This window comes from Rhopalosiphum maidis, chromosome 2 (assembly GCF_003676215.2).
Source record: "Rhopalosiphum maidis isolate BTI-1 chromosome 2, ASM367621v3, whole genome shotgun sequence".
NCBI classification, from domain to species: domain Eukaryota; kingdom Metazoa; phylum Arthropoda; class Insecta; order Hemiptera; family Aphididae; genus Rhopalosiphum; species Rhopalosiphum maidis.
Window position 1 is genome coordinate 54733441 of NC_040878.1, and position 71778 is coordinate 54805218.

The 71778-nt window shown below is 27.1% G+C and overlaps 7 protein-coding genes across 9 annotated transcripts; 3 read left to right on the top strand and 4 right to left on the bottom strand.

Annotated features, from left to right (window-relative positions):
• Positions 1 to 1424: 1424 nt before the first annotated feature.
• LOC113553009 (U3 small nucleolar ribonucleoprotein protein IMP3) lies at positions 1425 to 6101 on the bottom strand. The gene is made up of 4 exons (XM_026956106.1): positions 5859 to 6101; positions 5694 to 5801; positions 3265 to 3471; positions 1425 to 1629 (listed from the first exon to the last, which is right to left on the bottom strand). The coding sequence occupies exons 1-4, from the start codon at positions 5993 to 5995 to the stop codon at positions 1533 to 1535; spliced, it is 549 nt and encodes a 182-aa protein (XP_026811907.1). The 5' UTR covers positions 5996 to 6101; the 3' UTR covers positions 1425 to 1532.
• A 372-nt stretch (positions 6102 to 6473) lies between these two features.
• Positions 6474 to 9176, top strand: LOC113553007 (secretory carrier-associated membrane protein 1). Of its 2 annotated transcripts, XM_026956104.1 has the most exons (9): positions 6474 to 6844; positions 7357 to 7452; positions 7679 to 7819; positions 7887 to 7965; positions 8042 to 8170; positions 8249 to 8405; positions 8468 to 8569; positions 8641 to 8761; positions 8837 to 9176. In XM_026956104.1, exons 1-9 carry the CDS (start codon positions 6782 to 6784, stop codon positions 8954 to 8956), a joined length of 1008 nt encoding a protein of 335 aa, XP_026811905.1. In that variant the 5' UTR covers positions 6474 to 6781; the 3' UTR covers positions 8957 to 9176. The 2 variants fall into 2 exon arrangements, with proteins under 2 accessions (XP_026811905.1, XP_026811906.1); XM_026956105.1 differs by lacking the exon at positions 7357 to 7452.
• A 1408-nt stretch (positions 9177 to 10584) lies between these two features.
• Positions 10585 to 13639, top strand: LOC113553010 (histone H2A.V). Its single transcript, XM_026956107.1, has 5 exons — positions 10585 to 10888; positions 11139 to 11216; positions 12797 to 12910; positions 12974 to 13103; positions 13165 to 13639. The coding sequence occupies exons 1-5, from the start codon at positions 10886 to 10888 to the stop codon at positions 13224 to 13226; spliced, it is 387 nt and encodes a 128-aa protein (XP_026811908.1). The 5' UTR covers positions 10585 to 10885; the 3' UTR covers positions 13227 to 13639.
• LOC113553006 (prosaposin) lies at positions 13627 to 24424 on the bottom strand. 2 transcript variants are annotated; one of them, XM_026956102.1, is made up of 18 exons: positions 24372 to 24424; positions 24100 to 24202; positions 20147 to 20294; positions 19732 to 19938; positions 19552 to 19671; positions 19303 to 19467; positions 19023 to 19244; positions 18819 to 18956; positions 18532 to 18742; positions 18180 to 18412; positions 17976 to 18116; positions 17091 to 17289; positions 16817 to 16998; positions 16573 to 16744; positions 16276 to 16484; positions 14161 to 14275; positions 14007 to 14101; positions 13627 to 13948 (listed from the first exon to the last, which is right to left on the bottom strand). In XM_026956102.1, the coding sequence occupies exons 2-18, from the start codon at positions 24153 to 24155 to the stop codon at positions 13793 to 13795; spliced, it is 2769 nt and encodes a 922-aa protein (XP_026811903.1). In that variant the 5' UTR covers positions 24156 to 24202; positions 24372 to 24424; the 3' UTR covers positions 13627 to 13792. The 2 variants fall into 2 exon arrangements, with proteins under 2 accessions (XP_026811903.1, XP_026811904.1); XM_026956103.1 differs by lacking the exons at positions 13627 to 13948; positions 14007 to 14101; positions 14161 to 14275 and adding exons at positions 15196 to 15402; positions 15739 to 15933 and having other exon boundaries at positions 24372 to 24423.
• Positions 24425 to 43639: 19215 nt separating this feature from the next.
• On the bottom strand, positions 43640 to 45072 carry LOC113553504 (28S ribosomal protein S31, mitochondrial). Its single transcript, XM_026956867.1, has 2 exons — positions 44938 to 45072; positions 43640 to 44824 (listed from the first exon to the last, which is right to left on the bottom strand). Exon 2 carries the CDS (start codon positions 44780 to 44782, stop codon positions 43667 to 43669), a length of 1116 nt encoding a protein of 371 aa, XP_026812668.1. The 5' UTR covers positions 44783 to 44824; positions 44938 to 45072; the 3' UTR covers positions 43640 to 43666.
• A 2180-nt stretch (positions 45073 to 47252) lies between these two features.
• LOC113552702 (wee1-like protein kinase) lies at positions 47253 to 50418 on the bottom strand. Its single transcript, XM_026955549.1, has 2 exons — positions 50070 to 50418; positions 47253 to 49348 (listed from the first exon to the last, which is right to left on the bottom strand). Exon 2 carries the CDS (start codon positions 49256 to 49258, stop codon positions 47699 to 47701), a length of 1560 nt encoding a protein of 519 aa, XP_026811350.1. The 5' UTR covers positions 49259 to 49348; positions 50070 to 50418; the 3' UTR covers positions 47253 to 47698.
• A 14241-nt stretch (positions 50419 to 64659) lies between these two features.
• Positions 64660 to 69544, top strand: LOC113551327 (cysteine sulfinic acid decarboxylase-like). Its single transcript, XM_026953506.1, is given in 8 exon segments — positions 64660 to 64746; positions 64749 to 65083; positions 66412 to 66646; positions 67292 to 67511; positions 68186 to 68333; positions 68428 to 68656; positions 68767 to 68961; positions 69107 to 69544. Coding segments are annotated over 8 exon segments (1623 nt in total). The 3' UTR covers positions 69281 to 69544.
• Positions 69545 to 71778: the final 2234 nt, after the last annotated feature.

Genomic DNA, 71778 nt, shown 5'->3' on the forward strand with positions numbered 1-71778 from the left:
ATAAATATTTATGTAACAGGCTATGTTATACACTTTGCTCGTTGTTTTTGGAAACTCAATAATATTTTATTCTGGCAGGATATTGACATATTATTTGTAAAGTTTGGACATAGTTAATGGGACATGGACATTATAACATTAATTAGAAAAATATATTTTGACTATTTGATTAAATTACCTTACTTTAAATAGATTTAATGTTTCCCATAAATGTAGTAAATACAACACATTGTAATTTTGACTGGTGATATTTATATATTTTCATAACATAATCGAACAAAAGTGTGATAATTATTAATTAATAAACAGTACAAAAATATTATTCACTTTTACTTTTACTTTAAACACATACCTAAATCAAACTAAATATTATCTTGTTAACTATGGCAATGTAAAGATTATTTTATCTAAAAAATTAGCTTATCAAAATAATTTAAGTACTCACAAATTTAATGAATGAAAAATTAGTTTTTACTAAAGATATTGTAATAATATTTGTAATTTAAGAGATTGTACAATTACAATTATTTTTAATAGTTATGTGAGAGTTGTACTACTATTTGCATAGTATAGTCTAAATAAAGTATGATTTGATAAAAACATATTGTGCAGTAATTAATAAATAAGAGTTATATTTAAAAATGACATTAGGAAAATATGTAATTAGTCTAAACATTAAATTACTAAAACTAATTATTATAAATATGTATTAAATGAGGTAAAAACTAAAGTAGTTTAAATTATTAGATGGGGAAATGATATAATATGGCCAAAGTTAGGGTTTAACTTTGCACAATATATTGTCAAAATCAGGAAATATCATAATGACTGTGCAGTTATCACATCACTAATTAGTCCACTTAACCCATTAATTAATATTGACTAAGAATTTAGTTTTAATATAAATCTGAATGTGTGATGTAATATGGTATGGATTTTGAAATTAAATATGCATAATTTGTAATATGAAATTATTTTTCCTTATTTTATATTTATTAAATGTATTTTTATTAGAGTATTATTGTGCAATTAATATAAAATAGAATAACATAAAATAAAAATATATTTATAGAAATATAGTTTTCAAGAGAATAGTGATTAACAAACTTAAACTATTAATCTTGGCACTAAACGTGATAAAATTTAATTTTCAATAATTAAAAAAAAAAATGAAAAATAGTTATTTATCAATATACAAATTAAAATTATAAGTATCTAGAAATAATTGAACCCATATGAACTATAACAAAAAACTTTAAATTTATTTTAAAAAACTATACTAAAATGTTCAGCTAAACCTTATCTAATATTTATTTTTTTATTTTTTAAGCAATCTAATAAATTACGAGTTCAAATTTCACACCTAAACTCAACACTAAGATATTCAAATAATAATATGTTCAATGGTAGTTCAAAACAAAATGGTTAAATGTAAACATGGTTTATTTATAATAACTAACAAAATATGCATGTATAAAAATTTAAAAGAGCAACTTATCAGTTATAATTAAAGTAAATTACTAACTATTATGTTACATTATCTCAAAATCATCTCTTAGGTCATTATATTCAAGAACACGTTTTTTGATAGCTGAATTATCCACCCATGTCACAAAATCTTCTAAAGGTCTGAAAATATTATATTATACAGTGTTAAATATTTTTATTTTGTTTAAACTTTTGTTTTAAATTTAATAAAATATTGTAAATCATATTGAGTTATAAAATTCAAGTTTTTTTTTTTTTAAATTATAATGTTTTTAAACAACTTATAAATTATTAATTGATTTTTAGTATTATAAAAGGTCAGACTCGGAAAACACAAGATATCAGTGTAACCCCATATTTTTTAAAATATAGGTTACATTATCATATTTGAGTAAACAATACTATAATACTACAGTTTACAATAGATATAATATAAAAAAATATGTATGCATTACTGTCATTATTTTAATATTGGATTAATGTCTAGGATTATATATTTTAAAGTCACACAACAATACATTTTTGGATATAAATATTGTTTTAATTTGTTGAATATATTAGACCAAAAACCAAATATTAATTTCATGGGTATTAATGTATTATATCAATATGACATGTCAACTTAAGAAACAAAATACTTCCATAATACATCACTTGTAACGCCAGCAATGATTTGGTTGACTTTGGTTGCTTGAAAATTAATATTTTGGTCTTTGAGAAATATTTATCTTTATTTATTTATAATTTAAACAATTCAAGGCTAGGAGTGCAAAGTAAAATTATATTAAGGTTTAACAACATGAATACAAAAATAAATCAACATCAGATAAATCATTTATACATCTTGTTATTATATCTGTCATAAATATTTGTTCGATACTGTGATCACTAATGTGATGTATATATATATGTTGATATAACACAATGTACAGTCGACTCTCGATATTTCGAAGTTTACAGGACTTGTTTTTCAACAAACATCGAATTACCGAGAGTTCGAATTGTTGAGTAGTTCGAAATAACGAGAGGTCAAAAAAAATTTGAATTATAGAGTTAAGAAAAAAATTTTGTTCTTTAATATTGTACATATTAAGAGTTATTTATTGTTTTTAAATTTTAAATTAAGCTATATAATAATTATACTATGTAAATTTAATTATTATTATAAAAGATTATTATTTTTTGAAGAAATTTGTAATGGTTTTCTGCTTCATTGAATTTAGTTTCATTTTTGAATATATACTTTGAATTTCCGAGCATTGAACAAATGATACTTTGAATTGTCAAGTGTTAGTGGCCAATTTTCACAAAATTTAATTTTGAATAACCGAGTGTACTTAAATACATTGTTTTTGATCGAATTGCCACGTGATTTTCAAGGGACCAAGTATTTACTTCAAATTACCGAAGATTTTGAATTATTGAGAGTCGACTGTACATGAATATATTTATTAATCCAATATTTATATCATATCATTGTGCAACCTTAATTATAATTATTTTAAGTTTAATTATACAAGTAAGGGCAAATAATTTGAGTATTATGTACAGAGAGAAAAGGTAAGCTTAAAGTATAATAATTATTGAAATATAGATGAATAGTATATTAGGTAAATATTACTTACATGATATACAACTTAATTTTCTCGGGTATTTTTTAAAATTTAAGATAATTATAAATATTTTAAAATATTTACATATTAGACTAACTGATCATAAGCTTACATTTAGGTTATCCCTACCCCCAAAAAATGTAATACAACATATTTGACATACCTTGATACTAAGAATGCTGGATCTTTTATTAACTGTGGACCAACTCGAACATGACCTTGTTCTATATAGGTGATAGCAGATTTCAGTGTTTGAACCATTTTAGACCGAACCATTATAACAGGTAATCGGCGTCTACAAAAACATGATGCAGTTATCTTTGAACAAAGTTCAAAGTTCCTTTTTGTTGTTATTAATCCCATCATGTATCTAAAATAAAATACTTATTTTGATATATAATGGATATTTTTTTTTGGGATGATAAAAATTTTAAATTTTCAACTCAAGAGATGGTTTATAGTTGTAAATTGGATTTAGTTGATTCTTTCAAAAGTAAAAAGTAAAAATTCAAAGTACTTTCCTTAATAATCGGGGAAAAATTACATAATTAAGGAAAAATGTGAACTTTTATGCTAAATAAGTTTTTGATAAAATTGATTTCTTTATTTTGTTAATTTATAAATGAATAAGAATAGACATTTGAATTTTTCATCAAGTGTTACACATCATATTCTACACATAATGTTTCAAAATATTTCAACAACTATTAAACTATAGATAGACATTTACAATTTTTTTAATTGACTAAAAAAAATGTTGCTTGGTCAAAAACCTAAAAAATGTAATATAAAGTTCTCATAAGTTGTTAATAAAAAATTTAAAAAAAAGTTGAGCATAAATCCATAAAAATTTTTTATTAGTATTAATAAGTGAGATAATTAGCAAATTATTTTATAGTTAAAAATAACATTTTTAATATTCTTACTTAAGATTCAAAATTTAATACAAGCTTTTTTATAAGTTTTTAAACTATATATCAGTAAATAAAACTTATTTTTAGAAATTTTAATAAAAATTAATTTTCAGATCAAAATTATTGAACTTATTACAATTTCCTACCTAAGTTACTTTTATAACTGTACAAACATATCAAAAATATATAGGCACAATATTTAATGTTTTTATATGCATTTGAAGTTCAAACTTGTAAAAATCATGAAAAGTTACTAACAATAATTAATTTATATAATCTTCAATTTTTAAAGGCAAGGTTAAAAATATAATACAATATTTCACATAACTCTTAAGAGGATGTCATACCCACACATGTTGTCTTTGTTTTATGAACGTAAACATAGCAAATTTACGTTCAGTAGATTCAATTTTATGCTAAATATAAACAAAAGCCTTTGAGATGTCCTAGATAATATTATTACCTTTAAGTTTAATCATAGGTAAATTGATTCTAATATTAAGCTAACAGCATAAAATTAAATTTTCTAAACGCGAATTCGTAAGACAGAGACAACATATGCAGGTATGACGTCCTTGTAAGTACTCTACTAGTTTTTTTTTATAGACATTTGAAATTCATATTTAGTTAAAATTATATAATTAAATAATGATGATGTTCATTATTTGGTTATAACTTAAAAACATAATTCACAGAGGACTTCAAACTTGTATGTACATAATGAAATTTACACAATGATATTTTGTAAAATATATAGATTAATTTTAAGATATTACCTATTTATATCATTAACATATTCAAACTGTTTTTCACTGGTTAATTAGTATTGTTTTCAAAGTGAGTAACAATAATATAATATAATAAATGATAAATGGAAAATTATTGAAAAAATTAAATTTGCTTAAAATAATATTAAAAATAAAATAAATGAATAATAACTGTAACAAAAAACAAAAATTGAAATATACTTAATGATATAGGCTGACAGACCATCTCCACCTACACTTGTTTTTTGTATGCAATCATAAATTATTGAATTTAAATTTAACACATCCAATAAAGTGACTTACTCAAAACCTACAATACAATAGAGTAGTACCCACTTTTCCACCTTTTTTAATTTTCAATTCAAATCAGATTTAGATAAAATATTAACTTAAACACATACTAAGAAATATTAAATATTTCTCAAATAGTTATAAATTTAGATAAGAAAGTGTCGACGTGTGGTTATAATAGATTATAAAAGAAATATGCAATGAAAAAAATATTAATTTCATTTAATCACAATTTAATTTAAAATAGTATAGAAAATCTATATAATTATCAAGTTTATATATTAAACTTGCAAATAATAAAAGTTGATTTTGGTATAATAATTATTTTTACCATTATGCCTAGTGAATGACAGATCATTGAGATACTACTATACAATTAATTTAACAAAATTTAAAATTAGCAGTAAGATATTGGCTTTTAAATACTTTAAACAAAATTAAGTAACTCCAGTTGAATTAAATTTATGTTTGTACTTAAATTTTTCAATCAAATTATTAATAAGTAATAATAACTTTTATTTTTAGTTTTAAATGTAAAATTCCTACACTTTTTTACATTTAAAATTTGTTTTTCATTTCAATATTCAAGAATAGAGAATATATCAGATATTTAATCTTACAATTTTTCTAATAGCTGAGCACCTCGTTCATTTCGAAATGGATCTTTAGGCTCTAAACTTTTAATCTTTTCTGCTAGAGTCCTTATTTCTCTTGATAACTTATTATACCTAAAACATACCAAGGATACAATTAATAGTTCTTAATTTGATAGATTATTATCTTACAAAGTGTAATGTTCTCGTTTTTGAATCATGTATTTCTTCATGATTTTTAATTCGTGTAAATTGTTGTCCAGTTCCCATGATATGAAGTCAACTTTCTTCAATAATTTTTGTTCGTGGAATTTTAATTTTCTAACCATTTTAATACTATTTTGGTTTTATTTAATAATTAATTAATAAACGCAATTCAAAATTTCAAATAATTAACATTAAACAAGTAAACAACATGCCAAAATAACCAAAACGTGTCTGATATCATAAAAGTTAAATGATAAGATAATAGATAATGTCTAATCCCTATGATAAATGGAAAATTCGTTATCAGTCAACAGGAAGTCCAACATTTTATTACTTTCATTCTGGAATTATCCAAGATTATTTTAAACTTTTAAGTGCAAAATGATAAATCTTAATAATATTGCACTTGTGCAAATAAAAGTAATTGCATAATTATTTTATTTTGGACTGTTTTCTGAGTTTATTCACAGTAATTGAGTAATCGTAAGACAGTTATTATTATATTAATATTATTGTTAGCAATACATTTATCTCGTTCACACACTGTAACATAGTTTTTTTTTCCATTTATTGATAGCGTACGTCACATATTCTGTGAATTTTTTTCCGTCATTTTATAATCTTTCGTCGATTAACATAATAATTCGCACTTTGGCGTTCGGCACTTCGGCAGTCGTCATTCGTATACTCGCATAGAAATATTATATGATAATCAGACTGCCGTTAACTAATCATTTGTTTTAGTGTTTGGGTTTGTCATTTTGGTAAACGTTTGACCATGTTATTCTTGAAGTGAAGTCAAGTTGTAGTCACAGTCACTGTTTTGTATAATACTTAACAGTAACGAAAATATAACAAGCTCGTGTCGCTCCGCTTATAGCATTTTACATATTACATAACTATTAACTATGGCTGAACCAGACGAAAATCCTTTTGGTGATCCCACCCCTTCTGTGGGTCATCCTTTTCAGGTAACTTTTTATGTTTTTTATTCAAATTTAAATAAAAGTTGTGGGTCCTATTTTATTTTAGATAAATAATTTATTTACTAAAATACGATCACATTTATCTAGTTTACTTAATAAACCACTACAATGTAATTTTTTTTTTATATAATTAAATATAAATGTATTGGTCAAATATGTTTTAACTTAGAGTCCATCACATATGTTCATAAACTATGGGATTCAAATATTTTATATTTTAAAACTAGGTACCTTGGGGAAAAATTAATGTTAAGAATTTTTGACTTACTCCTAGTTTGCTCTTTGTTAATGATATGTATACATCTACTTATTCTGCTTAATAATTTAACTTGCATTAGATAGGTACGGGTAGGTAATATATAGATTAAAAAGCAATTATTGTTATTCTTGATATTAATAGTCATACGATTTATAAATAAGCAATAATGTACAAAAATGTAACTTTATAATTTATGTTTTAGTATAAGGGAAAAATTGTGTTTTAATTATTTTTTTAGGACCCTTCAGTCAAAGAACTAACAAATAATAAAGTACAGTCTTTAATTGAAGACTTCAATCCATTTGGAAAGGATCAAAATGTTGTTAACAATGCGGTAACATTATTATAGCTATTGTACTTAATTATTACTATAGATGTTTTGTGTAGTCATTATTCTTTAGTTTTAGTAGTTTTATGTTTTTGTGATTTGTCTTAATATTAATTTTTATGATATGTAATACATATTTATAATTTACATTTATAGTAAAATCTAAAAAATGTTTATTCGCATCATAAAATTAAATTAAATTAGACTGCATTACATTTATATTTTATTACAGAAACCTCCTGTAAGAGGTGCAGCCAATCCACCACTGAATTCTATGCCTGCTGTAATGTCACCAACACAAGAGTATCCAGTTACTCCACAAGTTGCTCCTGCTTATGGAAGAAATCCTGGTGATGTATCAGCTGATTTATTGGTAAATACTTAGTTTTTTACTAATTTCTTTACACAATTTATGCTTATTTGTATCATATTTTAATTAGGCTAGAAAAGCTGAACTTGATCGAAGACAAGCTGAATTAGATAAAAGAGAAGAGGAATTGCGTACCGCTTCAATAAATGGTATTTGTTATTTTAATATATATGCTCTTGTTCGTATAAAAATTAATGAAAAATATTTTTTTATGAATTTTTCTAGTTCGTCAAAACAATTGGCCACCATTACCTAAAGGGTTTTGCTATCAACCATGTTTTTATTTGGACATAAGTGTAGAAATTCCACCAGATTTTCAACATGTTGTCAGACAACTATACTATTTATGGTTATGTAAGATACTAAAAATAAAATAAATATACTAATTTACTTGCAAATAACTTGAGTTAATAACAAATGTTTATTTTATAGACCATACTGGTTTGCTAGCTTGCAATATATTGATTAGTACCTTGTTACTTTTCTTAACTGGAGCGATAGCTACTTTTATTTTTTCAATTGTTTATGCTGGAATATTAGTACCACTTTCATTTTTATTTTGGTTCCGCCCAGGATATAAAGCTTTTCGGTAAATATTAAAAAATTCTAGTTTTTTTTATACATTTAATTATTATTTTATTTTTCTTATAGTGATGACAGTTCTTTCAACTTCATGCTTTACTTCTTTGTGTTTTGTATCCAGTTTGTTATAGCAGTAGTTCAAGCATTGGGCACATATGAATCGGGTTATTGGTAATTATTTTTAATATTTAATAAAGTGTATTATTGTAACAATTTTTAAATCTGTATTTTTAATTTTGCAGTGGATTGTTTATGGCTGTCAGACTTTACGAGAACTCTCATCCATTTTTAGGCACTCTGGTGACATTAATGGGAATTGCTTTTTCTCTTGGTGCAACTATGGACTTCTTTTTGTTGACCAAAGTAAAAAAATAAAATAGCATAGTCATTAATCATTGCTGCACTATTACCTATTTTTTATAATTTAATTTTTTTTAGATTCATAGAATTTATCGTAGTTCAGGCGCCAGTTTTGCTAAAGCACAAGAAGAATTCCGTTCTGGTGTTATTTCTAGTGGTGCAGTCTCCAATGTTATAGCATCCAACATCAGATTTTAAAATAACAAATCATGCATTCTCAATATATATTCTATTTAACACTTAATATTACTTCAGAATATACATTGTTATATTGTGATCGATATTGTACATATGCAACTGAAAACAACATTTAATCTTTCGCATATTTTAGCGTAATAGTCATTATTCAAATATTTTCAAGCAGAAATGATAACAATTTCATTATGATGAGTCATTTTTGTTTGTATTTTATTAATCACTAGGACTTATACAAAATTATTTTGTCCTACAAATTATATATTATTAGGATTTTAATTATCCTATATATTATCCTTTTTTTCTATTGAGTTCGGAGTTATATAAACATAATATATTTTATGATAATTTATTATGGTTTTATTGTTTTATATACAATTTTTACGTCATTAGAAGTTTGTTTGTTTGTTATTATATATATTCATTCCTATATAATATGTCTTAACTATATGAAATAATGTAAAAAAATTTTGTTTAACTTGAATTTCTTTAATACAATCTTATTTGCCATTAGATGTGCACAAATCAAATAATTAAAAAAAATAATAATATACTACATTAAAATTTAGTAAAAAAAAAATATGAAATTTAATTTGTGTAGTAATTGAACCCCATACTCATAAGCGCAACTAGACTTCCAAAACGTGGGGTGCTAAGACTGATAACAGTTTACCAATTGATGGCATTTCACTAAAATAATAACAGATATATAAAACATTGGGTACTAAATTTGAAGTTGGGGGAGGGTGCTAAAGACCTTTTTGCGCCACTGGTCATACTTGACAATTAATGATTTTATGTTAAATTACAGACAAATTCTACATATTGTTGAGCATTACAATTATTATTATGATGAATGATGACTTATTCTCAACTTGTCATGAATTTTGATGGCCATTCACGTGACAAATTAATTAATTTATTTGTAATACAAATTTTGTATTCGTTCATAATATATTATTTATGCAATTGTGACGTTTCCATGGCCTGGGACCGCGTTTTGTTCTGTAGAAAATATATTGATACGTCACGCCGACTGACAAGACGGTTGAATTTACTAACCTCTTTGGTTTTGGGCGGCCAGCGATAACGACGCTATTTGAGCGGGAAATAACCAGATAACTGAACATTTCGAGATACGTTAAACACGAACTGCAGATGTTTACTTTATCATGTTCAAACGGACGTATTCCGTCAATGAAAAACATGATTTCTTTTCGTCCGAGTTAACCGATGGCGGTTTTTTATTGATATCCGTCGTGCGGATACTGAGATGCATGTCCCATTCGTGAATCGTGCGTTAGCGTTGCATACTTATGACTTGCATTGTCCATGACTGGGGGAGAGGGGAAAATGGCGGCATTTTCGGCGTGAACCTACAACGTCCTGACGACGACGCCGCGGCCCACAACCAATTTCTTTTGTTAACGGCATCGATTTCCGCGGCGGCGTCGTCCCTCCGACGGTTCACCCGCCGACCATACCTCGACGATGGCGATTGGCCACCGGTGGGTCACGTGTACACCAAACATGGCGGACACTGACGGTTGGCGCGCGTAACGGTCTTCGAGTGGACGGGTGCGCGTGCGCGTGAGGCGTGCTCGTGCGGGTGCGCGCGTGTGTACACTGTATGCGGATTTGACGACTGTTTGCTGCTGCCGATCACTGCTCGTCCTCTGACTGGTTGGTGTAACTCGGTCTTATTTTTTCCCCGTTTTTTTTTTCTCAACGGTTTTTTACGACCGCACACCCGCCGACTCATTGAAAATCTCTCGTCACGTACGCGCGCTTAAAACAGTTGCACCGTCCATCGAAGACCGTCGTCGACGAATCCATACCGGCTTTGTCGTTAGTGCCGCACGACGACAATACGTTCCAGTTTCAATCAACGCCGTCCCGTTGTAACAACAAATCACCACCGCCTTAGCAAAAATGGTACGTGCCACTACATACGTTTGCATGACTTTTACAAATCATCGATGGGCGAAAGACGTCGCCACTCGATTGCGACTAATTTTTTACCGCGCCAAAAATCCACGCCGACGTTTGGCGCGCGCGGTTTTTCTACTAAAATCGTGTATCGTTTTTCCAAATCGATAATCAAACAATGTTCCAGTTCTATTGTGTCTTGAATCTACTATATTTAAACTTTTCTTTATTTTATTTTATTTTATTTTCACTCTAGGCTGGTGGTAAAGCGGGTAAAGACTCGGGTAAATCCAAGGCGAAAGCAGTGTCCAGATCCGCCAGGGCAGGCTTACAAGTAAGTCACAAACAGCGTTATTAATATTGTTACTATTATTTTATCTTAAGAAACATTAATTTTGGCTGTAAGTTGTATAATACTGCTATTTACTAGTTTGAAATTATGTTATTTGATGACTCCTCGAATTGGCGCCAGTAACTCTTATTACACCCCCCCCCCTCCTACAGTTTCCTCATATAATGTTTGACCTGCTCAAAACGAACACAAATGAATCCACTGGATCGTTTTGCGCGCGTCTTTTATGAGAATCAAGTAACAGCCACGTTAAGTTACTTTTACTGTCAATAATTTACTTATTTGATTCTAAATTTAATCATCTGTATCATTGTAAGTATTTCACTACTATAAGCTTTGTACATTTCTTGATTCATTGTTATTTGATCTGCTTGTGGCTAGGTTATCTTTCTAATTAAGTAATCCAATTCCTGACATATTGAAATTGGGTAGTGTTTTCATTTTAATATATAGGTAATTAAATTTCTAACCATCTTCAAGATATCAGTATAAATATTTAACCTTAGTTGATACCAATGTCCTATATTTCTATTTATTTCATTAAATATTCCCATATTTTAAGCGAATTGTATATTTTTACAACATTCAAAACCTAAATGATGTCAACTTAATCGTTTACTATATTTTTATAATTTAAAGGTGCCTTTTTATAGGTTTTATTAATTATGTATATGTTTATTATGTCACATAGTTTTTTGTAATGAAAAATTGTCCTTAACATTTTAAATTAATAGTAAGTGTTTTTTTTACCTAATAAAAAAAAGATAGTATAGTTATTATTATCTTATACTTAAACTGACATACCATAATATTCCTTATGTTTTTTAATTTTTTAAATAAATTTATACTATGTTTGTAAGAACATATAAATTATATAATTTTTGTTTCTACAATTTTTCAAATGTTTAATTAGTTATTCAACTCTCCGATAGATAGTGCACTCGATAACAAAATAAATATTTATTTTATATGTTATGTGATACTGTTAACATATATAAAAATTTTAATAACTAAGTTTAATTGCTTATCAAATACTTAATTTATATAATAACTGTTTAATTATATATACATTACAAATAAATTAAATAGTTGTATTTATCCACTTTTTAAAAATATTTCTATACAATTGATAATTTGAATATGATAATGTTAATATTGATACTAAATACTTTTTTTTTTTCTTTAGGTGGTTTTAAGTTAGGTTTCTACTGTAAGTAGGCATCCTCCTTTAAGAGGTCCAACAATTACTATTTTAGTAGGGCTACTATGAATTCAGAAATTTCTGTTAGACAATAAAATGTAATGTATATAATTAATCTTATAAAATAGAATAAATTCATTAAATTCTTGTAAAAAAATGGAATTCACCATAAAAAATACATTTCTAGTACGTCTGCCATTTTAAATGTCCCCTTCTGTATTTGATTATGGAGTTAATATCAGTTGATTTAGTTTGTACTAAATTTATGTACATAAATTGAGGAATGTTGCTCATTAATATACATTATATTGTTGTCCCTTTAATATTCCATATATCAATCATTTACATAATTTATTTACAGTTTCCAGTGGGAAGAATTCACCGTCATTTGAAAAATCGTACTACAAGTCATGGTCGTGTAGGAGCAACAGCGGCTGTTTACAGTGCTGCCATTTTAGAATACCTGACTGCTGAAGTTAGTAGTTGAGAAATATTATCTATATTTAATGTATTTCATTAAAATAATGTTTATTTAAAGGTATTGGAATTGGCTGGTAATGCGTCAAAGGATTTAAAAGTGAAGCGTATTACACCACGTCATTTGCAACTTGCCATCAGAGGAGATGAAGAATTAGACACACTCATCAGAGCTACAATTGCAGGAGGAGGTAATATATTTATTATAATATTGTTATTATGTACACTATATTATTTTATTTTATTTTTCAGGTGTTATCCCCCATATCCACAAATCCCTCATCGGCAAAAAGGGATCTCAAAAACCACAGTAAAATTCCACCTGCCATACAAGACTTTAATTAAATGTAAAACATTTATTTGTAATTTGTAAGCTATGTAATTTGATTTTATTCATTTACCATTTATTCTTTTGCCTTATTTCAATAATTAATTTTATACCTCATATATTATAAAATGATTCCATTTGCTACTTTTGTGCAAGTGTAGGAGGTATAAAACTTCTTATGGTAAAGACTAATTATATTAAGACAAAGTAAACTTGGATTTTTTTTTTGTAATATCAATTTTTTCACTAAAGTTATATCAATTGAAAATTGTTTTTGATTATTTTTCTAATCGGAAATTTCTTCGATTACGTAAAACCTAGAATGTACAATATTTTGTTGTATTATTCACTTGAAGGATAAACAAAAAAAAATAAAAATATATGCATTTCTTTTTATAATTTGTGTCTATTTATTTCTTAAAAATAGTAACATTGTTAAGATTATTTTAATTTTAAAAAAAGATCAATGACTAAATTGAGTAAATATCAGTTCTTAACGTTAATGAACAGTAGGGGATTTGTTCATACAATATGATTTTCGTAAAAAGGATATTAGCAATATCCAATTTCAGCACATAAGGTTTGTTCTTTGATGTCATCTATTAAAGTGTTGAGAAGTTTTTGGGTGTACTGCTCCACAAAGTCAACACATTTGCTTTTGTCTGGTAGAACATCACATAATGATTCTAATCTGTACTGAATATCTTTCTACAGATAAATTAAATCATTAAAAATTATTTATCAACGTATTAAAGTATGTTTTTACTTCTAGTGGAGAGGTTTCAATTTTATGTTTTATGTCATGGATCACATCTTTGCAAATGCTACACTTTGGATGAAATTTAACATCTTTTTTTTCCGCTGAAAATATATAACTTCATAAAATGAAATGTAACCTTAATATTTAAAAAAAAACTTACCACACTTGGTGCATGTGGTTCGCAAATTCTCTATTACAGCTCTGATGAGCCAATCGTTGTTGTCATCAAATTTTGCCTTGCAGCTGTACTTGATGAGATTCAGCATATCATTGACCTTTTAACAAAACAATATTTAAAAATAACAGATGGTAGCATATTATGATTTTGTGTGACAACTGACGACCCAAGGAATATAATAATAGTGGGAAAAGTATTATTGTTTGTTGATAATGAATAAAACTACAAAATATTTGATTTAACAATACAGTTTATTAGATATATTATGTTTACTTTTCATCACATTTAATACATTACATATTTCTATAACTTGTAAAGTACTACATATCATACATTTTAGATAATGGCAACATAGATTAAACATATGATTAAGTTCATACCAGTTGATTAACAAAATTGTATTGTTATAATTGAAACAAACTAGAGAATTGATGACTACAAATATGCTTTCCGCCTCAATATGTTGATCCTAACACAAGCTTACAGATAAAAAAAAAATTTCTCAGTCCATTAATATTCAGTCACGAACAATATCTAGAGCTGTACAGCACAATGATATGAACATACAAACATTTTTTTTTTTTTTTTTTTAACACGTTTTAACATATTGACTTCTTATGATTTCATAGTTTGTCATAGCAAATTTTAATACTTTTCTGACAAATTGAAATAAAACTATTCAATTGGATTACAATTGTCTTTATAAATTTATCTTATCTAATATAAAAGTAAACACCAGTTTAATGGAAAATTTATTTCACTTACTTTTTTAATTTTGATAACCTAATTATTTTTTAATACTTTTAAGTTTATTTTTATTTAAATAAACTGTAGTTGTTTTTTTGATAACGATGTTATTATAAATATATAAGTATAAAAAAATATATATATTTTTTATAATGTATTAATCAAAAAATAAAAAATAAAAGAGTAAGAATGTATATTATATTATAACTATAAGAGAAAATTTCAAAATATTATATTAATTTTTATTATGATTTTATCCTTAATACATAATAAATTTAAAAACCATTTATTAACATAAAAAGAAACATTTATAAGTAATAATAATTAAGTCTAGATTATCATTTTTATAAGTCATCATTAATTACAATATTGAATTTGCGTTCACATAACGTGAGTTAGTTCATTTTAATCTAATTAATATCACTAATTTTCGATGATTTGCACATTCCATAAAGAGCGTTTGCACAACATTTCAGCCTGAAAAAAAATACAAAAATACACTTAACAGACAGAAAAAATTTATTGACTTTTGTAAATAATTTAATTATAAACAACTAGATTTTGTTAAATTTAAAAAAAACAGATCAAACGTTTTAAATATTTTTTTAAATAATTTGTGCTTATATTAACAAAACAATAAAGCCAAGTTATATTAACATAACATAGTTATTATTTAATCCTAGTAAATTTAGTTATTCAGAAGCAATAAGTTTAAATCAATATAACTAACTAGGTAAAATCACCATTCTAACAATAAAGGTCACATATTAATTGATAATTAATATTGGTAAAAAAATTGAATTAGATAGTTACCTTGCACTCTTTAGCATTATCCCAGGATGCACACCAGTATTCTGAGCCTTCTAAACATCTGGAGTTACTAAATTGGTTGACTGCAAAACTCTTATTTTTACTGCACAGCCCTGTTTTCTCGCACATCATCCATGTAGGCGAGTGATTACAGAGATTTTTGAAAGTTTGAGCGTACGACTCTATCATCTCCATACACTGCATAATATTTATTTGTGTGAATTTTTAATTTTAGACCTCGCTAAAATTATTGAATTTACACAAACACACACACACACACACACACATACATATACACACACAACTTGCAGTGTAAAATTAATATAAATTATTTTAGTATTTTAGATACTAGTGTCTATTTTGATTTGTATAATAAATAAGATATAACAGTTTGTCAAAGATAACAATTTTTCAATATGAATAGGGTTTAAAATAAAAATTATTATCTCTTGGGTCTGAATGCCATCTAACTGGCTACACATTTGATAAATTGCCCATAATTTGCTTATTGCAATAAAGTAAAATCAAATAGTCATTTACCTCATCCTTATAATTGATTTCAACTTCACTGCACAGCTCAACCAAGTCTATGTCGTCAACGCTTACTGAATCATTGATTAAACGATCTTCAAATACAGTAATAAATGCTTCACAGGCAGCACAACTAATAGAACTATCCAATTCAACAGACTCTGTAGTAGTCAAATGTACATTCTTTTTTGGCAGGTCAATATTTATTTTACCTTGGACTGTGTGAAATATATGTGTATGAGTATTATAATGATAAATTACATAAAAAAAATTTTTTTCATAAAAATAATAATTGTAATCATTTACTTTTATCCTCTTCACACACCATTAATGCCATACACGCAACACTTGGTTCTGTTCCAATTTGGATAAACTTGATAATTTGCTGATAATTTGCATCAATAAAAGATTGACATTCATTTTCTTCAACATTGGGTAATACGCGACATACTGAATCTAAAACCTGTTCTATTTCGTCCTAAAACAAAGTTAAATTGAATTTATTACTTTAACTTCCATTCAAGTATAACTTTAAGGCAATTGAACACACTTGATTTGTTTTATCTTTGAAGACACCATGCAAATATTTCATTACAACAGTGCATACTAGACAAAATGGAGTTGGAATTTTTGGCTCTTCCAACATTTTGTAATTATTAGCCAATAATTGTCCCATATTGTATCCAGGGAACACTATAGTAACTTGTCCAGCCGTAGCAATCATATTTGTTTCTAAAAAAAATTAAAATATGAATATCCAATATTTATATTTATTAACATAAATAAATAATAATTTTACATTAAATATACATTTATTTTATTACCTAAATCATCTTCAGCACTTTCAGAAATGGTTTTTGGTTTACAAATGTCCAATAAAACACAAATTTCTTCAGGTTTAACTTGAGCAACTAACATGTCGAGTATGCTTTGTAACTGAGATGAAACAAAATTTGTACATTCCCCTTTCCATTTGGATGGTAGTTTGGTACACAACTTCTCTAATTTCTTTTTAATCACTTCCTGTACATTACAATAAGAATTAATTAATCATTTTTAATGTACTTAAATATAATTGTCTAGCTATTGAGCTATATATTAACCTAACATAACTAAATCTAAAAATTCGAAATTTCACTGTATCTTGTAATATTTTACATGATCGTAATTCTACTATAAGATTTATTTATTGAAAAAGGATTAATAGTAGTTTTAATACTTGATAATGTATTTTATTATTTTATCATTTTATAATATATCGATACATAATTAAGTAAACATTAAACACACAAAGAACCTATCTTATTAACATTATTTACTTAACTTAAAATATTATTGAAAATTCATTTCAATGAGTTGTTTCCCTCAAAATTGAACATTTAAATTTTTACAATAAAGAGATTATGAAAAATTAATTTTAATTTTAACCATGCTTTTATTAAATGTAAATAGTGTATTATTATTATTATTTATTTAGATTTTAGTTTTGTAATAGTATATAAAAATTATGTACAGTATAACAGATGGTCACTTGCTGGCAGGATGAATTTTATACGGTATAGTCAGTTAGAAACGAATACCATTTTGAGTAGTATAATTTTTTTATATGAGATGTATTTACGCACTAATTTATTCAGTTAACTAATACCAAAAATTAAAAAATATACCACTCATTAACAATCATATTATATTATATTAAGTCCACTTACTTCTGTATCTTTATTAGAAATTTCAGATTCTAAAGCTGACATAAAAATAACACACATAGGACAATTATTTGAACTTTCACTATCTTTGTTTGAAGTTAAAGATAAATCTGTTACTGGACATAATTTCAATTCTGGACAGATCTAATTCAAGTAAATAATTAATTTATTATTATTTTTAGACAAAAATTATAATTAAGTACTTACTATTGATGGATCAACTTCTTGTGCTACAAGTGAAATAAAGGCATCACCATATTGGTCGACAAACTGTTTACATTGTTGTTCAAATGATGATGGCACAACCATGCAAGATTTTTCCAATGCTGAACGAATTTCCGCTTCAGATTTTGGATCAGTTACTACTTGTTGAACGTAATTTAAAATTGACTGGCACAAGAAACATGTAGTTTTGTCAGTGGGCATATTGACATCGTTGACTATACAAAATATAATATATGATATATGAATTAGTAAATTAGTAATTACACATATTTTATGTTTTGTTTACTTATTATATATGATATAATAAGAAAACAATTCTTTTTAACAATCTTACCAACAAAATGCATTTCTTTATAGAATATATCAATAATTGGAGATTTCTTGATGACATTAATATTTTGAACTTTCGGAGGTTGTTCATCGACCACGACAAGTGTAGGTTTACGTTCATTTTGCTCTTTTTTAGTAGTAAATGAACTATCTTGTTCGGTTTTGATGGATTCCTGGCTTTGTAAAAATTCAATTGGAATAAGAGGGTACATTGGCTAAATGAAAGAATACGTTTTATAAAATCAAAACTCAAAACATGATAATCATTGATGTAAATAGTTATTAACTTACTATAATGTCGTTGAGATTATAACGAGAGTTAAGAGATTTGGGGCAAATGCCAACTATTGTACAAAGAACTTTTCCATTTAATTCATTAACAAGGAACTGATAAATACGTGTATAATTTTCATCAACTATTGCCAAACACTGAAACAAGACAAAATATGAAATGTGTGAATTATATAATAACAATAATATTTATTTGGACAATACCTCATTTGAGAAACTCCCAGTTTGTTTGCAAAGACCTTTAAGTACGTCTGAGAATTGTTCTTCAGTTGTATTGGCAACCAAAATATCTCTCAAATGTTTGACCAAGGTTTCACAAAATTCGCATGTTAATTCATCACTAACTTCATTAGATTTTTGGATTTGAATTATACCTCGTTCACCAGCATTACTAATTTCAACGCCCATCAAAGCATTTTTTGATTTCTAGGAATAAATATATTAGTAGCAAAATAATTCTTTTACTATTTAACTCCATTCTTACTTCATAACCATCAGCATGGGGATGGAATGCTTCTGAACACATACCACTCAACATACATACATTATGTTTATTAAAGCCATTCTTAACGGCATTAAATATTTCATTTTGATATGTTAATACTATACTACTGCATGCATTAGAATAACTGCTCAGTTCTCCACACATCTAATAAATAGATTATGTATAAATAAACATATTTTACTTATAAAATAACATTGATATGTTACACATATTCATTATTAAACTGACCATTAAAATTTTATTTAAAACTTCATTCCTAGACATGCTCTGTACTAAATATTCTCCTTTGTCCATAGCAATAGCACATTGTTCACATTGATGGTATTCACTATCAGCTGCTGTTTGATCCTATAAAAAATCAGTTTAATTAATACAAATTAAAAAATTAGCTTAAAATATTACAATTACTTTTCCTTTATTTTCCAGTAGAAGCTTATCAATACGCGCATTATTGCACAGGCCAGATACAGTGCAAACAACATTAGGGTCCATTTGTGAAGCCAAAGTGTCAACAAGTTCAGGTATAAAATCATCCGATAATTTCATACACTCATTTTTAATTATTTTCAATGGCAATAATTTACAAGATCCATCAAAGACTTCTTTTAGTTCTTCCTAAAAGTTCAATCAATCAATTATTGTTACCGTAATTAATCACTACAGGTACAAGATTTTTTCTTAAATCATAAATCTTTTTTCAACATAACATAACTATTATTGTATTCTTTTTTTTAACTTTTGTTAATTATTTGATTTTTAACACAACGATATAAATAAATAAGATGTTGTCAATATATTTAACATTAATACTTCAATAACCAACCAATGTAACATTACTGGTGAGTGTGTCACGAGCTTCTTTCACCATATTTTTACAAATTGTACAAATATCATCATTATCTTCGGGATATGTCTGTGTAACCCAAGTTGTTTGAATACAATGTTTGACGGCATTACATCCAGCAGCATTACTAAAAAAAATATATTTATATTAGTTTTTACTTACAAAAGCTATTTTTTACTTTAATTTATTTATCTTTTTTTTTTTTTAATATAATTCTTTATTTAGCAATCTGTTACAAATTTGAACAATAAGCTTAATTGATACAATAATAAAAAGCACAGAAATAACAGAATGAAGAGATCTCCCATTGGAGGTACTTCATTAAGATATATTTTAATTTAAACAGAATAAATTTAACCATTAATTGTATACATAATCAATAATTTAACTAATATGTATAGCATTTAACAAACATTTTTAAGCAAAGTAAGTATATATATATATATTAATTTTTAATTAATAGTTGCTATTAAACAAAGCCATTTTATTTTTATATTTATACGTTTAACTGCATTGTAATCAATAACTTATATCAATTTTAAATAAAAACCTATTTTTTAATTTTGTTTATTTAAAAGTGTACACACAGATAAGAAATATTAATTTAAAAAAAGCGATTATTGTAGTATATTGTAACTGAAGAATCAACAGTCAAAAACAATAATTAATTAGATGTAGATACTTATAAATATAAATTATACTTTTTTAACTTATAATAATATTCTATTTTTTATTATTAAATTTAAAATTTTAATAAATTGTTTATTTTAAGTTAAATCACTGAAAGAAATTTTTACTGTAAACTGTATATCTACTATACTAGGGTCGGCAACAGGCGGCCAAATCCGACCAAGGAGGGGAAATAACTGTACTGCCAAAAATATTAATATTTGATCGATATTAAGATATAATTGGAGATTATGATGGCATTCATCGTTTAATGCTGTTTACAACAATATTCACAATAACACAAAGCTTTTTCTGACTCTTGAAAATTATTTTCCAATTATCTGGACAGTCAAAGAATTTAATTGCCAACTCCTATACTATGCTTTTTTTTATTATAGTAAATCAGTTTATTGGTAGATAGCCAAAGATAATTTTCAGACATATTTCATATTTCAGACTATTTTATCAGACATTTTTTTATTTATAATTATTAAAAGTGAAAATATTAAATAAGCTTTTAACAAAGCAGATAATTTCAGATAATCCTTATATTAGATTAAAATACTATAATTCCAAAAATATAATCATAATGATTGGAATATGAAGAAAGCTAGTTTCAACTGTATTTCATGTGTACAAGATAAAAGAAAAAAATTAAATTAGCATACCCCCTAGAGATAGGCGGAAAAAATGACCATGAGAAAAAAATCCATGCATGTGCCATATAATTTTTCTATTTAATATTTTTTTGATTTAAGGTACCTACTGTAATATAATAATAACTCATACATAATAATATTGATAACATATAATGACCATAGTCATAACAATAATATAAATATAATAGTCGTGATAGGTAGTAGGTACATGATTTGTCACTCATCAATCAATTTTTGATAGTTCATAAAATAATTAAATAATCAATAATTTAATAATTGAAGTACACATAAAGTTATTAAAGTTAACCGAGTTGAATTTGTGTAATAAATAAAATAGCCTATAAGTAACTTTTAATTGTTCTTTTTCCTTCATTGTAGTTTGTGCATAGACGTTTTAATGTTAGTTTGATTTTTTACTATTAATTTTTTTTCTTTTTTTTTGATTGGTTGTATAATTCCTAAATTGTATTACCTTGTTTTGGTATCATCTACAGCAACTTCTAATCTCATTTCAAGGAAAAAAAAAAGAACAGAAATGAAATGTAAAGCTCATATAATTAAAACAATTGTTTTGGTGAATTTTTTTGTATGGGTTTTTATTCCTTAGGTATTTTTTCCAGAATTCCCTTAAGTGATTATTCGGAGCAAGATATTTGATATAAATTTAGGATATGCAGATTTTTTTATGATCTATATTATGTAAACTTTATAACAAATATATTGAGTAGGGATGGGAGAGGCATTCTTTTGTATAAAATAGTTAATCAGTTTCTGGATTTGAGAGTAAATTTAATGTTCAATGTATGAATTTTAATTAATAGCATGTGAATAAACAAAAACATTGTTCAAAAACAATTCTTGTTCATTACATTAAATAATTTTAAAAAGCATTATACTAACCATTGATAAAATAAATAAATATATAAAAATCAATATTATAACTCATTAGAAATTACCTATATAAGATATTCATTACTTTAAAAATAAAAATTGAAGTTTGTGGTATTAACTTCAATAGTTATTGTTAAATAATACATAATAAGAGTATTGTATTGTTGACTTGATGACAACATATTTATATAAAAACAGATGTACAAATACTACAATCATAACTTAAATATATCCCAATAGCAATAAAATAACCTATAGGAAAAAATATAAAAATCAAAATTTAATGAAATTAAAGATTAAATATCTTGTTACATATTTTAATCATTGAATTCATATAAACCAATAATTTAATACTTTTTCATCAATACAATAAGTAATACTAGATATTCTTCACACCTATGTACCTATTAGCTTCATGTCAAAAATATCAAAAAATTAGGTCATAAATGATCACAAAATAAATTTAAAATAAACATGTAGTAAATATTTCATAGTATTTAAGTATTTATTTAATTTACAATTAACAGCTTGGTAGAAATTAAGAAACTATTCTGTAGTAAACAAATTAATATGAATTAAGTTGTTATAAGTTAATTATTTTAATAAGCAGTTTAGATTAAATTATTGTAGATATAGTAATATTTTGCTCCTGATATATTACAAAAATAGTTTCAAAAAAGAAATAATAAATAGCATAATTGTATGCTGTAACAATAAAATTCATTGTTATTAACTAAATTAAAATAGTTTTATAAAAAATTTTACAAACATCATCTAATGTTCTAGTATATAAAAAAATGTATTAACAGCTGGGTACAACTTACTATAATAAGGTATGTCACATAAGGATGCCTTAGTCATAAATGACTTATCAGTATACAGTTTCCTATTGTTCAAGGTTATCCAGTTTTTTTATATAAATTATATTTGTATTCAATTGAAATAATAAATAAAATTATTGGGATTTTACATTTTTGTTTAGCACATTTTATTGATAACAATAAAATTATACATTGTTTTTTAAATAATCATAATATGTATTATTAGAATATAATATTAGATTACCTGAGAACACATATTAAACTCAATAAATTGTTATTATTGACACTTAATCTAAAGGTACTTGATATCTTAACTGATAATTGGTAAATAAAAATATATTGATTGTAAAAAAGACTTGTAATAACACTATTAATTTAAAACCAACCATAAACTATATATGTATCTAATTAGGTAATTAAAATGTAATGTAATTAATGATTACATGCCCAAGATCAAAAACAACTATTTTTACAATTTATGCTAATATTATTAAATAAATAACATTCTTAATTATCATGAAATTATTATAATTATTTAAAAGTAAATAAGTATTGAATAAATACTTAAAAACGTTAAATTTTAGTAAAATTAAAGTTGATTTTGTCAAAATTTAATAGCAATACCTACATAGTAATCAAATTTAGATTTTTCTTAGTTATTATTAATTTTAAATATTGAGCCCGTGTTTATGTTACAGTAAACATAATTTATTAATATTGTATTATTTATAATCTATATAGGTAGTGTTTTCAATGTTTTCATAACTAATAAACTGTTACATAAAAACAATAAATGATATGGTGAATAAGCCAAATATAAACAATAGAGTAAACAACATCATTCCAACACTGTATAGTTTTAGTAATGTGAATTATAGAAACATTTACTCACGTAATGTTTTTGCACCAAAATGACGGACCATACGTGCATTCTTGCGAGCCGAGCATTTGGACATGTCTTTGGACAATGATCGTTTCAACATCGGCCAAAGCACCTGTACATGAAAAGATAAAAAAAAACAGAAGTTAGAGAGTGAGTAGTCAACCAACGACAGAAGTCAAACACACTAAACGGCAAGGTTTTGTGTATCACAATAACAATACATTATAAGTATAACATACAATATTACAGGCAGACCGAGTTAATCGAAGTGTAGTACTTACCGGTGGAGAACAGTGCTACGAGGCCCAGAAAGGCCAGCGACCCACAAAGGCGCGCACCACCCGCGGGAGCGGTCATCGTCAGAGTTTTTTTCGACGACGATATGTTTATAATAATATACACGATATTATGCGGTTAAGAAGTCGTTCATCGATAGCAGACGACGTGGGGATGTCGACTTGGTGGTGACGGCAATAACGATAGTTGTAAAAGTCTCACGACGGTCACAAAGGTCGGAGGGTACACAGCGAATGCGTCACTGCAACAGTGCACTGTTACAGTAGTGCAGCGTATTACGTCGTTGGATTAGGAAAATACGACTGGCTGACGATAATAAAACGTACATATAAAGGTTTTTGTTTGCAATGGGCTCGGGATGCCGAGAGGAACACGGGCGATACGACGGCCTCTGTTGTTACACTGCGACGGAGACGTACGGGGGAATTGATAATAGCGATGTTGTCCGCAAAATTTCGAACGGAGTGGTGGGGGTGGGGTGGTTTGTAGTGGGAATAGGTAGTAGTTGTATAGTAACAAAGAGTGTGCAGTGTACAATGTGTACATATATTGAATAATAATAATAATAAAATCAACTGCTGCAACACTATATGATGGTAACTACGTGTTTACGTTAAATCGCGCTTATTATTGTCGCGTAGAAGTAGTTATAAAATAGTTTTAATGTTTAATATCATTCCGCAATATTTATACACCTATACGTCAACTGAACGAAATTAAACCGTCACGACAATGTATCGATAATTATCACTTATCAATCTTTAAACGATTTGTAAACTAAAATCATGACACTTTTACTTGCCAATTTCACTTCTAGCCCACGACCTTCAGACTTACAAATGCATAATGCATACCTCTGTAATCTGTTTACATAAATAAAATATAATATTATTATATTAATACTTAAATGTTTTCAGGCAAGACCAAACACAAAACAATGGACCGTTTCTTGGCCGTTAGTTATTGTTTCAATAAAATAATCCAAAAATGTTACGTAAATGCGTAATAAATAAAATAAATTCAAATAAGTCTAATTTACAGCTGGATGTCACTAATTTTGATGCATTGGCAATATCTACCTACAGTTATCTACTATTTGACATTGTTACGGCTTACGGCTTACACAATAAAAAAAAAGATTTGCTACAATTATCGTCATTGTCGTTACTTATATATAAATCCCATACAGACCCTGCGTGATCATACAATGAAAAAAATGTTCTATAATATGCCAGTGACCACAAAATTGTATTTTATAATTTTTTGAAACGCAATCTGTGGTATGTTGTACCATATCCTAACCTAACCTAACCTACCTATAATAGTATTTTTTTGAGATGGATTAATATTTTTTAGAATTAAATTAAATTTATTTTTGGTACTTATGATGAAACAGAAATATTTTATTAGTTAGAAAATAAAAACTATAATAAACGCTTCAAACGTAATTGGTGCAGAGATTTATTCTATTTTTAAAAAAATAACGAATAAATAAACTAAAATTAATTCCCTAAGGATTTATATCAAATTGAAAGTGTCATCACTGGCCATTGGGTGGCTTATTTCCTCAAATTATGTATTTCATGCTCTATTATTTTTTTCTTTCTCTCTTAACGCACATATACTCATTATGATATTATGTCCATAATATGTAATATATATATTTCCTTCTAAAAATAAAAAAAAAATAATAATAAACGCTTCAACGCTTGTAAAAAGTAACGAATTTCGTGCTAATTAAGCGAATAATTGTATCGATCATCTTAATAAACGTCACATCGATAGATTAGCACTCCACTACACCAGCACACTAAAATCAATGTTTCAGAAAAAAAATATAAAATTATTTTCATTATTAAACATTAATCTATATACTGAACAATTTGTAAATTATATTTTTAATTTTGAACTAAAATTTATAATTTTTTTGTTTTATACGTATTTTAAGTGATTTTAAAATATGTATTATTGTATTAATGTATTATTATCTAGTATCCTGAATACCTATATAAATATCATTAAAATATATGAAGATAAGATACTGCTAAATAATAATGGTAATACAACATTGAACTCCGTGATTCAATTATGTAACTATAGGCACTATAGCCTATAGCATTGATTAAATATTTAGGTAGTAATCAATTCTTATATATAGGTATCAAACAATAATATGTCGACATTCTTTGATGTACCTATTTTATATTATACTTTATAGTTAATGTAATGTCAGTATTTAGCTACGTATTATAGACAAATCAGGCGCGGATCCATAATATATTTACTGGTAGGGGTGGGATACTCCCCCTGCCTCCTTGGATCCAAGTGCGAGACAAATATACGGTTTTGCATTTTTACTAGTTAAGTATTTGAACAGTGGGGAACTACACAAAATGCATTTCACTTAAAAGTATTAGAATTTAGAAGTACGTTATGATTTATGAAAAATTAATTATGGTACTCCATACATTATTTGCAAGGGGGAAGGGCCTCCGAAAGAAGTCAAGCTATGCCTGTAAGACACAATTAATAAGACCTCAACGTTCCTTGTCTAAACATTTATAATATTTTTGATTTATAGTATTTACACTTTACCCATGAGTCATTAATCATTATCTATACTATTATAATAACAAATAATATAAAATATTAATACAGGTCCGACAATTATTTACATGACATAATAATATGCAAGATATACAATGGTTATTTTGAAATTCAGTATTTATGTAGTATTAATATTATTTCAAACTGATTGAAGTCCAAACTATAAAGCTATATTTTTATTTTATATACAAGATAGCTACTTTATAAATTAAACAGCATCTCTTCTAAATATTAGTTCACTACATTATTATCTATTTAATAAAAAAGAACTGGACAAGTTATCATGCTGACGCACATCAAATAATAATACAAAATAATTTATGCATCATATGATTCATAATCCACATAAATGTTGTTAAATAGTTAATAATTTAGATAATAATGATTGAGTATTATTAATAGCTAACATAAATATGAGTGAAAAAAATTCGTTTGATAATCCATTAAACAGATTTATGAGCAACAAACGTAAAAGATTCAAGAAAAGTGTGTTTATTAGCCCCGGTCATTTCTGTATATAAATATGATGCGTCTTTGCAGACTACACTGCAGAAGTACAGAGTACCTGAGTACCTACAGACAAATAATTATTGAGATATCTCAATAAGGATCTTTGTAGACTCGTTGAATGATCTTTATCCCAACTCCTAATTTGAAATACCTACTATTTAAAAAATACAATTCATTGTCGCGATAATGATAGACTGACTTTATGATATGAATTACGATGTAATTGTTATTCATATGATGATCACAATAGATTTACGACTGGTCGTCTGAATACTATAATAACTAGGGGTCTGATTTGAAGGTAAAAGTCTTTTTTTAATAATAATAATAGAAATATAATTTTTATATAAAAATGTGTTTCATTTAATTTCTTAGATAATGGATGAATTATCTATCGTTTTTGCTTTTTACTCTTTTTTATTTAATTGTGCTTAATTTTCGACTGATCTAATAAGTGATACTTTTGTATACGTATTAACGATAAAAAACAAATCGATAGAGGCTTGTAAAGACAACGCATTGTCGATGTTATGTTAAAAATTATTTTTGGCAGGTTTTATTATGGCGATATTTATCGATATCGGATATCATAATATTCTATTAAGTATTTGGTATGGAAAGTTAATTTAACGTTTATGAAAGTACTAATCTACCTATCTACAGATTAAAATATGTTTTTAATGCATGAATTCGAGATAGTTCGTCAGTTCGCATTCGATAATTGTCGTTTAGTTGTTTTTCCGCATTTATTTTCTTCAGTTTTTTAAAAATATATTTTCAACTGATGGATTAATTTTATATTGTAAAATTTGTAACGTCAAAATATCAAGTAAAAAAAATTCAATCGAAACTGCAACACATCGAAAAAAATAATAAACATAAAAAGACGATAGCAAAAATTGAAAATAATAAAAAGTATAGCCTTTCATTTATGAAAATATCAGATTTTAGTTACGATTTGTTTAACGCTTTGGTTGTGGCAAATATATTTATGAATTAATTGAATAATGACGTTTTTAGACCTTTTTTTTTTGTAATATTGCAATAAAAATATTCTATGCAAATCAACGTTATGAAAATGAAAGAATACTCCAATAAACCCATCAAAGAGGTTTTGTAGAAAATGCGTGATGCTGTATATCAGTGGTTCCCAAACTTTTTTCTTTACCGTCCACTTCAAAAAAAAAAAATCGACAGACACCCCCTTAAAAAAAGTATTATTACAAAAGTATGCAATGAAAAATTTAATTTATTGTTTATAAATAAGTAAATGTTTTATTATAATATTGTATAATGTATAATTGTATAGGTACAAATAAAAAAGGTGTCCTAATGAGATGGATGTGGCTGGTGTTTTGTTAAAAGTTGGTTGAGATGTTAAATTCGGTTTTCGTAAGAAGCAAACAATGTTGTAATATACATAATATTGTTGAAAATAATTGCAACTGTCACTGCCCTCTTTTTGTAATGAAATAGCCCCAAATTAAGCTTGTAACTTCCATTGTCCCCTTGGAGAGAACTAACGCCCCCAAGGGGGCGATATCTCCCGCTTTGGGAAACGCTGCTGTAGATGAACAATAAAATATGGGTTTGTATTGATGAAACCACAAATTCCGGACGTTGCAATGTGGCTAACATAGTTGAAATTATCCAAGCAGATAGTTCTGGGGATGTGTATTATCTACTTCGCATCAGTGGTGGATAGGCATAACCTAACCGGCCCGGGAAAATAAAATCTAGCGGCCCACGTCATGATCATATTATTTAAGATCCAGATATTTTTCATCGGCCCATTTTCGTCAATATCAGTAGTTCTACACTCCCACCAGGAAAATCTCGGTATCCCGGTGGTCCTATCCGTCCCTGCTTGGCTGCTTCACACAGGCTATACATAGTAGGTAAATAGTAGTACAATTACACAGCTATATTTGACAGGTAATTTACCAATTGCGTTTAAAATTACTTTTTTGTATACCAATCTAATGCGCTCTAAACATTTTAGGATCGATAAACCAATTGCGTTCTATATCCATTTTACAATACCCAAGGAAAACTTACTAGTTAGTTATAATGTTATAAATTATAACTAAATTATAACTTATAAATTTAATAAATTAATACACTAACCGATTTTTTTTCGAGTATTAATAAAATAATTTTGTATACATAAATGAATACATATTTTTCTTCACATTATTTTAAAAAGCTATTTTACTTGCATGATTCCAATATATGCGTAATAATAACGTTTCATAAAATTCCTAATACTATTTTAAAATCTATTATAACCAGTAATCAATTGATCAATAAATAATTTTCAAGTATTTTTTTAGCGTAAAGATTGTTTATGTTGATGTTTATGGAATTATATCGAACAACAATATTTTTCTGGCTGCTCCTGGCTATACGAAGAAAGCGTCGTTCAATTTAAATTTTGTACCTGAATATTATACATATAAATTGTTTGGCTCACAGATGTCATAACATGTACATGAACTGTAAAGAAGTACAATAAAAATCACATAATAAAAAATGTAGACCAGTTAATTTCTAAAATGATACCGACATTTTTAAAATGTCCTATATGAAAATTTTAATTCTTAAAGAAAAATATCCAGGATTGCCAAATCCACCGAGACCGGATAACTATACATTTGTGTACACTGTACAGTGGATTCATGTTGTAAAATACTATTGTACACATTTAAATGAATTGAAATATATAATTGAAGAATTTTAAGAAGATTCTGAATATGTGAGAGTGGCTAAAAAACTTTTTGGAATTTAATCGATATAAAGTAATTTGGTGTATATTGTATCTATAGTTTTGGATTCACAATACTAAAAACACGTCAAACACGAGGTAAGTAATATTATCTGCCTAAATGTTTACCTATTTATTTAAATGTAATGTTCAAGTGTTAATAAGTGTATTAGTATTATTATCAAAAAGTGTAGATACTGTAAATAATATGCAGATTAAAGTATTAAAATCGAAGAATGTAATAGCGAAGTGGTTAGATTGATTTTGGATAAATTCAACAAAGTAATATAGAAAATCATTAAAAATATCAACGGAATATTAATTGGAGAAACAACAAACGATGACGATTTAAAAAGTAGTAATTTTTATTTATAGATGATTATTTATGTGTGAAATATGCACCATTAACTTCGGTGGACGTAGAAAGATGATTCTCTATGTACAAAAATATTTTAAGCGCAAACCGTCAAAGATTTTCAGGAAAAAATGTATATGTATTCAAGGTAGGTAGTTAATTTTTTTGTTGCAGAGATAACATTTCAATTTGTTATAATTATTTATTATGTTATAAACTCATAATAATGATTTATACAATTTATAAATTTATATTTTAAAAGCGTTTTATTATTCGTACAAATTGTAGTATTGTACTACATACATTCGTGCATAGTTATCAGTTATTTTATACGGCCATACCGGGATTCGTAGGCTGTATAATTTGTTTATATTATTAAATATTATTTTTATTGTCTTATTATTTTAAGTTTAATCTTTCCGCGTCGCCGTGTCGGAAATAAACGCTTTTCGATGACTAACTATACATTATTTTATTTTAATTTTATTATACGTTTGCGCTGTATCCTGTTGTGAATAATAAATATTGGTAGGTACGATGATACAGTATTCGTAATTCGTAGTAGGTACGTTGATTCCACTGTGGCACTGTGTGGGACCCGTGATTCAAATAATGTTGGCTGAACGATCGAATGAAACACAAGTCACAACGATTGTCGTCTGTGTTTAATGTTTATCGCTTTATTGCCAAGTATTCATAATATAATACATTGCGTTCGATTTGTTTAAAAACAAATAAACCATTGTGTATTTATATCGAAAAACAAACGTTTATTTTATAAGACTGTTGTGATAGTTTTGAATTCCGATCAAATGTGTTTTGTTATTATAATTACTATTAAATATATTATTTGTGTATATCTACCTTTAATAGTAGTACTATATAGTATGTAGTATAGAAATAGATAAGTGATAATACTAATATCTATATAAATAATAATAAAAAAAAATAATATTATAAATTATATAGTTGCGCCTCTTTCAATTTTTCGTTGAAGAGACGCTATTGTGATGTAAATATAAATAAAACCACGTCAGTGAATAAAGAATAAATATGTACAACGCATAAATGACAAGAGGTAAATCTTTTGGTATTGTGAGTTATATATTAAACATATAATCTAAAGTGTACGTCTCTTTCGATTCGTTGAATTCCTGGAATGTTAATCTTGTAAAAAATGAAAAACATCCTAGGAAAGATGATCTCAAAATACTAATACATTATACAGTAAGTACACACTACACAGTTCATTCACGATTTTTTTAAGGGATAAACTTCTATTAGGTACTTTTAACTAGTATAACCTAATCTTTTCTGAAATTGTTATTATTCTGTGAATAGGGATTTATTGGTTATTATTATCTTCTAATCTACTAAGCTAGTGTCCTATTTATGAAAGGGGTCGAAATACACCCCATAGGGATTGGTGATTTAGCAAATAAGAAGAACAAGTTAGATTTTATTTTATAATTTGACTGTATTTATACATATAAATATATAATGTAATACATTTTTTAACCCCCACAAAAATAAGTTTAAATACGCCACTGTTCTAAACTACATTATATCTATAGAGTTTTTCAAGATCTGACTCAGATTTTTAGATTGTATGTATCCAATTAATTTGTAAAGAATTCTGTTTAATTTAATAAAAAAATGTTTATGAAACATAATAAATAATAATAATAGAGGACATCATATTGTATTATTGTTGCCCATTTAGATATAATCCCGAGATCTGGGTGTTATTCATATTATACCTAAATATTTTTTACATAAATTCTAAACACAATAATTCTATTGTAGACTAATATAGTAACATTTTTTTTTTACCAATATGATTTGACCCTTATAATGTAGTATAACATTTATAGTTTTATAACTTACACTAGAAGTATATTAATATAATAAAGAAATTAAATTAGCTGAAATACATTTCAAAACCATCTAGAATATTTGTAAACAAGTGAGCTTCTAAAATAATTTATCTTAATAAATAAACCCCTATCATGGGCATAATAAAGCTATACGATTCGTTAAGTTTCATTAATAAATGCTGGTAGGAGTGTAGAACAGTATAGACATTAGGGTATTAAGCTAATATATTGTATGTAGGTAAATCGTATGTCCGTAGACATACTGTGCACAATATATATGTGATACATATTAAATATTATAATACGAACTCTACTTCTGTATTATTATTTAACACTAACAGAGAAGTATTCAAATATTATGTAGATTAGTTTTAAGCTGTTTATGCTATAAACTTATCAACACCTGCAGTGGCGGCTCGTCAGAGATCTTTGAGACGGCGACTTACCATAAAAAAAGTAGTAAAGCAATAAAAAAATTTGAAGAAAATTGTAGTATAATTTAATATTTTTATCTATTTTGAAAATAATTATGATGGTTTTCAATATTATTATTGATTATTGATAATATTATAATATTTTGTATTATATTTTTACATTAATAATGAGAAAACGGGTGTCATTCAATAATAATACGGGCGAAAAATATCGATAACAACAACTAATTACTAATTTATGCGATGCCAATGGCAGAAACTTTGAATGAGTCTAGTTTCAATGTACTGAACAACATCTATTCAATCTACCCCGCCCTCCGCCTTGTCGTGCATATAACATTTGTATAAGTACACAATTGAGTCTCTCGAATGGCAGACTCCCGAATAAATTTTAATGTCTGGTTAATAATAATATTACAATATAATAATTCAGTATATGATCTATGGATATTAATCTATCATCTATGGCAATCATCAATCTTCGCTATTAGTCGAAGACGATTGGCGGTTGTAATAATTTTAACGGAGAAAAAAAATATACGTACAAATCGTTCAACCGTACTTTAATATATATAATATTTTACACGCATATGCCGTTCTGTTAAGCTTATTTTTTATGAAATATCTCAATATCTTCAATTCGAAACGCGGTAAAGACGGACGAGAAAAGGTGTTCCTGGGTCGGCGATGTGGTTACTGAACGTGAGGACATTAAATATGACACAACTAAGTTTCACAAAAAAATCGATGTTTACGTGAGTTTGATTTTTTATACTTTTGGAGCTTTAATTTACTTTTTTAGACATAAAATAAATACATACTTATTGCACCGGACAATCTTCTACCCGCCGGGTGACGTATACGTATGCATAATTTATTCCCCAACGCGCAATACATAAAATACGTGAGACCGAAAATACATAATTGTCATATTACCAGAGCCATTTTATAGAATAATCATTTATATTTATATTAATTATATAAATAGCAATTTTCATTTTTAACCGGCCGAGTAGCCGACTAATATTAATTTTTTTTTATCCCTAACAAAAATAAAAAGTTTTCCGAAAAGACACATTAATATTTTATAATTGTCTGAATTTTGAATTTTGATGACATTATTAGATATTCATTTCATATTTACGTGATAACTATTTCTCTTCAACCTATTTTTATTTTTTTTAGTAATTTAAAAACAAATTACTATACTTATTTGATAATTATAACAAATGTTAATGTTTGCATTTCTTATAAATATAATAATTTTCAAAATATTTGGACTATATACTTATAGGATAAAATAAACAGCATAATAACATAAATAGATGCATTCATTATGTATATATATATATTAATATCGCAAATTATTTGAGCATATTAATTAGAACTTATCGATTAATTTTAAAATCAGTAAAAATAGAATGAGTATGTATTATTCCTAAACAGGACGGTACCGAAACGGAAATGATATGTGACTATATGTCTATAACGAGTCGAATGTGAATAACTGCTTATATTTAGAAATTAATTTTATTAATTTTGTAAGTCCTTCTTTATTATTTGTAATAGATCATAATCTACTAACTATTTAGTATGTATTATCAGTTTAATGATTAAACTTTTAAATATTTTTAAAATTATTAATTATTTAGTTCAGCCAAATCGTATAAAACCGTTAATAACCGTTATAAAAATTATAATTTAAAATAAAATTCAGGATAATATACAATTATTATGATTTTACGTATAAAATTAAATAGATACCAAAAGTTTCGTATGCAAGACAGCTGAAATATAATAATAAATTCTATAAAATCACAAAGAGTTCTAAAAAAAAAACATTATTATAATATTTATCATCCGTGGCAAACGACAATCGTTGTCATTTGTAGGAGACGATTAACACTTCTAATAATTTTATTGAACAGTCGTCAAACAACAGCCTTCAGTACACGACAAGTACTCTCATTTTCATAAAAATTTTCAATGATTTCATTCCGAAGTGTAAAGAAGAAGAAAGAAGATATTAACTAACCGTTTCTTCGGTGACGGTGTACGTTTGAACTTTAATATGGCACAGCTTGATTTCGCCGAAAAGCGTCGAAGGATACTTACGCAGGTTAATTGTCCTATAATTTTGGGGAAGTAATAAATTTAATATTTATACATAAAATTAATACTTATTGACTTCTACAAGCTGCCACCCCGATTACTTAGACTTATATTTTATTTCCGATCGTCCAATGCAGTTGGTCGGCAACCAGCGGGTTATTGTACACGATCCGTTTTAAATTCATTAACGATGAAATCTTTTTTTTAATTATATTTTATTAAATAATTTTAATTATATTTTTTTTCATAGTAAATAATTTAAGAATATAAAATTTTTATTTTTGTCTGGTCCGCAAAGTGTTTGCAAACATGAGAGTTCTAAAAAATCAAAGTTAAAAAATAGCCAAGAATAAAATAAATTCGTCTATTATACCTTGGATCCTGGACGTAGCAATGAATGCGTATTGATTTTAAAATTATTTAGTTTTTTTTTCTTTCTGTTATGAATTCTTGTAGCAAATATGATATATTTAGTACTTAGGGTGGTTTATAGTAAAATAAAATAAAAAAGTTCAGATCTTGTCATGATATCGGAAAAACTGGAACCATTACACTATATACTTGTATAATTTCAACAAAATTAATTCGTTTACCAAGTTTTAATTCAAAAATGCTAATCATAGAATGTTGAAAATTTTACCAACTGTCTACATTATGATTTCCTATACATTGTATAATTATAAAAGCATTTTAACAATTTTAAATAATTAAAAAACTTTTTTTAAGCCGATAAAAATTATTGATAGCAAATATGATTTAAAATTTAATTGATCGTTCCCATCAGTCACTAAATTATTATAATAAAAAATGTATAGTCACGATAAATTTTTATGAACGTTTAAAATCAAAATGTTGACAAATTTTGTCTAAATCTATACAATTTTCAAATTATTTTTTCATCAGATATTTATTTAATATTGTCTTTTTATATACAAATTTAATACAGTAATTCTCATTAGTTTTTTTAAATAAAACAAATATAAAAGGTTTCCTAGAAAGTCACATTATTTTTTATGACTTAAGTTCAATATTTTATGACCTATTGAGTATCAAATTGAGTTCTATAAAAAAACATTATTATAATATTTATCATCCATGGCAAACGACAATCGTTGTCATTTGTAGGAGACGATTAACACTTCTAATAATTTTATTGAACAGTCGTCAAACAACAGCCTTCAGTACATGACAAGTACTCTCATTTTCATAAAAAATTTCAATGATTTCATTCCAAAGCGTAAAGAAGACGAATGAAGAAATAAACTAGCTGTTTCTTCGGTGACGCTGCACGTTTGAACTTTAATAATATAGCACAGCTTGATTTCGCCGAAAAGCGTCGAAGGATACTTACGTAGGTTAATTGTCCTATAATTTTGGGGTAGTAATAAATTTACTATTTATACATAAAATAAATGTTTATTGACTTCTACAAGCTATTACCTCGATGACAGATCTATATTTTATTTCCGATCGTCCAGTCCAATGAAGTGGTCAGCAACCGGCGGGTTATTGTTTTAAATTCTAAAACACTGACATTTTTTTTTTATTTATATTTTATTATTTTAAAATTCTAGACAATATTTTTTTCCATAGTAAATAATTTAAGAAAATAAAATTTTTATTTTTATCTGGTCCGCAAACTGTTTTTAATTTGTGAATGTGGCCTGAGAGTTCAAAAAGGTTACCGACCATGCATTAATTATGAAATTGCCAAGAATAAAATAAAGTCGTTAAGTACACCTTAGATCCTGGGCGTAGCGAAAAATGTATAATGATTTTACAATTATGTAGTTTATTTTCTGTTTGTCATGAATTCTTGTAGCAAGTATGATCTATTTGTTACTTTGGGTGATAAATAGTAAAATTAAACAAAACATTTCAGATCTTGCCATAATATCGGAAAAACAAAAAAAGTGAAATAATTACGCTATATCCTTGTATAATTTCAACCCGGAGGACGATTGGCAGCATCAATAAGAAGCTCATCTGAATAACAAGTGTCGCAAGGCTGTGTTTGCTTAATATTATAATTTTTCGAACAGTAGTACAGTATATTATGAATATTCACTTAAATTATATTTAACTTTTATGGTTTTTTTTTTCTTCAGATAATATACTGTACTACGGTTTTAGGTGTTCTTTTTATTTTAATAATACGTTGATAAATTACCAATTTTTTTTCTTATCACATAGATAGTTCGTCTTTGTGTAAGTTTAAATTTATATTTTTTATAGTTATTGTGCTGTTTAACTTTCTTATAAAAAAGAATGAGGAATTTAAAAGGTGGCCACCGAACAGAAAGTTAAACGGCAATATACTATAATCTTCTTAGTTCTTTTTTACATTTTTAACTGATAAATTATGAATATAAAATTTAAAATTAATTTAAATTCAAAAATAAAAGAACACCAACACATATTTCTGAAATATTAAAATTGTTTTTTCTATTGCATTTAATCTGCACATTAGTTTGTAGTTTTATAGGAACCAAACATTTAGCTGGATCATGGACTACTCACCGACGATGAATTTGTCATTGAGCTGATGGAAAATGTGTCGGCATTGCGCTTCGTTTCAACACGGAGAACGCTTGGCAGTGGCAAAAAGAAATTCAACTGATAATCAACTGTCGAAAGGAATTGTTTGTATTATTTAATAATTTTTAGAATCATAGTAGGTACAGTATACTGTATATAAATATATAAAATTTATATTTATTAGTGAAGAAGAATTTGTCACAAAGCTGATGGGAAATGTGTCGGCACTCTGCTTCGTTTCAACCCGGAGGAAGATTGGCAGCAAAGTTGATTGTTGTATTTCAACACGGAGGACGTTTGGCAGCAGCAAAAAGAAATTCAGCTGATAATCAACTGTCGAAAGGATTTGTTTGTATTATACTACTATATAATAATTTTTAGAATCGTAGTAGGTACAGTATACTATATATAAATATATAATATTTATATTTATTAGTGAAGAAGAATTTGTCACAAAGCTGATGGGAAATGTGTCGGCACTCTACTTCGTTTCAACCCGGAGGAAGATTGGCAGCTCATCCTGATATCAAGTGTTGCCAGGATGTGTTTGTATTATAGTATAGGTTAAGTTAGGTTATTATATTATAATAATTTTTATTTAGTTGTCCCCTTACGCGTCAGCGCTCATCTCTCATCCATTCATCCAACACATAGACTATCGCCGGCCGGCAACACACATATTACACACATTACTCGTTTTTGTAGCATGTACAATAGCGAAAATCATATTTTTATTCCTAGGTTTCCTTATAATATTATTGATATCTACATAGTTTAAGTTATTGTATATTTTTTTTTATTATTTGAATGCATTCATATGATCAGTGGCGTATTTAGGAATTTTAGAATAAGGGCGAGACATATTTTGCCGCCTCTCCCCTAGAAAAAAAAACTAAAAAACTTCTACACCGCGCAATGGTGAAATTTTTAATACCATAGAACACCGTGTTATATAAATACTATAGTATTCTATAACTCTATGGCACACATTTGTTGTGACGGTACCCAAAGCCCCTACCTAAATACGCCCCTGCATGTGATGCGTTCTCACTTACGATGTGGATTAGGCCTACTGGGGACACCACAATAAAAAAAACGCGCCTCGTGTAATACCTCATAAAGTTATTAAACAATACGGACAATGTTATTGTGCGTCGTTTAATAATAAAGGTGGTGTGGAAAATTACAAATTTCTTATCTTATAGTTACTTTGCATACATTTTTTTTATTAAATACCAATTAAATAGTTATTTATATCAAGAAACGAGAAGTATTAACGTTTTATAAAGTATTACAATAAAACAGTTTTGAGGAAAAAAAATATTCTTTGACTTGTTACAAAAAAACTCCAAGTAGTTATTATTTTAGTTCTTATTTTACAAAGACACTAACAAAAGCGGGTCAAGTTTAATATTGCCAGAAATATTGTATGTATCTATTACTTTACTTAAAACATTGAATTTACACATATTTTTATTAACTGATAATTGTGTATTTTATTAATGATTTTATTTTTATTTCATGTAAATTTGAAACTTCATATTTAACTAATTTACTGATGCATTGGTTACGTAGGTATTTGTGTCTTATAATAAAATACAAATGTTTGCATGTGAATATGTAATTGTACAAATTTGGATTTTATTAACCATAAGCTACAATTCCTCTAAAATCATTATGTTCTTAATCTTTTGTGCTAACCAGTTTTCAACAAAAGTGATTTTTTATTTTCTTAAAATTCAAAAACGAATAGCCGTAAAATTTAAAATGTTTACTAAGTATTTATATTATCATTTTTTCTATATTTTTTCTAATTTTTAAATAATTGTAATTCATTTTGAATTCTTTATAGACAATTATATTTGCGTGCTTTATTTGTGTTTTTTAATAGCAAAAATTGATAAATGGGTCAAAATCCTTGAAAATTGAATTAATAATTTCTGAATAAGTTGTTAATTTACTTATTAAAAATATAAAAAAATGTATATTCACAATATTTTTATAAACATATACAGTAGCGTAGCTAGGAATTTTAGTTGGTAGGAGGGGGGAAAAATTTCAAAATTGTTCATAATAATCATGGATTATATAACGTCAAATACACAAAAGTATATAGCCATATAGGTAGTAATTAGTAATTAATTTCAGTAAATGAAAATAATAAAATAATACAATACAATATAATATAATGATACAATAAAGAACAATACTATGCAACTTTAATATATAATTTTTTAAATTATCAAATTTTGTTAAAAAGTCCATTATCAGGGGAGGTTGGAGGGGCAAGCAATCGCTTTGCCCCCCCCCGTATCTACGCCACTGAACATATATAATATATCAGTGTTTTCCAACTGGTGTTCCGCGGAATCTAAGGGTTCCGTCAGCCGGCGCCAAGGGTTCCGTGAGAAATTTGAAAAAATATAAATTAATTAACCCAAAGGGGTCCAGTTGACGTACATGGATCTACTTGTCGCGGGATCTAGGTGGTACGTAACCATAACATACCATTGAACAATATTTTACTCTATGTAACATACCTTCTGATAATGTCTGGGGAACTAATGTCGTTGGCAAATTACTATTTAGCCCATAGACCTTAAACTATTTTTAAAAAAAAGTGGGCAAGTGGGTATTGCTCTGCTGTATAGTAGAGATGTAGAGTAGATCACTGGTCTCTATAACGGATGTGTTAAATTTGAATGCAATGACAGGTATCATTGTATACGAAAAACGATTCTGAACGGAGATAATTTGTCAGTCAATGATAATTATTAAGATATTTTATATTATTACCTATATTTAAATTGTAATATATCATTATTTTACATGATTTCGAAAAAAATTTTCAATTCATACGCTCATAACATTTTTTCTATATGACGCTGGAATTTTTTTTTACAGTTACTTGAAGGAAAACTTATGGATAACCTTGGATTGGATTTTTTAACCTTAGGTATAAATCACAATAATTTTATGAATTTTCAACTTTAAAATTCCTTGCAAATTTTCGCGATTTTGATATATTTCGTAAATTGTTGAACTTGTAATGCTTATAAACAAAAATTGTGACTAACGATTTTTTATTTTTTTTTACTACGATATGTAATACCTTGTATTAAATTCTAAAGAATTTTTGTATACCCAAATTTTTTTTATCGGCATTTCAAGAAAAAAAACTTAAAAAAGGCGAAAATTTCAATTGTCTATAAGTAGCTTAAAAAAGGTCAATTTTGAAAATTTAATCGTAAATAGATAACGCTAATATAAACATTTAGTGAAAATTTCAAGTATTTATAATGATTCGTTTTTGAGTTACAGCAAAATCAAAAAGTCGATTTTGTCGAAAAGTGGTTATGCGTAAAAATTCCTGTTTTTCCGTTATTTTTTCATGGTTTTTCATGACGCTTTTGAAAACTTCTGAAAATTTTTTACTTTTGATCCCCTTTTCCTTTTTAAAGAGGGGCTGAAGTCAAAAATCGAAGTATTATTACTAATCCAAAATGTGATGACAGATACAAAAATAAAAAAAAAACACACATCTTTGTACAATCAATACATTCATCACTCCGTTCAGAATTTAATAGTAGGTATATGATTTCGCCACGACCACTAAAATAATATAGTTAAATTATCATATTACTTTATTTACAATTTTTATGTACAAAAGTTGTTCAATATGATATGACCCCCGTTAAGTTCAATGCACTTTCCATGCGACGATGTAATGAATTCCAAGTTTTTTCCAACAAATTTGCAGGTGTTATATGACGAATAATATCAGCTACATTATTAATTCTCATTAAAAGTTTATCTCGATTATTCACTTTTTTGGCATAAACTTGTTCTTTCATAAAATCCCATACTATATTTTTTTATTATAATACACCTAAAACGCATAACATGGCAATAAATTAGATTACCTCAAGCTCTGTTAACCCTAATTGTGTTATTATTTCATCGTTTTAATTAGTTTACAATGTAAATATAAAACATAAGCAATGTGTTAATTAATCATATATGTTAAATGGCTACAAATAACTACCACCACTGTTAATCTTTGCAGTTTTCTGAGTTGGTTAGGTTCTCATGCAAACCGACGTGTCACACTTTTTTTTTAGTCGGCGATTTGAGTGTGAAAAACGCACGACAAGCTTAAAACTGATATGACGTTTCGATTCGTATGAGAATATTGCAAAAAATATATCTAGAGTGTTTATTTTTACTTTTAAGATAATATTATAAAAATAAAATAAAAAAACTCAGATTTTGAAGATAGAAAAAAAAATTTCAATAAAATCTTCATTCGTCGCAGTGAGTATACTAGTGACTTCATTCATTAATTATTTTAGAAACACTATGCTGAACATTTCCAATAAGATTTATTCCTGAAAAATAGTGAGGTTGAGGTGAGGTGACCTGCCGACAGTGGACCCAAACTTAAAATGCGACTTGCCGACTTAACGAGTTCAAATGTAAGACAAATAGCCTAATCTAATGTTTTGAAGACATTGGTATTTTAAAATTAACCGCGTTTTTATTAATAAATCTCAGCATCTTAACACTTTAACAAAAGTGTATAAAAGAATACAAAAGAATGTTGTAATTTACTTTATCAGATGCTTTTTGAAGTCAGTATAAAACTATTATTAGTATACATTAATTAAGAGCTGAAAGTGTCTTAGTCTAATAAAGTAATTAAGTAAATTATTAGTAAAAGTCAACATATTTGGCCAGAAATCATGTTGATTTTTACATATGATTATATGAAGGACATTATTAAAAATAGATTTTTAGTAGGTAATAAGATATTCAAATATTTTTGGAATGAGAGCTCTCCCTAGGTTATGTTACTGATTTATAATTAGTGACATTATGTTTATCTCTTGACTTGTGTATTGGTGTTATAAAAGATATTTTCCAAATATTAAGAAAGTAACTTAAGCTTAATGATTTATTGAAAATTTAATGAAGCGACTGTCCAACTACAGAGCTACACAATTTTAAGAATGTAGTTGGTGTACTGATTAACTCATTGTGTTGGCTCCACATCCCACGAATCGCGGATAAAAAGTCTGTTTAAAAAAAGTTGGACAAAAAGTCCGAAAATTAATATTTAAAAATGTTTTTACACATATTATATTATTATATTTTCGTATAACTAACAAAAATGTAATGGAAATCCACTATAGTTAGGCATCTCTATAGTAATGACAAATTTATATTTTTTTATTATATACTATTTTTTTTTTTAATTTTAGTTTATTGACTTGTTTATAAATAAAATAAAATTCATTGTTTGTTGAAGTGTATTTAGTTACAAATAAATATTGATATTGTTGTTCTTAAGATATCGTGTGATTGTACCTATAAATATTTTTAAATACATGTATCTATACGTACCTATTAAAATTAATAATAAATTATATAATTATAAATGAATATAAGAAAATCGAAAAAAAAGTGTAATAATATAATGTATATAAATATATAATGTCTACAAACATTTTTAAATTTTTAAATAAATATTATATTCTATAAAATATTTTGTATTTTCGGACTTTTTGTTTGACTATAAAAACTGAATCCAGACTTCTAGTCCAACTTTTTTAAAATGGACTTTTTGACAGGATACCACACCCCACATATTACGTTGACAAATATTATGTATTGATATAAATTAATAATTATTATATTATAACAGTATGTGTAAGATGATCTACAAGTTGTATAGAACTTTACTATAACTAAACACCCATATCAACACCCTAAATACGTCCTTGCAATTATTTTTTATAATTTTAAATTTTAATATAATAAATATCCTAGCTTGAACGATATTAACAAGCTAAGTCCAACATAGCCAGACGCATATTCAATAAACTGCTACAATTAAAAATTTAAACTAATAAAAAAAAAAAAAACAATGATTATTTTTTAATGTTGGATTTGAATTTATCATTTATTTGTAAATAAATAATAAATAATAGATAAGATTTATAAAATAATAAAATTACACATATGTTGTAAATATTTTATTAACTTTTTATATGCTCTATACTACAATATTTATTCATTTATTTTATTTGTCTGGAATTGTAGGTTTATAATATTCCTTAACATTTTCTGGTAATGATTTAATTTCGAATGCACCAATTTCATTCAATAATTGATTTTTTGCATAGAAATATTGTCGGAACCAATTAATATGATCTTTCTTTTCTTCAACAGACAAAAATGGATTTTTTGACAAACCAACACATACTAATTCCATGAAATGTCTAATTGGTCCTTTTTTGGGACACCATTCATCAATTAATGGTTCTAAAAATACATGTTCAGCAAAAAATACATTATGTTCATCATTCATACCTTGTTCGTTATTAATAGGAAATTTCCACAATTTTCCTTGTTCTGTCCAAATAATCATTTGTTCATAAATATTTTTTGGTGGATGTGTTACTGCTGTTTGTAAACTTTTTTCATGTAATCTTTTCCAAGTAGGCAAGATTGGAATGTCTTTATTTTTGTTAAATTCTTTAAATATACCAAGTGGATCACTGCTAAATAAACTAATTGGCACATAATTATCCATTGGTCTTTTGTACTTTTTAGTTCTTTGATGATCACCAGAACCATGGCCTATCAATTCTCTCACTCGTTGGGCTCTATCAACATCACTAAACTTTAGGGACACATTCTTTGGTTGAGAACGATCAATTTTCATTCCCGATAGTAGATCATCTAACTGAACAGAAGATTTCACCTTTTTTTCAGAAGAATCATTAGGTTCATTGTTGTAAATCCTCAGCAAATTTAACAAGTCCGATTTAGTTTTATTTGTATCACCTCCAATTGATTGAGCAACTTTGGTGGCTGCATCAGATAATTTTTCGCCTAATGGTTTGTTATGTTTAGATTCATCAATATCTTGTTTATTTTGTTCTGCTTTCCTTGCCAATTGTCTAGGTTGTGCCAAATCAATGGGTTTAGATTCTTGAGGAATCATATTGGTGTCATTTCCTTTCTTCATGGTTTTCAGTAGATTATTTAGTTTTTCAACAGCTGATTGGTTCTTTTTTGAATTATTATCATCGTCTGATTTGTATCGTTGAGTTAAACAAAAAACGCCACGAATAGTATTACGTTTTGAACCATTAATATATGGTATGCACTTGATAGATAGAGTGGGATTCATTTTGATATATGTACTATTTGAAATTATGTTACTGAAAATTCCCTAAAAAATTAATTAAAGACATTAACATAGGATTCTTAAATTACATAATGAAAAATATAAATAAAAAGATTATTCAGAATGAGATAGAGAACAAAAACAATCTTTCTTCTTACTTGTGTTTTCGAAGAATTCCAACTTCACAATATCAACTTTAAAAATAAAAAAAATAACTTTACAGTTTACATGCTATTATGTTAGCACGATAAATTTACTTTATATATTGATAATATTGATATTTAATCAATGCTTCATGTCTGTAAATAATAAAATTGATTATATTATCTATAGTTAATGATAACAATAATGATTACTGTGATCATAGGTCTATGACTGTGATACACGATTAAAGATATCTTATTAAGTATATATTTAATCGTGTTGTGGTAATATTACTAATATTTATTATTTATGCTTACAAGAGATAAAATATGACACAATATGATTTTATTGACTTGACTGAATTATACTGTATGTAGTGTAAGTACTAAGTTGTTCTGTGGTTATACTATAAGATCTATTCCAAAACGTATTTTAAATCGTGTTTGCAACCCTGATAACAGCACGAGAAATCAAAATAAGTAATAAGTGATAAAAATTAACTGAATCTTGGACATTCTCAAACTGTCAATAATATAAAATATTAGTATTATTAGTAATATTCTACTCATTTTTGGATTCTGAATACTCATGATTGAGATTCGTGTCGTATTTTTGTTTATAAACTGAAATACGGAATGACAGTATAACAAATATATGTTTTGGGACCTTGAAGCTTCTGTAGACACAACTTATTTAACATAAATCCGCAACCACTATAGGATCAGCCTAATTTAGGATACTGTAAGAGTGTAAAAATTGTTAATTACCAACTTTCAAACACAGCATGGAATTGTACAAGTATAATTATTAAATCAGTAGTCAGTCAAATGACTGAACAAATGAAATAATTTGGAACAAGGTTTTAAATTCTATAGATATTTGATAAAACTACTGTTTTGCACAAAATAATTTGGGGTAAGGTTCATCATCTGATAACTACTATAGAATAGAAAATTAAATTTATTCAGTGACCATCGTAGAGTAAGGAATATTGTCCATGGAAGAATTTGGAACAAGGTTTGTTATCTGATCAAACTAATGTAGAAAGGGGTTCTGTAATGTGTATGTTAGGATTGGATAAAAATGAGATCACCAGAAAAGCATAATTGTAAACACAAACTAATTATGTTCTTTATGAAAGTATTCTTAGGTATAAGGTATATAAACTAAGATACAAATAATAAATTATCTTTTCTATTTTATATTAAAAAAAAATAAAGTATTTTTTTCTCTTGCGATTCTCTTAAATAATTGTCTGTGAAACAAATATAAATAAAATAACTATATACCTTTTAAATTTTATTTATTTATATTAATTAAACAAAATTTAATATTGATATAAATTTTAATGATTACAGTTCATTATTTTTAATGAATCATTTATATTAATAGCATTATATATAAATAACAATGTTTTGATGTTTCTTCAGAACAAGCTTCCAAAATAAATATATATCAACAATTATGTAACCAATGTTTTAGCTGGGTTATACATTCTAATATAATATTAGGTATTTAAAAAAAAAAAAAATTTAAAATGTTAGTGTTCATTGTTTATTTATAATCAAATATAATAACATCAATTGTTACACACAAATCTCTTAACATTAAAAATGAACATAGGTATTCTTTAACAGTTCAGTAACTTTTTTAACTAATAAATTATAATGCATAATAAACATACAATGTAACATAAACTTAAACATATTAAAATGATTGTTACTAAGTATTAACAATAATAATAAATTACAAGTTATTAATATTTTCATAGTATCTACACTAGTATTCTTATTGGCATTGAAAAGAAAATTATCTTAATTATTACAGTTTAAAACTTAATGACAAAACATAAATAAAACTTAAAGACATAAGTAAACTAACCATTTTGCATTTAATGCAATTTAAGTTTTTTTTTATTTATAATATTGGCATAATTTAAATATTAACAGTGGCAGTTTTTTATATATTTATAAAATAAATGTTACTAAAATATATGTAAAACAAATTATATTATTATTCAACATTAATAATGAAATGAAAATAAACATTTTTATAAAAAAAAAAAATAATAATACCAAGAATTTGTTATACATTAAAAATCATTTTGGCCAGTAAAACATTATCAAAATTATAAAAACAAATTATTGTACAAAAAAGAATTTAAATTATATTTGTTTTATATGATAAAATATAAATATAACATAGACATTACATTTTAATTATTTAATATAAAAACATAATGTACCTAATGTTGTTAAACAATATTAGTTGTTATATTAATTGCTTATGAGAACATTTAAAAATTAGTAACATTATGTAACCTGAGAAGTATTCAAATTAAAGATCCATATTTTTCATTTTTTTCTGTAATAAAAGACTTTAATAATAAAGTTTGTAACCATATAATTTTAAACAATATTTTTTGCAGGCCAAAATGAATTTTAGAAGTATAATGACAATATGACAACTTCAATTTATATGCACAATGTGCAAAATAATAAAACTTAAACTATGATATTAAAGAATGCTGTATCACAGCCTGTGACGAAGAAATATTTATCATACCACAAATAACTTATGTTATTTATAACTAGCGTAACAATAGAAAAATCACATATTTTTATAAAACGTATACAATAAAAAATTCACAGACTTTATATAAAATAATTTGAGACCCTTTATACAAAAAAAAAAACTATAATTATCATCACAGAGTTCAAGTTACTATCTAAACATAGAAAAAAACAGAGTTAAGTAAGTTACAATATTGTACTTTCAAAATGAATAGTAACGCTTCGACTTTTGTCCAACCAGACGCCTTTTATGCCACGTGCTTAAAGCTATTGGAACTCGTTTAGAAGTAGTGGTAATTCTTTTAGTAGGGGAACATTGAGTAGACCGTGTTTTTGTACAGCTGGCTAAGTATTCCCTTTTAAATTGTAAAGTAGAGATCTCGGTTAACTCTGACATTTTTAATGTAATATTCTTGTACACATCAATAGCGTTTGGTCGATTAAGAGGATTGGGGTCAATCATATTTGCTATAAGTAAACTTAATCCAAAATCTTCTATATCTGGTACAAATCCATCTCTTAAAAAATGCCATTCTGGCCCATCACTTGGTAATCTTAAAGCTGAAACAGCTTCATATGCAGTCATTCCTAACGAAAATATATCAACTTTCATAATTGTTGAACTATCATATTTTCCACTTAACATTTCTTTAGGTAAATATCGACCATCACCATCTTCCACATCACTTAAATTGTCTGTATGTGCTACATGACCAAGATCACCAATTTTGTAAATTATATCTCTATCAACTTTATCTTCATCTTTTTCCAGGAATTTAGAATGACTTATCATGATATTTGCAGGTTTTATGTCCAAATGAACCATTTTTGATGTATGCATATAATGAAGACCATTTGATAAATGAGATAATAGGCGCTCGATGGCAGCATCATTGAAATTGTGGTGTTTTGTAAATATCATTTCATCTAGATTTCCACCATCACAATATTCTAGTTGTATAAAAACTGAATTACTCTCATTCCATGCAGAATGATAAGCAACTATGTTTGGATGACTAAATAAAGCAGCATTTGCATATACTTCTTTACGAGCATAATTTTCTCGTCTAGTTCCTACTACCTTCTTAAGTGTTTTTTTAATAGCATATGGCATTCCTTCTAGCATATTAATACACTTATAAACCTCGCCGAAATCTCCTTTTCCAATAAGATCTTCCACTTTAAATTCTTTAAAATATCTAGATACTTTAAGATCAGTTAGTTCAACATTTGTTAAATCTTTAGACCAGTTGTCAAGTGTTGATGATTCATTATTGTTATTGTTGTTATTATTATTTGTCCATTTTAACCGTAGGTCAGTTGCTGCAGGAGAGAATGGGTTAATGCTAAATTGTTTAGGTTTAGATATTGTTGCTTCATTAAGTAATTGGTTTGAATTTCTATTTTCAAATAATTTAGATTTTACAGAAGATTGGGATCGATCTAATATACCTTCTTCCAATTTAAGGACACGAATCCTTTTTATAGGAGGCGAATAGGATAATTCATCCTTTTGAGGTGAATCAGCTTTTGAAGGTGAAGCTAAATGCTCAGCAAACCTTAATGGAAGTGCAGATCGATGTTTTCGACTGGCGGGTGTCATGGGTGGAATATGTTGAACATGGTTAGGTGGCGTTTTAGGCGATTCTTGAATGTTGGCAGCAATAAGGCAAGGTGAAGACTCATCAGAATCATTGAAATTTAAACGTCTAGGTAACAATGTAACTGGACTGAAAAACCGTTGTATGTCCACTCCGTCCATGTTTGGTCAAATGAATTTCTATTTCTTTCAGATATAATATGTCAACATACAAATTGAACATTGTTATTCAAGTCTTCAATTACACAAAACCTGAAAAAATATGTTAAAATGGATTTCATTATCATGAGATTATTAAATTAGCTTTATAATATTTAATGTTTAGATACAACACAACTGATAATATGAAAAATAAAGAATTATCAACTTCAAGGATTAAATAATTTTGTAAACTATTTTTCTGATAGGTAAATATAAAAAAAAAAAAAAATAAATAGGCTTATGTACACATAGGTATTAAAATGTAACAACATACTTTGGTAAAAAAAAATGTATAGTACTAAAAATAAATAATTGGCTATTAAAATAAATGATTAAATTAAATGATTATTGGTGGAATTCCCCATGATTGTCCAATGCAAATTAAATTTAATAATTAAATTAATTACAGATTGAAAATACTAATTTAAAAGTACCAGGATCTATAAAAAAATTCAGGACTATCAAACATAGTTTGATGATTTTTAAAAATTAATGTAAAAAAAAAATTATTAATTTTATTTTTCGAAGGTTAAATACTTTGTTTCTGAATTGTATAAAATTAGGTAAGTAAATTTAAATAAAATTAAATAAGTTGCGACATGACCAATTGGCTAATTAGTCAACAGAAAGTATTAAATAAAACAATAATATACATATTATAATACAATAATTAGGAGTCCGGTGTTAAACATAAAATCTTGCATAAAACAATTACCGCAGTTAGTATTAATATACTATGATAATGTAGAAATTATAATCAGTGTGTACTTACATGATTCTGGTGACATTTTTATTGTCTGTACTATGGTCCAATAGATGTGAGAAACAAATGATTTTCTTAAAAAAAAAAAACACTTTCACTACGGATAAAAAAAACCACTGTTTCGAAAGCGAATACTGATAGACGTGTTCACGGGCAAGTCAAGAAAGTGGGATAGACACAACAACAATGAAAAACGAAAGAACAGTGGCGAGAAGGTAAAATCTAAAAGACCCGTCAAGCGGGATTTAAATGTGATTAGACAAATTTAAAAAAAATTATGCGAGCGAGAACTCGAAACTGGCGATAAAAACTTCTGACTGGCGGGCTAGGGCGCGCGCATGAGTCATCCGGCGGTCGAATCGTCGAGATAATTGTAAATGTTGTTATAATATCAAGAAGAGCCGAAAAATGTGCGGCATGTAGGGCGCCGAGCTACCGGATTGGCCGGTGTGAGTCAGGTGACGACGGTACGGCAACACTGCAGTGTACAGTGCGACCAACGCAAATGGTCGGGCGATTGTTGTCGGGCAAAGGTAAAGCGCGGGAAAACGACGGCAGCTGTTGCTTGCTGTCTGGAGGGCTGCTACTGCATTATGCACCGGTCCGCTGTCGTAACCGTATTGTATGATTGTGGTGTTATTTGTTATTGTTATCGTTATCGCCGGCGAAGGGGGAAAAATAATAATATGGAAATGGCGGGACGGTAACAGCAGCAGCTGCGGCAGCGGCAGCCACACTGCATCAGCTGCATTCTGGTTTATGCCTATTACACGTACGTCCTTATACTACTCCAATACAATATGACGTTGGAAAACCTGCCAAATGTTGTTGTTGTTATTGTTGTTGTTTTCGAGTCCCACGTGCGTTTGTTTATCATTGCGTCCGGATTAATTTTCGATTTGCGTGCATCGTTTTAAGTTTATCTATGTATATAGTCATATAGACACTTATTACTAATTAGGCGGACATGACCGGATGACTATGTATTATGTAGATTTAAATCTTTGAATTTTACACTATGAATTATTTTACTTTTTTTTTTATTTACATAAATATTAAAATACACTCCGATATGCTGTATTTTCTATTAAATTAGTTTTAAAAATATTATTAAACATCGATTTATGTTTTCCATGAAAAATATTGAATTTATAAATTTATTATAAATCTGTTATTTAAATTGTAAATGTTATTACATATATAAACTCCTGGCCACTCGATAAATTCTAGTTGCTCCATTGACGTTATTTGATCTTTATGAGTTATGAATTATGATATGATACTGGACTACGTAACCACTGCAATATGTCTTCCCGCTAAAATTACTTCTTGTAATCGATAAAATCGAGATATACGTATAAAGTAATTCTACGTTTACATAAATCGATTTCAATAAGGTTCAAGATCATCTATATTGTATAAAATATTATACCTGCATGGCTCTTATCTGCATTACATTTAAACACTATTGCGTTAAAATGATTAATAGGTTCTATTCAAATTTCAGGCTTATACTACTGAACTACTTAAAGAAAAGATATCCTACTGTATAATAAAGAATTGTACTAATAAGTACTTGAACCTTGGACAACAGGGAAATGTGTACATTAGGTATTTAAAAAATAATAAAACAATTTTACTCGGTAATAAAAAATATAACGTTATTTAATTATTGTGAAATATACCCGATTTATTTGGATCATTACAAGGTAATAGGTAGTAGGTAGTCAAAAACCAAAAAAAAAACTTATTTAGGTATATAGATAATGTTATTGTTTCTAATAAGTAATAACATTTCGTGAAATTTTTACAGCATAAACCTATTATAATTATAGTTTTAGGTAATTACTAATTAATCTCTGATCTACAGCATAATGAAATTAAAAAATAATAATTATTGACAGGTGGCAATAAGGTATAAATATAATTTTTATGATAATAATTATACCGGAAATTATTGACATTGGAATATATAATTAAATAATAAAAGTTTGATTACAATTTTATATTATTGTAATTCTATCTTTCTGAGTATTTATATTTTAGAATAGTTTTTTAAAAGTAATAAGTACTATCGTCCATAGGTTTCAGGTGAGTCAAGCGATAATAGACTATATATAGCGTAGCTAAGATGACGCCACGCCCGAGTGAGTGTGGAGTGGCGTATATACTATATAGGAATTAATTTCTAGGGGAGGGGGTTAAATCCCTAACCCCCTATATATGCCATTTCATGGGTGTCTCCGTGTAGGTTTAAACGTAAAATATAATAAATTTATTTGCATTCAATAGAACCAATTTTATGTCATTAGCTTTAATATTAGTTTAGAGTGAATTTATCAGTTATTAAATATCAAAATCTAAAGGTAAGAATAGTGTCTTGATCTCTCGTTGGTTTTTTACAAAAGACAATTGATCACTCTAATATTAAGGCTAACAACACATCAGTCAAAATATGTTCTCTACCGAATATAAATTTCCTGTTGTACGTTTGTAAGACGCAGTGGCGGATTAACCTTCACAGCGTCCTGAGGCACGCTCAGTATTCACAACTCCCCTTTTTTTAATACTATCCAATGTCCAAGGATCGTAGTTTAAATGGACTAACATTGAAGAGTGATGGGTAATTGGGTATAGCCATCTCGAAAGTAAAAAATAGAATTGATTCTATTTTTTTTTCATTTTTTTGAGAATAAAAATAAAATAATATAACAAATTTGCCGCCCTAGGCTCGAGCATCACGACACTAGTGAGTAGTGGTTAATCCCCCACTGGTAAGACGGAAAAAACGCATATCAGGTGTGGCGTTCTCTTTGATATTGCAGCTGCAAGTCAATAAATTATATTATTTCACTTTGCTTGAATTTTTTACTTTCGATTGTATCTATTTATATAATTGTAGGTCAATACATTTATGAAATACAACCAGCGTCCGCCACAAATTTGTTATCTTGGTTAATGGAAGTTTTTATTTTACGATTAATTATCTATTGCTAATGTATTGTCTAAATATTTTTAATATTTTCATTTATTCCTGAAGATTTAATTAATCAGATTTTAAATTATGAAATAGTAAACTACTCAAATGAAAAAAAAATGTTTTATTTTGTTTATATTGTAATTTATACATTTTTTTTGTATAAAAATTATTAGTTTGAATAAATTTTCTGTTTTTATATATATTTCATTTTGTTTCTAGTTTTTTGAAAATATAAGTTTTATATAATAAAATAAAATAGGTAAAGAGGGCTAGAACCATTTTTCAACGTCTTCTTGAGTTCCGACTAAAAGATTCACGCGTTGTTACTGATTTAGTGACTTTACTGAGTATAACAATATATATTAATGCAATGTATGTAAAATATAAATAAATAATTTTAACTTGTCCTAATCATATATTTAAGATTTAAATACATTTTCATAAAATGTCAAAAATGTATGTTTTACGTATTAAATTAATAATTAAGTCAAATTTCGTCACCATTTCCGGCTGAATGAGGTTGATGATAATGCAATTTGCGTTAAATTTCGTGAATAATACGTTGTTTAAGTGGTAGTCAATTAAAAAAAATCCTGTCTATTCTATCGTTGCTGAAACACTAAAATGTATAACACAATAATTAATATGTTTTGTAACTTGTATAGTAGTCGTCCATACTTGATTAATTAAATCATTTTAAATATTATTAAATAATTTATGCACATTTATAATTCTTAATTCTTATGGTTAAGTAAATAATAAACGTTTTATTCAAATTTTTATGGTAGTAAATTGTTTAATTAAGTAGTTATACCTATATGACGATGTATTTAAAAAAATACTGAGTATTAATTAATTATACTTAGGATTTGCTCCATCTACCTATGTAGGATGTAAATTGTAGGATATATTAAATAATCTTTATCCTGTTTAATAAATTTTTGTATTTTTTATGATATCAAATAATTTTTATCTTATAAAATGTTTTGCTTTTAGGTACATATTAATATATTATAATGCATGGTCGCATACTCGCAATGAATAAATAATACTATGTAGTGGTACCTATTGTGTAGAGGAGCTAAGTAATATAAAGAATAATAGATGTATTTTTTGGACATCTGTAAACAGTGTAAACTGTAGTACAATTTTTTGAAAGAAAAAAACCATCTGTTATATAAGATGTTGAATTATAAAAAGAAAAGTGTCAAAATAATTTTTTTAGCGTCTCTACGAAAGCGAACGACAGGATAGAATTGTTTTCATTATTTTTACCTGGTAGTATTTTCAATTCGATCATAGATGAAACTCCGCACTAATGGGGCATTCATCTTGACAAGTCCTACACAGCAGATGCGCGTTTTTATATTATTATTTTTACCGAGTCTTTTGTGCGCTTGTATGTACGTACTACGTATACAGAATGATTCACCATTTCACCAAGCATATTTACTTTTTTTTCTTATTCAATAATGCTATTACTTGAAATCTGATTTTTATTATACATAAGAAAATATTTTAAAACTGTTAAGATATTTTATGTTACTTAAATAGAGTTCTATGGACACAAACTTCTTTTTTTTTTAATGAAAATCCACCTTGTCTACTGTAAATTATATTATGTTAAATACATAATAAAATTTAAAAAAAATACGTAAACGCCAAAATAAAAAATTTTAATGAGTAGTTTTTTAGTTATTTAACTTTAAATAATAAAGATAATAGGCCCACGAAAATTGGCTTGGAAGATATTGAAGCTACGAATACTACGGCGATTTGAAAATGTTGGTAATTAATATTAATTTATTGACACTTATATAATTCTTAAAATGGTTTAAGAATAATCCATAATAGATACCTATCTGCAACATTACATTTATTTTATATTTTTGGAAAAACAATTTTTAAGGACTGTTATCCTTAATATAAACTAGTCATTTTAACTACTGAAAAATTAAATGTTTGAATTTTTAATTAGGCACATTAAAGTTTTGAAAACATTATTATTTAAATAATTTACTATAAAAAATGGTCTTACATTAAAAAAAAAAAAAAAAAAAAAAAAAAAAATAGAAGTTTGTAGCACCATAAAACACTTTTTAAGTAATAGTTCGGGGTAGTAAAGGGTGTAATCGAGAGACAGACGACTCTGAATTTTTTAAAAAGCGGTGGTTAAGCAATGAGTAATAATTTAGTGATGACTTGTATTTTGGCAGCTATTATTAAAATAGGTATGACAGTAAATGTTTCTATCATTTTTCTAGGGGGGTGTAATATTATCGATTTGCCTCTGAACAATTTTATTGGCTGCATATGAACTGAGTCCCAATAAAATTTTTTAGGATGAATTGAGTCCCTGGTTGTTGTTTTAAGATATATAGTATATACTAATTAAGTCAGTGTACAGACTTAATTTTTTTTATTATTATTATAATATAATAATAATGTATGATTATAAAATAAGTAAAATAATTTAAATGTTACTTGTATATAATACAATTAATATAGGTTATGATAAAATAAAATTTTTTATATTAGTAAAAATTAGTGTTATTAACATTGTATAAAATGATATCAACGATATAATGTAGTTGTCTCCACATACGTAAATTATGATTGATTTTATATTTTACTCAAAGTAATCCTCGGACTCAGAACTCAGTTAATATATGTTTATGATTTCCTAACCACGGATAACGGACTCAATTATTATATTAATTTTTTCCCGTTCAGGTACTGGGACTAAATTAGTATAAGTACAGCGATTTCATCACGTCACTGAGTAGTACAATTGTCAATAATTAATTTTAAACTTGAAATGACGGTCTTTAAATATATTTAAAAATACTAAAAATTAGAATTTGAATGAATTCTTTATTGCTTGGTGAATCACCCTGTATAATGTATAAGTATAATAATATAACTAACGGAAATATGGAACTATTTGGAGCTGTTTTAAACCTGGGGACGGGGATCAGTATTCGAAATATTTACTGCTTTCCGTATAATGTATAATATAATATAATTTATAAATATACGCATTTAATACTTGCGTTTCGTTTACTTGAAATATATAAAAGACGAGTCTCGTGTGCAGTGTATATATATATATATTTACCCTTATATGTCTTACGGAGTATTACTTCTCTCGAGGCGGAATTAAATGGCAGATGTACACACGGAACCGTTATACAAAAAACCCACGCACACACGTAAGATCTCACCTGTTCATCATATATTTATGTAATATACACAATAGTCATAATACTATATGTATATTATATACGTTTACACATAATGTCGTATATTATAATGCGTATATATTATATATATATATATACATATACATATGTGATATGCACGGTCCGCGTGTTACGGCCTATGGGAAACACGAAACTTGTTCCCACGCATTTGTACCCCTTTTTGATTGCGCTATGCTTGTGCGTAGACGCACGCATTTACAAAATCCTTCCGGTGAGACGATTCAATTTCGACCGTTTATAAGAAAATCGAACGTACCCATTGGAACCAAATTATATTGTCAGTACACTTAGCACTTGGCCACATAATTTTGTAACAAAATTTCGCGTTTTTTTGCTATCAAAGAAATTTGTACGTCCTGCACTTTTTACCGACCTATCAATGTACTGATAAACGCTAAAAATGCATATAAAACATAAAAATGTCAATAAATAGTTATATAATGTACTTAATATTCTCAACTAATAATGACTAATAAAGATATTATATATTGTTCATTTAAAACAAAAATATGAAAGGATATAAATACTTATAAATTATAATACATTATGTACCATATGTATATTACGTATATGTAGGTACTTAGTATCTAATAATATACTTATTTATTTATATACCATATTAAAAATTAAATAACAGCGGAAACTATTTAAGGCGGAATCATACGGGACCAACTTTTCAACAATTAAATTTAAACGTTCAGGTTTTCCAAAAATCACGAAGTGTTTTTTAGTTTTTTCATGGTTACTGCTATTTTTCCTTCTGTATCTATGTTTTTGATTCAAGAAACCATTTAGGGGCCGCTACAATAACATTATGTTTTCTCTGTTTATCTTTCATATAATATACTAATATAGGAACAAAGATATTTTGTATTCCCACGATTACGGCTCTCTAGTTAAGTTTAGGGCAAATAAGGCACCTATTATATATTTTGTAAAGAGGAATATTTACTGTGCATTGACTGGATAGATTTTTAATATTTACATTTTTTATTAGTATAAGCGCGTTTTAATTTAAAATAATTTTGATTATTTTTAATCATTAATAACTTATTCAAAAATTTAAATACTAAAAATCTATCCAGTAAACGCACAGAAAATATTCTTCTTTAAAAAATATAATTATAATAGGTGCCTTTGCCTAAACTGAACTGGAGAGTCGTAATCATGGGAATATGGAATATCTTTTTTCCTATAAATGTGAAATAGTAAACTGATAAAATTTTTTTATCTTAATTAATTCATTTTTGTATATTTTAATTGATGTGAATTCTTAATGCAATGGCTTTTCTTCGTCCTCTGATGAATTATTTTTAGTTATTTTATAAATTAATTTCTTTGCCGCTTTCCGTGAATAAATTATTATCAATCATAAAAAAAAAAAATTATTTAGATTATTTTCACCTATAGTTAAGCACATTTAATTTATGCTTTCTTTGATGTGTTCGTTTATTATTTCTATTTTATTAAAACTATTTGACATTCGTATTGCCACAAGTAAAACCAGCTTTAGTGTAGAAACCATGTTTTAATAGTTTAATAATTGTTTTTCGTTTAACTAATTTTACAGTGCTATCTAATCATTTTATTGAGTCGAGCACTGTTATTTTTTTGATATTTTTAAAATATTATTTAAACATTGTATATAGTCACATATTATATGTGGCTGGCGTCTTATTTATAAAATAAAAATTTGCTTAGTTTATTATAATTAAGAATTTTAATTTTTTAAGTATACATTTATAAATAATTATCAAATTATATAAAGAAAAGTGTATTTATAAATATTTTGGCTCTTGGTATTATTGTATCTATCCATGACACCCATGAACCTATTCATGTTGCAAGCCACCCGCCCTGTTATGTAGTACACAAAATACAAATATGTGTTTAACTTAAATCCTAACAAATATGTATAGTGCAAATTTATCTTAATTATCGTTTTATAATATACCTACAAACTTATTTCATTAATATATACGTTATTTTTGGTCGTTGTACACGCGAGTGTCATGTTTTTGGTTTATGCAAGGTTTTTACTTCCACAGGATCTACAAAATCATCCCGTTTCCGCGTTAGGAAATTTCGGTTTTATTGCGAGGCTTAGCGTATATGTATTAAGTTATAGAAACATGACGAGACCAAAGAAAAATTTCTTATTTTACACGGTGTACGCCGTAAACAATTTTCACTGTATTTAAAATTACTTATTGGCCTATTGAATTGAATAGGGGATATACATGCATCTTTTATGAACTGCATATTTACAAAAAATATAACGCGGAAAACGCGTTTGAAAAATAAACAAAAAATGTTTAATTTAAATAAACGAGATCGTGGTATACCACTGACTAATCAATTAATAATTTTTTATACTTCAGCGATAGGCCAAGGCCGTCAATTAGACCGTAGGTTAAAATATAATATTTTAACTATAATGACGGAGATTATTAGAAGTGATGTAGAACGGTTGATAAATTACTATTTTATTGATGCGGAACTTTAGGGGAAAAAACGATTTCCCTATTAAATAATTTTTTTTTTATCAAATTTAAACTAAAAATACAAAAATGAAAGTTTAGATATTGAATTTTTTATTTCATGTAACTAAAGATATCGAATTATAAACTTGAAAATGGAAAACATTTTGCTAGGTCTTAGAAAATAAAAAACAATTTTCACGGAAACCATAGGGGGGCATAGGACATAATATATTGATATCAAACAAAAAAATGATATAGTCAGCGAAATAGGTAATTAACTAAAGAGGGCTATCCGTCATCAAATCTCCGGAATTCCATTCGATATGCTGGTGGGAGTGATGGAAAACTTTCGAGAACGGCTCCATATGATCGTCGTTTGTCAAGGCAATTATTTGGACGAAAACATTTTTAAAAAATACTTTAAAAGAACCTTGTATAATGTAGTTCTTAAAAATAAATTTTTTTTCTATTTCTTGTATTGTTTTTTTTTAGTTCACTTCGGAAATGCGGGAGTCTATTACGCCGAACCCTGTATATTAAGTATATCCTTTTATAATAACTGAATGATAATTTGTAAAATTTTTAATAATTTATCAAATTTACCGTTGAAATTTCGTTAAAATATATTTATTTATTAATTAAACTCATACACTATATTCAAATTATTTTTCTATGTTATATATTTGTATAAAATGAATGATGGAAGTAAAATAATAATAATAATAATAATAATAATTAATTTGGTTTGGTGTTAAATCATTATAATATGTGCCTAAATCGTGGAAATTGGTTTTGTTATATAATAATTGTGTTTTTGTTTAATTTTAAGTAATTATATAATCGTTTAATTGTATGATCTCTATACAGGAAATAATCATAAAATGATTTTGTATATTTAAATTTATTCTTTTACTAATCAATGACAATAAAAATTAATTAAAAAATGTTAATTATTAATTAGATACATTTTAATATTATTCTCTATTACTATACATCACATACCTACAATAAACTACACTCTTTTATTCAAAATTTTTTTGTTAAAAATGTCAATAATCAAGAAGTTTAAAGCATGCAATTCTAACTAAAGTTGAAAAAAAAATGAAATAATTTGCATGCATAAGCATAATGTATAATAAATGTATTAATAGTATAATATACATAAAATTTAGTTCCAACTTTCCAAAGTACCAAGGCACCTGTTATCTGTTTATACATAATAATAATAATATACGAGTACAATATATTATACAATTAATTTATACGAATTAACAATAAGTAATTACCTATATCAGTGGTATTCGCTTAAATTGTCCAGAAAATATTTTGTGTAAATTGCTTAGTATTAAATTTTGTTTACATTTTATAGTCATACTGAAATTTTTAATTTCAAATAAGCTCTGTATTTTCATAAAAAAATCACCGTTTCTATTTTTATCTAACTAACTATGACACTAATTTATTGATATGATAATTCATTACCGAATATTCAATGACTTTGCTATTAGTATAATTTATGTAAATTGAAAAGATTATTATTTATTAAAATGTTCACTTTTAAGTTTTGTCCCCTATATATAAATATATTCAGAGAATCAGAGCACATTATTTTCTAGAAAAAAAATATAATAATATAATGAATTAAAATATACATAGTATTAATTTTGTTGTATAGATTTTGTTCAAAATACATTTAAATCCATGAATAAAACAATCAAACATGAAACAAGTGTTTTTTTTCGATTTAATAATTTAAAAAAATTTTATTTTTATATAATATACTTATATAATTGGTATGATCAGAAAATTCCTTGAAAAATAAAACTTCTACATACAAATTAACCTGTGTTACGTAAAGTACAGGATCAATTAGCAGATACAGCAATAATTTATTATAGGTAGGTGAAATTTTAAGTTTTTTAACTTATTCAAGCTATTAGGTCTCAACTTTATTGCAAAATTATCAACAGTTTCTATATAAATTTAAATTGAAAGTAAATTAGTAAGTACTTAGTTATGCTCAATTGTATAGAAATTGGAATGTTTTACAATAGGTACTATGGTGTCCCATGCATGGTACTAATGCATTTATACAGCTGACTAAGTGAATAGCGAATACTTAATAGTAAATTGTAAATATATACAGCGTAATTATTCAAGTATTTTTAGTAATAGACAATATAGCTAATAAGTATTCTAGCTATATAAATTCATATTAATCAATAATATTTATACCACTGAATTTGTAAAACCGGTTGTCTGATTTCTGATCTCTGATAATTTATGTTTTATTTTAAAATGTTTTAATTTATTTATTAGTTATTACTAATGATTGAAAATAACGAATATTGGATTTTTAAAAATTATTTAAACTTTAATTAAATTAAATCTAAACATTGTGCATAATATGTTAGTAATATGTATTGCACAAATAGTATTATAAATTATAATAGAATTTAGAACATAATATTTATACAGTTTGTAAATACAATCTTATCAATAACAAAATTATTTACTATTTCCAATGGATATTACTGATAAGTAGTGATAAAAAATATAAGTAACTGTTAATTTATTTTGCAATGTAAAGTAGAATATTCAATATACAAAGATTTTATAAAAAAAAAATAAACAAAATAGAAGAGAAATATCAATATATTTTATGGTTAATATTTTAGTAATTTTTTTAAAATTAGAATCTGTACGAAAGTTGCTTTATAGAAAATAAATAATTTAAAGCCAGAAATCAATTTTATAACCTTCGTTTTCAAGGTTAACTTCACCAGAAATAAAACTAAGCTATCCAAAATACGTTAAATAAAATGAAAATAAATGTGAATCAATATGCAAAGTACGTATAATTTTAAATATAGTCTATTTATCATTTTTAAATCTATTTATTTATTTGTTGTTTAGGATGAAGCGAAGAATTCGTTCATTGGCTTTTATATGAATTTTTTTAATTCCTAGCTTCCTAAATATAAATTGCTAAAAAATGTATTTTATACAGGATTAGACACAATGAATTGAAAATTGGACGGATGTGGTAATGAAAATATTTTTAATAAATTTCTGAAAAAAAAAAATGTTAAAACCATAAAATATTGAATTTTTAAAGTTAAATCCAATAAAACATAGAATTTTGAATAGAGCTACAGAATTGTTATTTAAATGCAAAATATTTAATTTATATTATTTTTATACTTCAGTCAGCTGAGTGACCTACCAAAATTAAAATACGTGCCATAATAAATCTCGGTCAAGGACCATGGCAAATTAACAGATATAAGGGATCGCACGAGAATCATGTTTCCGATATTTATCTAAGACATTATATCTGATCCTGAACTTTTTACTTCTTGGTTAGTACCTTTACATTTATCTACTTTATATTAAATTTAATGTTAACATTCATGTATAATATAATGAATTGCTTACAAGATTACATATAAATGCATTTTAAAAATATATATTTTAAAAGAAATACAAAAATTTAAAATATTTAAACCTTGAATGTCTATGTTTGTACACATTTTGAATTTTTAATACATATTATTTATATTATACAAATCTCCAGTAACCATTGTGAACGTCCTTGACCTGTGATTCTTACCTGGCTTAAGAACGATGAGTGACTGCTAATTATGAAAATTTACTTTTGTTTGGACTAGTATATTATATTTTTTTATTTTTTACCAATTAAGTAATTTACTTACATAGTTTATATAGTGTATACATTGTATACATTTTGTATATTTTGTTTATTATCTTTGAAATATTTCATTGATTTATACCACGCTAAAATAATTGAATATTCAAAATTGGAATACCAGTAAGTCAAAATTAGATTATTAAGATAATACGCAATGTCCTTGACAATGTTAATAATATTTTGGTAAAATAATAATTTATCTATACACATAATTGATTGTGCTATATGATATGACATTGGAGATTTTCAACATGTAAACATTGGTGAATACTATGTGATCGATGGCTATAATAGTGTAATACTGTGGTATTACAAAACACCTGTGTCAACATAATGTTGATAAACAATTTTGTATTCCGAGTGTAATAATTAATTATTGGACTCGACAGTCATCAAAGAGTTGTACCTACATAACGATTTGTCTTCAGTCCACATCGCAGTCTCGCGTGGTGTGCTATCACGGAACAAATAACAATGCACCGCGATTCATACACTTACGTCCTTTATTCGGCGTTCTGTTTCATATTTTTTCACATACGTAGGTACCTATCTGCAAAATAAATAATTAATTTTGACGCAAGTATATTAAAACTGCGTAAAAACCTGTCTTCTTTGAATTGAAAATCATAGTAGGAAGGCTGCGGGCATGTAGGCTAATTATTAAGACCGAGGGTCAGATTGCCAAGACGGCACCTGTATAGTATATATGTCCCACATTCGCTGGATTCTCTAACGACATACAGTATAATACAATAATGCTACTACTTAATTTATATTGGTATTTGCCATTACTACAATTACTATTACTACTACATCCACTATAATACATAATACATAAAATACTCGTAATAAATCTATCGCTGGGTTCGGCACAAGGACGGTGATATATATGCATGGCGGCGCGGAGAGTACCTACTACCTATATATCATCTAAACAACCGGTCAGAAAATTTATTATAGCAAATAATAATAATATTATTGTGTCTTGTGGAGATAATTAAAAAGGGTGTATCAAAAAATCTCCATTAGTACCTATATATACTAGAGTGTATAGAAACATTAGGAAATCTACACTAGTAAAACTATCTATGCCAGAAAATCTGATATATATATATATAAATAATACCACTGCAACACGTCCTATTGACTTACCATTACTTCCAAGTCTTACTGTAGTACTATTGTATAATAGTAGTATACCTGTATATAAACAAAACTGAGTGACACATTTACACGAAGTGATCGCTTAAAATCGCACTATAATCATTCGGTCTAGATGCCGTAATTATACATATCCAATTGTCATATGTTTATTGTTTAGGACCTTAGGTCCTTATTTTACAAAATACGTACAATCTTCACCGCGACTTCACATCACAATGTTGACTCGATGTCATTTGTATTTGGGTTTAACCGCACTTATGCATAGAATCGTGCTAAGTCTCGTGGCATAACCCAAGTCATTCCGTCAGTCATGCGTACCTACCTCAGCAGTATAGGGCACTATAGGCAGTTGGGAACCGTTTACAATCCACACATTATTCGCAGTGAACGAATTAGAATGATATAACAATTAATATTATATATATACCTCTTGCCTACATATCATAATATTTTGGTAAGCGGTAAAAATTAAAACCGCAAACAGAACGACCGCGCAATTATAGATCCGTTCGGCACCACCATCCATCTTAATTAGTTTTGATTAAACCTATTATATTATTATTATTGAGTTTATGATGTTGCTTTATTATTTATACATAATATACAACCCATTCGACCGTCAGAAGCAGGCGGGGAAGAGATTTTCAAAATCAAACTCACCGCGTTCGTTCATTAACCTTCACCGTCGCGCGGACCGTATAAAAGCGCCGCCGTCGGCCGTGCGCCGGTTCAGTATAATCATTACTCATACCGACACGACGGCACTTCATCCGCAGAGTGTTTGCAGCGTGCAATTGCAGAGCGGCATAACAGCAGCATTTAACGACGCACTCCGAAGCGATCGTATTTCGGTCGAACGTAGCCGGAAAAAAAAGGTATACTAAATGTAATATCATTGTCATCGTTTTGTACCATGTTATGCGGTCATCGAAGTTAATACTTTTATTTTACAGTGTTATTTTATCGCAAAACACAGTATATTATTATATTCATCGCCATGCCTATCGTCATGCCAGTTGTGTCTGCGCCTACAGATTACGTGACCGCGCGCCCGGTCGAGTTAATGGTAACCGCGTCCGGGGTGCAGGTTGTCCAGACGAGACGCTCGCCGGCAAAGGCCCGTCGCTGGAGTCGCTGTCGGCGGCAGTGTGCGGATACCAGAGCGCGCCGAACGCGGCCGACCACGAGGCCTTTATCCGGGACGCGGTACGCCTGATGCTCGAGCAGGCGGTATTCCGGGGAACAGACCGCCGGCGCCCTGTTCTCAACTGGAAGAGCCCGGAAGAGCTACAGGCCGCATTCGACTTCACGTTGGACCGATCACCCACCACCCACGGACACTTGTTGCACTTGATTGAGGACACCATAGAGCACAGCGTCAAGACCGGACATCCATATTTCATTAATCAACTGTTCTCTAGGTGAGTACGCGCGCTATAGCCGTAATTACAGGGGGCAACAATGAGGGGATGGATGTTAGATGATCCGAAGCACCCTAATGCATTTACTATACGTTTTTTTGTATATAATATTTTTTTATTTGAATTTATTGTTAAACCGTTATTATTGTGTGAAGTAGTGAAGAAGAATTTAGTATAATACACATATTATAATATTACAACAGACGTGATTCAAGACGAATAATAATATTAAATGTAATATTTATAAACTATAAATTGAAAAAGAAAAATATCTGAGAAAATAAGAAACGTTTTGTTATTAGAATATTATAACGATACGTTTATTATTTACTATTTTTTGATAGGCATTAATGAAAAATAATTAATAACATTAATTGCCAGATTATCAGCTCATGCATTTTTTTTACCTTAAAATATATATCGTCAATATCATTTATACTTACATACAACTTACTACTTAGGTAAAACTAAGTATTGTAATATAGTATAAATTATAAATAAATCTGTATTTTACATTAAATTGATTTCAAATTATTAAATTTAGAAATATTAAAGTTGGTCTCTTTTTATTTTGAAACATTCAAATAAATTAATAGTGTTATAACTAAAAAACGGATTTAAATGCTCTAATAAACAAGAAAAATACGATTTACTGCACTCATAACAGATATTTTTTTTAAAAATACTCTTTAAATTATTTTTAACACCGAAAAAATTTGTTTAATTACATAGATTTTTATTCTTAGGTATTAACTATTTGTATCATTGTCATTATTTTCCAGTTCTCTTTCTTCTTTTTACTCTGAAAATTATTGCCAAAAAATGAATATACAATTTAGATATATAAGTACATTTTTTATACTTTTATCTTGTGTTTCATAATAGTACTGTATAATCAGGAGCTGCTTAATTTTTGATTGAATTTTATAAATTCCTATATAAAAATGACTTAAAAACATTAAAAAGTCTTAAAAATGCAAAACAAATTGCAAAATAAAAGTTAATTTTTTTTAATTTCTTGATGTAGGTATGTAATTAACTTTGGGCTTGGAAAGCAATGTTTTCAGAAAAAATGCAATTCGCATTTAAATCCGTTCCCTAGTTATATCTGTGCGTGGGAAACCTTTTCCATCCCTTCTTTTGCAATTCAAAATTTCAAGACTAGTCTATTCTCTTTAGCCCCTACCCCATAAAAAAAAAACTTATAAAAGCATTAAGCAATATAATCTAGGTGTAATATGCTGCATGTACTCGACTGACGACTGTGGACGGACTAACTAAATGTCTATACTTATAGGTATACTTACTATGAATTGTATTGTTTGTAGCGTCGACCCTTATGGTCTGATCGGTCAATGGCTGACCGACGCGCTTAACCCGAGCGTGTACACGTTTGAAGTGGCGCCTGTTATGACCATCATGGAGGAAACGGTCTTGAGGGAAATGAGGAAGTTCTTGGGATACCCCGATGGCAATGGTGACGGTATATTCTGTCCGGGCGGTTCAATAGCCAACGGCTACGCGATTAACTGTGCCAGGTTTTCTGCTTTCCCTGAGGTCAAGGTAGGTTACAATATAAGTTAGGGCTGTTTTACTATATTATAGAATACACGTTTTGTGAAGACAAAATACAGATCCTTCTTCTATTATACGTCCATAATAAGTTAATTGTTTACAGACATAATATAATATATTATACGCATACCTAGTATCGAGTAAAATTGTACAGTCTTATATTACAGTATATAACCTCGATAAGACAGAACTTTGGTAAAACGGAAACCTTGATAATACGGAAAATTTCTTTGGTGTTTATTTTCAAATTTCATTTTTTTGAACCCGTTCAAAACGGAAACCCTGCTAACAAAGAAAAATTGCATTGTCCCAAGCGATTCCGTCTTATCGAGGTTTTACTGTAAGTAGATTCAAAATTATCCTAATATAATACTCAATAATATACAAATCATATTACTGATTTTTGATTTGTCTAAGACAACGGTTTCATAATACGAATTCTTGACGTCAAAATGTATAGTTTTATTCATGGATCCGTTTGTATTCACTATTCAACAACAATAAAAAATGCTAAATTATAATTTCAAACATAATTTTTCATTATTTATCAGTTGTGGAATAAAAAAAAAAAAAAAATATTTTGTTATAATATTGTCAATTATTTAAATGTATAATATAAATACATGTTAATAGACAAAGGGAATGCACGGATTACCGAGGTTAGTAGTGTATACGTCAGTCGATGCGCATTATTCTATCAAAAAATTATGTGCATTTGAGGGGATTGGTTCGGATAATTTGTATTTAATCAACACAGACGCCAAGGGAAAAATGGATGTGGGTCATTTACGACAGCAAATTCAACGAACATTAGAAGAAAAGGCAGTTCCTATTATGGTGTCTGCTACTGCAGGTAAAGTTCGGAGAGTTTTATTATATTTATTAATTGTGGTACCAGTAAACGAAATATTGAAGTTATTATATTATTACATTTAGCCACTTAGGTATCTAAATATATTAAATAAAGACATACCTAGGTTATAGGTGCGTTGTAATTTTACAACGTATATTATTTAAGTATATTATAGAAAATTAAAATAATAATAGTCGTATGATTTCAAAATAATTGTATAACTAAGCTTATGTATAGTAATTTTAATAATACGCTTATCATTTTTAAACGATTTAATTTTATATTAATAAATATATGTTATGATTATAATGAATAATCAGTTATATTAAAGTGAAAACGTTAATAATATTAACATTTAGAAACTAAAAACAGTTTTAATAGTAAATGTTTTATAGAGTTTTAAAGTTTTTTTAATCCAACGTATAAATTTACTTGGAATAAAACCATTTATTTAAAAAAAGTGAAAGTATAACGGTTAATCAAAGACCTCGAACCTTTTAGTATAGATTTACTAATGATAGTAATTAATAGGCTATCATCGTGAAAACCCCGTTGATTGGTTGTAGTACCGAGAAATAATTAATATTGTACGGTGACCATTGACATCGAGTATATGCTTTCTCGGCAATGAAGAATAATAAATTATAATAGGTATTACGAATAAAAAATTGCAGGTACAACAGTCCTGGGGGCGTTTGATCCGATAGCGGAAATCGCTGACATTTGCCATGAATACGGAATATGGCTACACGTTGACGCGGCTTGGGGAGGCGGAGCTTTAATGTCTAAGAAACACAAGCACCTGTTGACCGGAATCGACAGGTACCTAGAATAAAATAATAATAAATTAACACATCATAAAAAATGATGTTGAAATTAAATCGAGTGATTAATTGTTGTTCCTTATTTCTTGTAGAGCTGATTCGGTCACCTGGAACCCTCACAAAATGCTCACTGCACCACAACAGTGCTCAACATTTTTGACCAAACACAAAAGCGTATTGACCGAAAGCAATTCTTCTTGCGCTCAGTATCTATTCCAAAAAGACAAGTTTTATGACACGACGTATGACACCGGCGATAAACACATTCAGTGTGGCCGCCGGGCGGACGTGTTCAAATTTTGGTTCATGTGGAAAGCCAAGGTATACGCTCTAACATTTGGCGGTCGGATTTGGATATCCACACAAAAAAATCGTTTTACGTAATAGTTATTTAATAATACTGATCTATTTTTCTTTTTTTCACTACACAGGGAACGGACGGACTAGAAGCGCACGTTGACGAAAATTTCGACAACGCCAAATACTTTACTGAGATGATACGGAACAGACCGGGTTTCAAATTGGTACTAGAAGAACCAGAGTACACAAACATAACGTTTTGGTATATACCACCGAGCCTGCGTGGACGCCAGAACGAACCGGATTTCAAAAATAAATTACATAAGGTATGTATTATGATATTCGAGGGTAAAAGCAAAAAATAGAATGGATCAGTTATTCAATTTTATAAACGGTATTAGTTGTACTTGTAAATATTATATAATTAACCCATGAGCACATTATATATACGTACTCCATCGGTGATTACAGGTGGCGCCGAAAATTAAAGAGAGGATGATGAAGGAAGGAACAATGATGATTACGTACCAGCCAGTTGACGATTTGCCGAATTTCTTCAGACTTGTACTTCAAAACTCGTCGTTAGACCAAGCTGATATGGATTATTTCGTGAACGAAATTGAACGGTTGGGTTCGGATTTATAATTATTCGTTGTTAGTTCCTGATATAGATTTTTAATATATTATATTTTTCACGTGCTATGTATTGTTCACATACAAGCGCGATAGGTATACCTACTAAATTATATTGTTGTATTATTATTAAATATGTAAGCTCCAGCACAGAGACAAAAAGAGTTTACTATTATTAGTGTTATAATCAATGTAATATGTTACCAATTATAATTTATAATTTATATGCATTGTGTATTGATATACTTGATAGTAATATATTTATTTAACTCTGTAGTTTTCTTTTGTATTTATTTTTCACCTCACAGTAGGGTTTATTTTTAAAAAGATACATACCTGCCGTTTCTGATGGAGTACAAGACGGGAAGTGTACATTGCACTTTTTCCAAGGTCTTTCGTCCACACCTAATCAGTAAAAAAATAATAAAATAAAACACTACAGCCAAGGTCGATAATTTCTATTTTATTCATAAAGGAAGTACAATTAGCAATTCATTTAATATTTAAAATTATTAAAATAAGAAAAAAAATGAATTATTAGAAGTTAACTTATCAAAGTATTATTTATCTGGGATAAACGAGTGTTGGATATATGAAAAATCTAACAACTAGAACGGCAATAAAACATAAATATTAATCAATATTGTTTGAATATTATTTGTTTTTAAACTGTTACATCAGTGTTCATATTTATGAATAAAAATGATTTGAAATAAAAAAAAAAAAAATCGATCCATTTTATTTTTATAAAACTTGTTTTCTGTTAAAATCATTTTAATTATTTCAAAATATATAAAACCATTACATGAAAAATTGAAACTAATTATTCACATAGTTTTGTCTAAATGACTTATTTGACTAGTTCCTCTAAACGCTGAATATAATAACAAACACAACGAATTTTATCACATTTCATGGCTTGTATATTCATATCTTATATTCAATGTTTGTATTGTATTTTTCTGATACTGACATAATAATTGTGATATTCTCGATCGTATTATACTGAGTGATTTACAAAACATGCTCACCCGCATTTTAGTTTCTAAAATGTAATTTAAAACAATTAAATGTATTATGTATATTGATCACAATCATGCGTTTTATTGTGTCCTAACCTAACCTCGTGTCTATTAGAAACAAATGCTTAGATTTTTATTTTACAGGGTAGTTTCTAGTAGCAAATTGGATGTATATAAATATTATAAATGGATAATAGATCTAATAAATATAGTTTTAATGGCGGTTTATTATGTGAATCACATAATTTTTCACTTCTGACGATATAAATATAATTTATGTCTATTAAAATCGTGTTCAATTTCTCAATTTGAAAATGGATTATTGGATATTTATCCAAAAAACTACTAAAATAAATTATGTGTAGTACGACAATAGTATACGAACTACTTACAACTTATTATACGTAATACGAAAGTAAAAACTGTGCAGTTTTAGTAAATCAGTAAATTACTATTAAAAAATTATATTTTATTATAAAATTAATAAATTATGTACATTATAATAGCTGCATAACCTGTCTTCTCCCGGAAAAAAATTAACAAATATAAAATACGGTGCTAATTTATTTATTTATTCGATCTACTATCTCAGTTTTAGTATTTAGTTCACGGACTAATTGGCATCGGTGTATTCTGCTATGTGAGTTAATTCGATCGAGATGATGGATATAGAGAACATGATATATTTTCGAACGTGATTCAAACTACTAACTAAATTTTCCTGTTATATCAAAAAACAATATATAAAAATTTGGTCAAAATAGATTGAGTAGTTTTTGAGATTATAAGCTACAACACGAGAACAGTGTTTTATGTTTATATTGTGCATTAGAATAACAATAAATAAATTAAATGTAATTTTATTTTGTTTACAAAAAAATCCCATAACAATGCAATGCGAGTCCCAATTAGCTCGCAGTTTTATTTATTGAAAGATATTATAATTTTAGATTATGAGTGGAAGCATCAAGCAAGGTGTTGATTGAACAATTCGTTTTTTTAGTTGAGTTAATTTAAGGTTATGTGCGATTTCTCTTAAGTAAGGTCTCTAGAAATTAATTTTTCTAACTTCATTTGTAAAATATATATTTAGTTTTTAATATAATTTATTTTATTCAAAATTATTAATTTGTATAATAGATTTATATAATAATACTTCATGTTAAGCTTGTACCTGATTAAAAAATTTAATAAACTTCCAAATGGTTACGTGGTTTGCTCCTAATGCTAAATTAAATTCATGGTGTCACTGAAATACTATGTCACACAGTCTTGGTTCTCTTGTATAATCTATAAGTAAATCGAATCGAATTATCTATACGAAGATAATTTTATCCGAAATATTTTTCACTTGAGATAAATTGACGGACTTTTTTTTTTACGTAGATATTTCGACTGTAGATATTTTGTCGTATAATTCCTATATAGTATATATGTATATTGCTTAGACGAAAAGACGCGATTTCAATTTCGATTTTGTATGAATGA

Bases quoted from the DNA above. Each gene is read 5' to 3' on its own strand.
- LOC113553009 (XM_026956106.1), bottom strand. From the start codon at position 5,995: ATGGTTAGAAAATTAAAATTCCACGAACAAAAATTATTGAAGAAAGTT. The intron at 5,802-5,858 runs GTAAGATAATAA...GGTATGTTTTAG, and splicing joins AAACGAGAACATTACACTTT to GTATAATAAGTTATCAAGAG. The intron at 1,630-3,264 runs GTATGTCAAATA...TAATATTTTCAG, and splicing joins CCAGCATTCTTAGTATCAAG to ACCTTTAGAAGATTTTGTGA.
- LOC113553007 (XM_026956104.1), top strand. From the start codon at position 6,782: ATGGCTGAACCAGACGAAAATCCTTTTGGTGATCCCACCCCTTCTGTG. The intron at 7,966-8,041 runs GTATTTGTTATT...GAATTTTTCTAG, and splicing joins GCGTACCGCTTCAATAAATG to TTCGTCAAAACAATTGGCCA. The intron at 8,762-8,836 runs GTAAAAAAATAA...AATTTTTTTTAG, and splicing joins ACTTCTTTTTGTTGACCAAA to ATTCATAGAATTTATCGTAG.
- LOC113553010 (XM_026956107.1), top strand. The intron at 11,217-12,796 runs GTAAGTCACAAA...ATTTATTTACAG, and splicing joins CCGCCAGGGCAGGCTTACAA to TTTCCAGTGGGAAGAATTCA. The intron at 12,911-12,973 runs GTTAGTAGTTGA...GTTTATTTAAAG, and splicing joins TAGAATACCTGACTGCTGAA to GTATTGGAATTGGCTGGTAA.
- LOC113553006 (XM_026956102.1), bottom strand. From the start codon at position 24,155: ATGCTCGGCTCGCAAGAATGCACGTATGGTCCGTCATTTTGGTGCAAA. The intron at 19,939-20,146 runs GTTGGTTATTGA...TTGAACTTTTAG, and splicing joins TCACCAGTAATGTTACATTG to GAAGAACTAAAAGAAGTCTT. The intron at 14,276-16,275 runs GTAAATGACTAT...TTTTGTTAAAAG, and splicing joins AAATCAATTATAAGGATGAG to GTCAATGATATGCTGAATCT.
- LOC113553504 (XM_026956867.1), bottom strand. From the start codon at position 44,782: ATGAATCCCACTCTATCTATCAAGTGCATACCATATATTAATGGTTCA.
- LOC113552702 (XM_026955549.1), bottom strand. From the start codon at position 49,258: ATGGACGGAGTGGACATACAACGGTTTTTCAGTCCAGTTACATTGTTA.